The 51,587-nt window shown below is 34.3% G+C and overlaps 2 protein-coding genes across 3 annotated transcripts in view; one reads left to right on the top strand and one right to left on the bottom strand.

Annotated features, from left to right (window-relative positions):
* Window positions 1-10,819, top strand: part of LOC106467119 (transcription initiation factor IIB-like) — a 68,583-nt gene extending 57,764 nt beyond the window's left edge. The window contains exon 11 of the mRNA XM_022395248.1: window positions 10,489-10,819. The gene's annotated coding sequence lies outside the window, so the exon portion shown is untranslated. The remainder of the gene's footprint in view (window positions 1-10,488) is intronic.
* Window positions 10,820-13,991: 3,172 nt separating this feature from the next.
* Window positions 13,992-46,809, bottom strand: LOC106467121 (synaptotagmin-5-like). Of its 2 annotated transcripts, none has more exons than XM_013927439.2 (7): window positions 46,604-46,809; window positions 24,127-24,555; window positions 21,795-22,015; window positions 18,794-18,952; window positions 16,418-16,684; window positions 15,818-15,935; window positions 13,992-14,678 (listed from the first exon to the last, which is right to left on the bottom strand). In XM_013927439.2, exons 2-7 carry the CDS (start codon window positions 24,512-24,514, stop codon window positions 14,365-14,367), a joined length of 1,467 nt encoding a protein of 488 aa, XP_013782893.1. In that variant the 5' UTR covers window positions 24,515-24,555; window positions 46,604-46,809; the 3' UTR covers window positions 13,992-14,364. The 2 variants fall into 2 exon arrangements, with proteins under 2 accessions (XP_013782893.1, XP_022250957.1); XM_022395249.1 differs by having other exon boundaries at window positions 16,415-16,684.
* Between the last annotated feature and the right edge of the window lie 4,778 nt (window positions 46,810-51,587).

A 51,587-nucleotide genomic window follows, 5' to 3' on the forward strand; every position in this document is an offset into this window, starting at 1 on the left:
TGTTCATGATCAACAATAAAAGCAAATATAAGATCAAATATGAGTAGCTTCTAAAAAACTAATTAATTATTTTCATATATTCTTTTTAATACCATTTTTCTATACGTTTTAAAATGGTTTGAGAACTATAAAAAAATCCGTATATAAGATAGACAATCTGTAGTAATCGATCACCCTCATATTCCGAATTTAAAACAATCGTTGTTTTCCAGTAAAACAAGAACTCTTAATATGTTTTCGGAATATTAAGAGTTTGTTTCTTGAATTTCGCGCAACGCTACACGAGGGCTATCTGCACTATCCGTCCCTAATTTAGCAGTGTAAGACTAGAGGGAAGGCAGCTAGTCATCACCACCCACCGCCAACTCTTTGGCTACTCTTTTACCAACGAATAGTGGGATTGACCGTCACATTATAATGACCCCACGGCTGAAAGGGCGAGCATGTTTGGTGTGACAGGGATTTTAACCCGCGACCCTCATATTGCGAGTCGAACGCCCTAACCACCTGGCCGTACCGGGCCTTATTAAGAGTTACTACTATGCTTAGAAGTTCCAGGTTAGTATTTTGATGGCCTGAATGAAATATTTCATAAACAATGCTAAACCTGGACATGATAATCCTGGTAGTAATGTACACAAATACGGTAACAAGACTGGCTCAAATCTATAAGGAAAAGAAAAAATCCCGATACAATTTTTTTTTTTTATAAATTTAGAGTAAATATACAAAGAAAATATGGTGCATATGTATAAGATAAAACTGGAGCAAGTATGTAACAAATACGTTTTGAAATAAATATAATTGAAACTTTTGATGGAAACATACTGGACAATTTGGTGCAAATACACGGAGAAAGCAGAAAACAAATACACATAAAAAAACTTTGGTACCAAGATATGAAAAAAACCCTGGAACAAATATACAAAGACACTTTATTCAAATATACAGGAAAATGCTGGAACACACATAATGCGAGGCAAATGTAACTGTACAGTTGTTTCATTTAAGATATATATATAGTATAAATTCTAATGTCGAAACAGAAATAATTATATTGGTTTCAATTGTCTTCATAATATTTTCTTTAGCACTAATCATATAATACCAGCTACACTACAAACTGTACCAATCATACATTGCTAAATGTGTATAGAACATCCCTCAAATACAATAAAAAATAGCTTGTTGCCAGTATATTAGGTATACAAGTGTGACTGACAAGACACAGTCCTGGAGTAACTATAAAGATAATCCTCGCCCAGAATATACAAAAACATTCTTGTTCATTTATTTAAAAATGCTAAAGAATTGAAGAAAATCTGCTATTACAAGCGTGGTTATAGTGTTGTTTTTAATTAATAGTTCGCTTGCAATATCCTCTTATCTCTGTTGAACTTGGCTCACGAGCTTAGTAACTAGGACTTGACCACACAATCACGAGCTTTGTGTAAATATTTAAGCAGTGTTATGGCAGACATTGTATGATGCGTTTAGCCATATTCTAGCAAAGCGTCATAAATGTCTAATTCCGGCTTATCGTAAACATGTGAAGATTAGTAAAGCTAACGTTACACTTATGCAATAAAAAATGTTGCTAATTAACTCAACATTTGGGTAGTTTTCTAAAAACTAAGGTTAATGAAATTAACTTGACGAATGTCGTGATGAAGTTTAAAGAAAGGGTGTGTAAACAGGAAAATGATTATTATTTTATCGTATAGATAAACAGCGTTATGTCTGCGGACTTACAACGCCATGGTACCCATGGTGGGAAGAGCACAGATAGCCCATTGTGTAGCTTTGTGCTTAACTTCAAACAAACCATTTAATATTTCTTGCAATTCTTATGTTAAGTGCAAAGTAATCAGATGCATTATATAGGATTGAAGTCTGTTATAATAGAATAAACTGTGGTATTTGGTTTATTCAACATGGCAATCACTTGATGCGACATGGACCAAACGGCCAAGTTCGAGATCCGAAGGTTTGGGCATAGCTATTCCTTATTTAGAACTTAGGACTAGATGCATAGACCAATCAGCAGCACCCGCCGATTATTATCCGGCTACTATTAATCAAATAGTGGGACTGACTGCAATAGTTAAAAAACAATCTCACAGCAAATCGCGGTTCGAGATTTGAATCTGACGATAAGCCTATTACGTTGACCATTAGGCCACTCCTGTCCCAACAAAAGAAACATACACACGCACATATATAAACATATAGTATGTAGTTCAAAAAATAAGTAACCAATTTTATGTTTGAAATTTTAATTGGGAGTGATAATATTTATCCCGGTACTTGAAACGCGCGCGCTGATTATTTGCCTCAGGCAATAGGGGTAGACTAGCGCTGATGTCATAGTGCCACCAAAGAGGTGATGACGTCATAGTTCAACGATGGCGTATGTTGTTACAAAGGTTCTATAGGTGGAAGGTGTTACTATAGGCGGACAGTATTATCAGAAACAGTGTTACTATAGGTGGAGAGTTTAATAAGATGATGACTTAATCGTAGAGTGTCTCAACACGTGATTACTTTATAACTTCTACATTTAATATTTATCAAACTTACAATTTCGCTTCTATAAGTTAAACTGCGAGACAATTATATTTTCAAGTATAAATTCTAGTTTTTACAAACGTTATCAACATTATAGTCTATATTTAATCACATGTCCTAAAAAGTTACAATTGAAACTATTATTTGAACGAGACAGTTAATATAGCTGGTTATGTTTTCAGTTATTAATCAACTTCCATGTGTCATAAAAGTTTGAATACTTTACAAGTAAACCCATCATTTTAATGAGACAATTATTATAACAAGCTGATAACTTGTATTACATATGTCATGTAAAAAGTTTTTACCACACATACTATCTTAATTTATCCATTATTTGAATGAGGCAGATATTAGATCATAGCCAATAATTTACTTTACATACTTTTACAATTATCGGTCACTTTATGTATAAAACAGTTCACCAATCCATTAGTTCTATAGTTTTCACTTTTCTAATTGACATATCATACAATTATCTGTCCTGAAAATTCTTTACCACATCTAATATTTCCTTTTTATAAATAAAACCATTACTTGAACGACACAATTACATTATTATTCCATAACCGATTGTGGTTTTTATTATTTATGTATGGATTTAGTACATGTTTAATTACCGTAGTATATGATTGTAGCTTTTGCTTCTACATTTTACATTGCGTGACATATTTTTGCATTTTCTAAAGTTCTATATGTAATATTCATTTCTTCTATACTTTTCATTTCCATAAGTAATATATTGTATAAAACACTTTTACACCTAGTCATCCTGAAAAGGATAATTATTGACATCTCTAAATAATATAAAATATTTTAAATTTCGTGTTTAGTTTTATAGGTTAATCTAAAGTTTAGTTTTTAAGGATCTATGTAAATAGTTATGTTTAACTATTACTATTTTAGAAATTAAAACTATTATTCTTACATTTCTGTAGAAAATTTCACAAGTTTTTGTCCGGAGCTTGTTTCTTGTTGGTTTGTAACTTTACATATAATGCTGACTGATTTATACTAAAACTGTTTGCATATAGGCGTTCTTCACAAAAACAGACTTAAAGCTTAATAAATTCTTATTTAGGAATAGGGGTAAATTGTCAAAAAAATCACGTACCACTCTATGTAAATAAACAACATTCTTATAATCTTTTCTCTTGAACTTTTATATCGAAAAACGAACAGATTACTAGACATTAAATGACAGATAGGTCATCATGTAAACTCCAAGCAGTGTAAACTGTTTGAATCCTATTGGTAATTTTGGTCTGACTCCTCAAATATGATGACATGTGGTTTCTCACTTAAGGCTGTTGAGGCATCATGGCTAACTAATTGTTTGAAGTAAAATATAGCTAAACATTTGTTAACATAAGTAATATATCATAATTTTAATTTACTAGTAGTACATTTTATAATGATTCAAACAGATATTAGTTTAAATATCTGTTGTCAAATCAGAAAGTCTATTTTCTTATCTTTTTAAATTTTCAAAACTAAAACAAAAATGTTTAAATTAACTGTAATGTTATAACTTTACAGGCATTGATTTTCTACATAAATTCAAAAATAGTAGGTTAGCCATTTTTGGTAAATTAGATCCCATGATCGGATTATCCACGTTTCTAACAAATGTGTTTAAACATCTAATGCAGTGCTTTTTATAGAGTTTCTATTATATATATATATAAACTCTGTTTCGTTACAAATCAATATATTTTATGCATATATCATTAATATATGTAAGTAAAATCACAGACATAATAAGACAAGTTTTACACATACTGAAACATTTTGCTGAAACAGCAATACTTCATACATTAGATACACTACTAACTATATTATTTACCAAAACTACAAAAAGGTACCACTACGTTATTTAGTTTACATAACGTTTTCATATTAGAATTTCATAAACAAAATTCAATCACTCATTTTCATGTCTTATAAACAATTGAAATTTCCATACCACTTTTCTGTAGAACACAAGTTTTGAAGTAACATTTTAACATTCAGCAAATAAAACTGTGGTCTGCTTTAAGTGTTCTGCTGTTCACAGTGAACAAACTAACACTATTATGTAGAATTATACACGGACTTTTCTCTTCGTTAAAATACTTTTTTTTGTGAGCTTTTGGCCCTCTTATCAGATCCTTCATCGTTCAACGAATTTTTATCGCTTAGTTCATTGTTGCCCAATGAAGGCTCCAGTAAGAGGGCCGAAAGTTCGAAAATATAAGTATTTTAATGTAGAGAAAAGTCCGCGTATATTGATTTACCTAAATTTTGAGTCTTAAACAACAAACTGACAGTATTAATAGGGACAAAACCAATTTTGCTACAGGCGTTAGTTCCAAGTGTCTATCACCATCTATGGTCTGAATGTGTCTCTACCAGTAAATACTGTATCAATTTTCTTTTCTTTTGTGCAACAACATGTGAAACAAATACTGAAGACATGTCACTACATAAATAAATTAATGAAGGATACAAACATGTGCATTATAGTCAAACATAATTCTTTCGTGATGCCAGCAGTATTATTTGTTCACACTGTGTGTTCAATGCAAACTAAACATGTAAGATTTCAGTTTAAAGGCTCAGAAAAAATAGTTTATCAACTATTTTTACTTGTAAAAGCAGATATTTTCCTCACGCAGTTATTGAGATTTTGGAACAATGTTACAAAGATCATGTAATATATGTTAACTATTTGTGTCGGTTATTGCATGACACAAGAATGAACTTCTAACCCGTTCGTTAAAATAACAGTTTTACTTCTAACATTTTACGACCTATAATTAAATATATGTGATAAAGTAAACACAAGTTGAAATCTGTACACAGTTTGATGACCTTCTACAGAACTAAAGAAATACTGTCCTTGGTCTGCCTATAGAACTTTAGTAACACTATCTGCTCTAGCAGCAATGTACTTTAGTAAGACCATCCACTTATAGGACTTTAGCAACATTATCTGCCTATAAAAACACCTTCTGCCCAAAAACACCATCTGCCTTGTTAACAACACATACGTTTAAGCTACTAATTATACTAAACTTATACAATGCTAAAAATACATATGACACTTTTACTTTTTAGGACATGTAATTAAATACAGACTACAATATTGATGATGTAATTATATCTTAGCAAACCATCGACAACACGACGCTAGCAACTCGCCCTCTGGTGCCACTTTGTGGAACTATGACGCCAATCACCGTGTGCGTCTGAAGTACCTTGATAACTATTAGTGATACTTTTGAATATTGTTTGAAAAAAAAAGTATTATACATCTCAAAATATGCCATTCCTTTTAATATTTCTCCTGAAAAACAAAACAACAAGCGGGTACGATCGTGTTAAAAACATGGAACAACATTTAAATAACATAAAAACAACAATGTTACATTATAACATTGTTGTTTTTTATGTCATTTAAAACGTATTGTCTGTTACGTGATCACAATTTTATGTATAACAAAATAATTTTCTGGAATATTAAAACTTACTTGATTTCTGATGTTTTGACAGATTTCTGTTTTACATTTAAAACATTCTCGGTCTGTTGCTGAACAAAGCTAGAACAAGCATTTAATTCATCTTACTATATTCTAATAACTGATTCCTCATAAAGACTAAATCATACACATATTAATGTTTACTTCCAAAAGTGCATCGAGTAAATTACGGTTCATGGATGCTTGTATTGTTTTTATTGCTTAAAAAACTGAGCGATAATAAGAAATTACGCTTAAACCTATTTATTCTGTAAAGACAGCTAATATTTCCTACTTTAGATAAGTTATTTTTGCCTTGACCTAAAATTAGAGATATAAGAATTTCATATAGAGGTATTGAATACATCATGCTTTGAAACTGAGTATATCTTTGTCAATATACAACTTGCCTGTAAATAAAAACTAAAACAGTTCCTGGCCAGTAATTAATTAGTTAATGCATTACAACTCTATCTAGAACAAGGCAGTTGCCGGCGGGGATGGCTTTATGGGTCTGTGCTAACGTATCTCAGATACTTACCCCACTTGCATTAATTTAGCTCCTGCCGCACACTCTCCGGTGGCTCAGCGGTAAGCTAAGAGATTGTGACGCTAAAATTCTGGGTTCGATCTTCCCGGTGGGCACAGCATAGGTATCCCATTGTGAAGCTTTGTGTTTAAGAAACACATATATCCTGCCTGTACTTTAGAAGATATATGCAGGCTAAGAAGCTGACTCGTTGGCAGTAGGTGAGCTTTCCGAGGAAAAGTAATCAAATAATTTAATCTACCATTCCTGTTAAATCGACCAAGTTTCAGTACTATGTGGTATTTCTGACCAACACGACATGCTGCCTCAATAAGTATTAATGGAATTTCCCCTACTCTCTAAGAAGGAACGCTAAGAAAAGAGTTCCCTTAATACTGTATACCAGTCAAGAACTTTGAGGACGTGCACTAAACAAAATTACATCTTGTTTTCATTTTGTTGTATATTTTATTTCTATCGTTCATTGCACCAGAGTCAAACTTATATTAAAATGCCAATAATCAAACAGAAACTTAATGTTACTAGCGGAGTTCCAAAAATTGAATCCATCATATAATTTCAGTAATCAGCATATATATTTACTGCCTCGCAAAGAGCATCCTTTTTATTTCTAATCAGTTTTTTAGAAACCGTACGAAATTTTCAAGTACATCCCAACATATTGAATTATTAACCAAAAACCGGTGAAAGTAGACCGTTAGCGAATGCAATACGTTTGTAACTTGTATCCTTTCGATCGTATTTGTATGGGTGGTTTGTCGATAGAATTAATCTTTCTATTCTGTTAACTTTACATTTAATTAATGAATATCTTTAGAACAGAATGGATTGTAATTAAAAGTATGTAATGTTCATCTATAATTTTGAATTTACAGTAATTTAAGTTATAATATTATCCTGTCTCCCCGTAGTACAACGGTAATTTTGATGGACTTACAACGCTAGAATCCGGGGTTCGATTCTCCACGATGAACGCAGCATATACCCCAATGTAACTTTGCTCTATAAAACAACCAAACAAACAAATCAGTGTTATCCCTATTGAGTGATCAAGAAACTTTTCACTGATAATTGATTGTAACAGAATTCTCATTATTTCTGTACATATTCAATCTGGTTCCCAACTTCAATATAATATTTGTGATTAAGACACCTCTTCAGTCACGATGACGATATCTTGAGGAGATGAAAACTTCTTCAGTCACGATCAAGGTATTTACAGAACCTGTGAACACCTCTTCAATCATGATGAAAGTATCTCCAGAACCTATGAATGTTTTCAGTTACTAAGAAGATACCTTTAAGACCTGAAAACCTCTTCAGTCACGATGAAGGTATCTTCAGAATCTAAGAATCTCTTCAGTAATGATGAAGGTATCTTCAGAAACAAAAAATGTCTTCAGTAACGATTAAAGTATTTTTAGTCTTAAGACATGAGAGATCCTTCAGTCGTGATGAAGGTATCTCTAGTACTTAAGTATCTCTTCATTCAAATTATTTTTATGAAATGATAAGCTCTTCGGTCATGATCAACGTGTATTTAAAACACAATACTTTCACAAATTGATCAAGATCTTTAAAAGCTAATCTTCTGTATTAGATCATCATATTAAAAATATTTTATATTTTTTATGTATTTGTATGTGCATCTGTGCTTCTGCGTGCGTATTTCCAAATAATTTTATGGAATGAATTAAAATCACTGTAAATGTACAAGCTTTGTGGTAAGATATAAGTCGATGGGACCACAAAGCAATTTATGTTTTGGTTTGATACAAAATGTTGGAACCACTAATTGGTTCAATTTGTGGTGAAGTATAGGGTACTAAGACTTCAAAATGGTTTATTCTTTGGTGAGGTACAGGTTGATAGAATCCCGAAAAGGTTTAATATTTGGTAAGATACGGGGTGGTAGGGTTCCGAAATGGTTTATTCTTTGGTTTTTGTAAGCATATAGCGTTTCAATACGTTGATCGAGCATAACAGAAATATTATTTACTGCAATGCGTATAAGGAAGTGGATGTACATAACTAAACAATAAGAGAATAATATTTCCAGAATATTTAACTAAGATACACTGACTTTTCTAAATAATCCGCGGTCCCGTACATTCACTGAATGAATTTCAAAGATCGCTGCAGTAACATTTTTAAATGATCTGTAATAATAATAATAATAATTCGATTCTAACAGAAGGCCTTAGGGCATCTACATTTATTAGTTTCTTGTTTTATTTATTCACTGGTCCGTAAAGTTTATGTTCTAAAGCACATCGCTTTGACTGGAAGAAATGCTTCAGATAAAGGATTCCGAAGTGCAAAAATATTTGGTGATTATTTATGTTCTTCTCTAATTAATGTTTAACTGTTTGGAAAGTCAAAAGACTTACTACTGTCTCAATAATTACAGACGCACATATTTGTAAATCCGTTTATTAATTAGTATTATACAGTTTTGAGAACTTCTGACAAACATTACGTTCTTTTTGGGAGGTATTAGTAAATATCGATTGCGAAGGGACGAAAGCTTTGTGGTTCAATGTCAGTCTTTGAAAGATGTAAATCTTCTGTAAACAAAGAGTTAAATATTGATTAGGACGTATAATCTAGAGTAGTAGTTTTAAATGATGTTATGTTTCCATATATCTAGTTTCAACGTCGTTACTCGTAATTTATAGATTAAAGTTCTGTATTATTTTTCACAAGCTAAGGTCGTCTACGCCATTTCATAGCCCGGGGTTCTTCATTGTTTTAAATGTCACAGTTGATTTCATGTTTGCACTAACCAAAATTCAATATTACTGTTTCATATGATCTAGTTCGTTATTAGATTAAATATAATAACTTATTTAATAAATAGCTGGAACGGATAAATTATTATTATTTATATAAAATGAACATAAAGGAAAATAATTTTAGTAAAGGACTAAAAGTAAACTTGATTATGATCACAGTGCGATGCTTATTTAAAACGGTTACACAAACTAGGATATATTGTATCCGTTACCAAATACATGTGAAGAGAATCCTATGTTAGAAGATTGCTAGCTAATCTTTAAAATATTGTTTTAATCTTTTCAACTTTTTCAACTAGTTTTCTAGACCAAGCGGCCATGTTTAATCGTGAGAATTGCAGAATTTACATAAAGTATTATAATCATATAAACTACAAGTTTCTAAGAGTAGTAGTCATTATCTGATGAACGTGTTTTAGTCCTAGCTATTGATCAACACTATATAACGATTATTATTAATGGTCCCACCGATACCAGTTGATTAATAATGTACCCACTCATAGATGATGAAGAGAAATCTTTGACATTAAAACTGGGTTACTCATTGTTTCGGAACATGTTAGCCAGACGATGAATATTAAGTTATACAGTAGCCAGTACAAAGATTAGTTTGTTTTAGATATATGGTGTGGTAATTCATGTTTCTGTTAGACAGAAACACATGTTGAATATCAGTATACATTAATACCACAACGGCAGTTCCTCTTAGGGGTAATTAAAGTGGGGTAGAAATCTGGAATAGCAGGAACACCGCATGGTGATAATCGTCAATAACTAATATCAAGAGAGACTTTTGAAAGTAGTTCGTGGAGTCGGACTAAACGATACAAGACAAACATATCTTGTTTAACTCAGTTACAGCGACACAGGATGGCGAGATTACATTTTATTAAACATAGAACACAGGAGGGCGAGGTTGGATGTTGTTAGAAATCACATAAGAGAGAAGTTAGATTTTGTTAAACAGAAATACATGATGGCGAGATTGAATTTTGTTAGACAGAGATACAGGAGGGAAAGGTTAGATTTTGTTAGCTAGATACACATGATGACGAGATTTTACTTGTTTTTGCAGACAGAGTAATGGTATTTGAAGAGGAAGACAAGAAAGCAAGTGAACTGACCAACGTGTTATCTGGACTTCATTCCAACTGAACGTGTTATATCTTTCAGTGTAGTTTAGTGATCGAATTATAAATATTTAACAAGAGGAATTCTATAAATATATTGACATTAATGTGCACATATGTATAAATATGCCGTAAAGTTAATTACCTTACCGATCAGTCGTTAATTATATCAAAGTTAATATTTAACAATAACTTTACGTAAAACCAAAATTAAAAGCAAAAACAACTCTATGAATGTGAAGATTATGTTTGGCAAAGAAAGAATCAGTACACAGGTGTTTCTATTCAGTTTAAGCCAGTCAATAAAGACTCTGTCTCTAAACGTTCCCCTATGTGTATGATTTTGTTAGCAAAAGGGACGAAATTGAAATTTATTTGTGCAATGAGAACGGCGTTCCTCTCTTCCTCCTCAAGTTGAACATTGTTGTGGCAACAGTGAAAGGAGTAAAGTCCTCAGTATTTTGAAGAGGTAGATTATATCATAATGTGCAGGTGACTTCAGGCATTATGTCAGGTACGTCGAAGTGTTACACGCAACTCGAAAGTAGGGACACTACGCATGGCCCAGTGATTAGCATGTCGAGCCATGGACAGAAAGTCCAAGGCTCAAGCTTGCGATATGCCTCCGAATAGGTTAAGTACTTTCAGCTGAGGGTGAGTTATAAAATTGACAGTTAGTCCCACTATTTGATTAAAAGTAGCCATGTAGGCAGTGATGTTGCTGACCAGGTTCTCTCCTTCTGGTCAGCAGCTTTAAATTGGGAATAGCTACGTCTAGGCCTCGGAGTATTTGACCTAGTCGTGAGGCCCGTTTACCACATAAGGTGTCGCTCAAGTTGAGTGTACCAAATGCCAGCACGATACAATTCTATAACATTATATACCACGACCGTTGATGAAGATTTCCGTATCCTTCAGACAGTTCGGTTTGGAGGAAAAAACGCTTTAGAAGACTGTGACACGTTGCTATTTTTGCTTTATTTCCTATTATTTTTTAATGTGACTTGTAAGGAACATAAATCAAACTACGTAAAGTAACTAACATGATAACGTATAATGCTTATTAATACGTGATCCTTGGTAAGTGTTGAGTAGTACATATAAACACATTCAAGAACACCAGAAAAGAAAGAAGTGTTGAATACCAACATTATATTTAAAGTTTATGTAGTGCTGTCAGTAATGCTAACCGAGGTCATTTGTACGATTGAATAAAATTCTATATATCAGTCACTTCATACCATACTTAAAAGGTCACGATATTATACGAACAAAATCACACTTAGTTTTTGGTCCACGAGCCTCGAATTTCCTATGGAAACTCAACTTATGAGCTTTGAAGGCAAATCTTCGGCGAATTTTACTGGTAGCAAAAAAAAATACTACAGTGGCTTCTTTAACAATTTGGGATTCATCGAGACTAGAGAAGAAGAAGAAAATAATTCTTATCTCGCGATATTTAAAGATCTTATAATCCTGTATTGTCAATTCCTTGTGGCATTTTCACGTGTGTGCACACGAGCCGGTTCATTCCTCACACAACTTGAACAGATAAGAGAAAAAGACAGAAACTTTGATCACTAAGGATGTTAGATAAAACATACCACATTCTGTTGATTACTTGTATTGATATGTTTTTAGGGCAATTATTGACCATAGCCAAAAGCATCTCATTATACGACTTTCCTATTGAGGCTAAAACTTTTTACAACTAAGAGAGTCAATGCATCTGCACATATTTATATAGATAATCATATTCGTTGAATAAACCCATCGGAGTTGTTAGTGATTCATGCATAAATGGTTTAAGTATCTAAGTCTGTAGTGTAATAGTTTTTGTGAAATAACACTTTTGATATTATTATCAATAAAACCCCATTAAAACAGAATAAACTAAAGAAGCTTATGTATTATGTATACTACATTTATTTCACCAATAAACACATACACTACCAGTTACTTTTCTTAACTGGATTTGTTAATCTCCCTAGATTGGAGGAATGTTTTATGATGTACAACATATAAAACAATATAACTGACTACTTCTCATAATAACTCTCCCTGGATTGGAGGGATGTTTTATGATATAAAACAATATAACTGGCTACCTTTCATAATAGCTCTTCCTGGATTGGAGGAATGTTTTATGATATACAACATATACAACAGTATAACTGGCCGCCTTTCAGAATAACTCTCCCTGGATTGGAGGGATGTTTTATGACGTACAACATATACAACAATAAAGCTGGCTACCTCTCATAATAACTCAACATATGACCTAGTTTTATAGCATTTACAACAATATACAATAGACAGCATACAGACTAATGGCAAGACAGTTAAGGATACATTTAACAGCACTTATTAGGCATGGTAAATAGTAGGCATTTTTATATAACTGCAAACGCCAAACTTAATACAGATAACACAGAATAAAACACACAGTATTTTCAGAATATTATATCAACGTATTTATTCATAGCTCAAACTCTGAATGATTTTGAGGGCGGTTTTCTGACTAACCAAAATTAATTGTACAGCTCTTCTACTCCAATTATAATTATAAGAAATTATAACACCTTAAAATATTTTCAAATGTTAACTTTTCCCGTATAACTTTCTGCGCAGATATTAAAGTAAGAACTTTAGCGGATTATACATTGAGTTGTGTATAGGGACTCCCTCTAATTGCCACTTTCTGGAGTTACTGTCAATTTCGTGATGTTTTACTGTCGAATTAACAGAAAATCACAGCGTTTTTTCTCCTACAAACGTATTTCAAAGGAAAAAATATATATTGCAGTCTGAGATTCGTGAAGTTTCGGTCATCTGAAAAATTAACGATATTTAGAACATGTAGCTAATGACATTAAAGCTGGGGTATACAAATAACGTGAATGTTTTTATTTAGTATTAGTTTGAGTCTTCTCGTGATTTGTACTTGTCCATAACAGAAAATTTTATTCGTTCATTATCTATTTAAAATTAAAATATAAGTTTTCCTGAGAAAAGAGCTTCCATATTTCTGGAACTCTCAATATAATTATAACGCGTGTTTACAAAGAAATACGTGGTTTAACATACAGCTTCGCTTTCACTAGAATGGTATTTTTAAGAGTTGTTCGGCCACACTCATAAATTGATGGAGATTTCTAAACAATGCTTAAACAGTTTAATCATCATATTCTGGTGTGGAACTTTACGTGGACTCCTTTAACTTTAATTAGAGTTAACATGTTGTGTAATTTGATTAAGTTTAAGATGCAAATCATAATGTTGTGTAGACTTGTTTTTCTGCATAGTAGAGTTGTCTTTGTTAAAATTCTATTGAGCTTAACCTGAGTTCAAATGTTTAAAATATTATTTAGAAGGGCGTTAAATAATGTGAAAACTATTGTTTGTTTGTAATTAAGCACAAAGCTACACAATGGGCTATCTGGGTTCTACCTACCACGGGTATCGAAACCCGGATTCTAGCATTGTAAATCAGCAGACATACCGCTGTGCCACTAGGGGTATGTGAAAATTATATTTCACTATACTGACTTTAACTTGAATATTCAATAGGTTTATTTAATTATGTGAATAGTACAGAACGGGTATTTCACATAATTATATATGACTTAGATTTATTACGAAGTTATTAAGACCATTTAGGTAATGTGGACATGATATAATAATTTATGTAGTTTTAAAAAGTTCAAATGTATATTGATGTAGATATGTTAAATTATAGATATATTTTAACTTATGTATCGATTAAGATTTTAGCTAAAATAACTTAATTTGTAAGGTGACATCTCTAAGATTAGCTAACCCTAAATTAAACGCGGAGGCATTAAAGAATGCCACATTGCCACTGCAGACCTAGAAACTATCATGTCTCTGAAGTGAGCCGCCTCGTCCCCTTTGGAATGCGGACCAATCACAACGCTACCCAAATTTTCTTTCTGGCTCAGGATATTATCATTCATTACGGAAAACTCGAGAGTAGCACTCCGCAGCATTTCTCTTGTTACATTGAATGTCAAAGCTTCATTGAATATAGGGTTAAGGGTTCCCCTCTGTGTTGTGGTCTTCTTCTTTTTGTACCGCTTCCCGCCATGATGCAATGACACTTTTACGTACGGATCTGTATACAAATACAACGAAAATATTTCAATACACATCAGTTCAATAGAAAACATTAGTTCGTTTGTTACCCTGTCGTGATGAAAAATAGTTTAAAATATATATTGAAAAAATCCATTGAAAAATTCCATCACGCCAGTGCAACGCAACTCATAAGATCTAATCATTCAGTTATAACTAGTACTTTTCATGTTGAATAATGTAAATAGTTTCTCATTAAAACTATAAAATAGACCCTTACAAAACTAAAGTACGATAACTTCGTTTTTAACCCATAACTATATATATTTACAGGGTGGACCAAAGCAATAGTAAATGTAATATTTGTCTCTAAGTCGGTACGGAAACGATGGCAGTAACATTTGTAACTATGAAATAAATGTCTTTGAATTGATCTATTACAATCACGATATTTCAGAAATAATAACTTAAGAAATACTGTGAATGGAATTTGTTAATTCAAAGATATTTATTTCATCGTGGGAACTGCTACTGCCACCGATCATGTACTAAATGAAAACTATACATTAAATTTATTATACAACACAGTCCTGTATAAATAAACACAGATTCGATACTAACTCTTATTGTCAACATATTAGGTCATTGTTGCAATAAGCATGAATTTTTGAATATTCCGTATGAACGCGATTTGGGTCGTTATTAACAACTTTATTTAGGTAAAAATATATCATAAAGAACAACGTAGGCAATTTGATACGAATTAGTTCATATTTTGTGATGAAATATTGTCTTCTATCAAGACAAAGACTGTATATACATATATGTATTTTTAATTCAGCCTTCTAAATGTAGAAAATATTGCATCAAAATTAAAGAAATGACGTTGATATAACAAACAACAACCAAAAAAGGGCCAGTTAATTGCAAGTGGTATATTTCAAAACATACAGATATTTGTGAAAGAGAAACTTCACAACTAACATTTGGCCTAATGAGTTCGTTAGTGTAAGCAAAGAAACAACAACTTGTTCTCAAGCGAACGAGTTCGTTAGTGTAGGCAAAAAACAACAACTTGTTCTCTAGCGGAAAAAAAATTAACAACAGCGTTCCTTTTCAAATACGCAGCTGCGATGAATGCCTAGTCTTCTAAAATGAATTGTTTTAATCGTATCATACCTGATATTTTCTTTCTCTCGTCAGCAGACACAAGATTCCTGGCTTTTAGTATAACAACTGTCAACCTCTCAGCACTCGGCAAGTAACCCAAGGAAAACATTAAATCCCCCAAGTCAGGCTAAAGTTGAATGAAATAAACGAATAGATGAAATTTTTGAGAGTAAAGTTATACCTAGTAAATGCTCCAAAAAATAAAACTTTTTAAACCTATACAAGAAAAACATTTTTTTCTTCTTTTCACAACACAGAAAGAAATAATTTCTTTCGCTATTGAAATCATAGTTTCTCTAGCTTTGGAAGGGTATTTAGAACACATTAATATACATGTATATATAGACTACAGTCCAAGGTTTCACTTCAAGGCGGTTATGTATAACAAAACTCTAATTCTTTCTTTTCTGTAAACTGTTTTTCATTTTACCGGTTTCGTTGCGTCGCAGGATACTCTTCAGTGTATAGAATGTATAGAAAAAGCTAAGCATAGAATATAATCGAACAATATATTAAACTTAACTAGTGATACTCAACGCATAAAATGCTTCTGTTAAACCAATAAACAATATGACTAGTCACGCAAATTTTGAAAACAACAACAACAACCTGGTCATCCGCTGCTTCGCAAATGGTTATTCCTTTCCACAATGTTGTCTTCTCGGTGAATTCTATGCGATCCAATGGGAGCTGTACTTTTCCCATACAAACATGCCTGGAATATTGGTCATAATCGTAAATCAAAATTTCCAGCGTCCGTTCTCGAAGCTCTGCTGGAGGAACATCAAAGACAAAATCTTCTTCGAAATGAGGATTGAGAGTTTTGCGGCGGACACTGCTTTTTCGAACATCTCTGATATCTGGAAGTAACCAGACCTGTAAGTAGGAAAAAATAAAGACATTTCAAATTCCATCCTAAGAATACCGTATCAAATACGTGCAAAAGTTTACTTAGAAAACAATCGCCAGGATGAAATCCACAATAGTTCAGGGAAAGTAAATTATTTGTCACAAATAAAATTATAATGAGTAAGATGGGTCGTTGTATGAAACAATACGTTTGTACAATAAAACAATACAACTGGATGAGAGAAATAACAATGAAATAGCCTAACACTGACGTATTTGTGTCAGGTAAACTTGAAAGGAATTAGATTAGGAAATCAGAATACATTTATTGATTTTTTTTCGATAAGAAAATAGAATAATTAAGTTATACAAATCCTGAACATTTACTAAAGTAACTAAGATGATTAAATTGACTCTTCCTTATAAAGTTCGTAGCATCACTACATGATAGGATAACTAACTTACTAAGAAATTCACAGAAAACAACTTTTTCACGAAAATAAAGTAAAAACCTTCAATTTTTCAAACACTTTAGAGTAATATTTAACTTTTAAAATTGAAACTCGTGGTAAGTTTGTTTGATCATATGTACATAAGATATTTATTTTGGGTAGGATATATATATATATATATATATATAAGATGGGTTTAAGTTGTATAACTAACGAGGGACTCCATTTTCAGATTATTGAATCTGATATGGGAAACTAAAAGTTTGAAATGTTTTGTAAAAGAAATTCGTATTTTTATAAGTAAGTGTGAAATGTACATCGGTTTTTACGAGAATGGATAAGTACTTAAATTACCTATTAGTAGTAGTTAAGAAATATTTATGTTAATAATAAATACAATTTTTACATTAGAAAGATTAAAAGAGAGAATCTTAACTGACTTAGATTATAAAAAATATCGTAAGATGAGTCTATGTGTTGTATGTTTTCACTGTTTGACTAGAGTGTTGCGACAATAAATCAACATGAAAGGCGTAATTGACTTAACTGACTTAGATTATAAAAATATCGTAAGATGAGTCTATGTGTTGTATGTTTTCACTTGCAACACTCTAGTCAAACAGTGAAAACATACAACACATAGACTCATCTTACGATATTTTTATAATCTAAGTCAGTTAAGTCAATAATGCCTTTCATGTTGACTTATTGTCGCAACACTCTAGTCAAACAGCCTTTCATGTTGATTTATTGGTAATTTTCTGCATTTTTTTCAGTGTATTTTTAAAGCTCCTGACGTTATACTTACCATTAGTGTTCCGTGGTCAATAGTTCAAAGTGGTGCGTGGTTTAAGGCCCTAATTTATATATAGTTGACTTTATTATATTATTCGTTTTTCTAGCTCATAAACTTAACAGAAAGAATTCTTGGTAAACTGAATCCTAAAAAAAAAACGTTATCATAACCTGAATACCAGAATAATCGGTCATGGTAAACCGAATTCATGATGAAGCAGTTTATAGTAAAATTGGATCCTTAAGAAGTAGCTTATGGTAAAATGGGATCCTTAAAGAAGTAGTTTGTGGTAAAATTGGATCTTTAAGAAGTAGTTCGTGGTAAAATTGGATCCATGAAGAAGCAGTTCATAGTAAAATTATATCTTTAAGAAGTAGTTCGTGCTCAAATTGGATCCTTGAAGAAGTTCATGATAAAATTGGGTTTTAAAGAAGTATATCATGGTAAACTGGATCTTTAAAGAAGCAGAACATCGTAAACTAAATTCTTAAATAAGTAGTTAACAGTAAAGTGGATCCCCGAAGAAGCTGATCACGGTAAACTGATCTCTGACGAAGTTCTTCAGATAAACTGCATCCTGAAGAATCTGTCTGTAGATTTATAATCATGATTTATCTATAATTATAATGTAGACTTTAGTAGACGTAGAAGCAATGCAAATTTTACAACTAGTAGCAAAGATATTATCCGACTGTCAATAGCTGCCTATTTTATCCTTCAATTTAGAGGATCACAGCAAATTCGGAAAATGTCAGTAATGAAACTATTGAACGTGCACATGCTTCACGAGAGAGATTAGCCTCAATATGAAATATTAGAATTGAACATAAACCGTAAGCCAATCTTACAAGCATACATTCTTAAAATTTAAGTTGTTTCCTTCCTTACCTTTGCGTAAGGGTCAGCTGTTCCACTGAAATCTCTAGGTATAAGGTCACGTATCTGAATCAGTCGAACACATAGTAAAGAAAACTGGGTATTATAGCTTACAGAAAACTGAAGCGAGCCTTGTGAGTTGTTGTCTGAGCCACTAGAGGACGCCGCTTCCTGTAAAACAATAATGTCTCATTCTGTTGAGTTTTGACTTCACGTAAAATACATATATATTGTATGGAAATGAAATTTCCCGTGTTATTCGTAAAGTACTTTAATATTATTTTCTAATATAAACGGCACACTCTGATGCTTATGTACCATTATTTTTAGTTAAAATTACGGTCTTCTCAGTGATACAAAATAAATACATTCATTAACGACATTTCGACCTTCAGAAAATGATTACACCTTATTCATTGAAGGCCGTAATTTTGAAATATTTGAACATTTTTTGCGAACTGAATCTTTGAAAGACTATTATTTCAAATAACGAGGTGTCAGTAATAATGTACATTATTATAATATCATCTACAAATTATTATCAGTTACTTCCCACAGGTGCGTTAGCGATAAGTTTAAGGCTTACAAATCAGTGATTCGATTCCCCCTGTGATAGGAAGAAGGATGATAGCCACTTGTGTAGCTTTGTGATAAAAATATAAACAGTTGATTCAAGCTTTTTTTTTATTTAAAAAATATATTCTTGACAACATTTTCTAACATAATTTGGGAAAATTGTTACCAAGCATGATTCTTACTTTTGATCCAAATAACCAATGATCCAAGAATTCGAGGAAGAAATTCGCACAATGCGTAAGAATTTACTTTGACACGAACTTGATAGAACCTACTATCCTACTTGACCCTACTATGTTCCAAATCTGTCTCGGTTCTTCCTACGTCTGAAGACAACGGGTAAAAAATAACCTAATCTATCATTTTGACTAATCTACCGAAAGGAAGTTATGTATATATTACATGCGTCATTAGAGTTATTGTAAGTTTATGTTATTCTTTCAGAACATTGAACGTCTAAGTTTGTTACGTCACACGCAAGCACTTTGATATCAAAGGGATAGGATTTGGTCTGAAAGGTATATGGTGGCATAAGAACACTTAACAATATACTTTTACTCATATACATTAAAACCAGTACTTATAATTTAATGGTTTTCAATATCGTATTTAGTCCAATCGGGAAAATTAACCCTATAGAGATATCAGTTTAGTGATATTCAACATATCTGCTCTGTTATGAAAAACTAGGCTAGTATAAATACTAATTTAGTGATTATCAACATAATATCTAGTATAAATAGTCAAATTAGTCCGGTAGATATATCGATTTAGTGATTTTCAACATAATATTTTCTCTAACCTGACAAATTAGTCAACTAATGATATCAGTTTAGTGATTTTCAACATATCTACTCTAATCAAACAAATTAGTCCGGTAGATATATCGATTTAGTGATTTTCAACATAATATTTTCTCTAACCTGACAAATTAGTCAACTAATGATATCAGTTTAGTGATTTTCAACATATCTACTCTAACCAAACAAACTAGTCCAGTAGAAGTATCGATTTGGTAGTTTTCAGTGTTTGTTTGTTTGGAATTTAGCACAAAGCTACACAATGGGCTATCTGTGCTCTGCCCACCACGGGTATCGAAACCCGGTTTCTAGCGTTGTAAGTCCGCAAACATACTGCTGTGCCACTGGGGGCGGTTTTCAATGAAAGATATAGTCAAAATTAACTAGGTATTAATATAAATTTAGCGATTTGCAAAATATTAACTAGTCTAATCTGATAAATTAGTCCAGTAGAAATATCAGCTTTGTGATGTTAAATAAATGTCCCCCGGTGGGTCAGCGGTATGTTTCGGGCTTATAACGTCAAAATTTCGGTTTCAATACCCTCGGTGAGAAAAGCACGGATAGCCCATTGTGTAGTTTTGTGTTAAAAAGAAACGAAGTTCAACAGATATACTCTGTTTGTACACATCAATACTCAGTATTGAATTCTCTACAGCAAACAATATCACTATTCGGTGTATTACATCTTAAGTATCAACTTTTGAGCAGAATCCGTATTTTAATAGGAATCATTAATGTTCAGTACTGGTACTTAGTTTCTTAATATCAGAATAAATTATAATGGAGTTATTAATTCAGTTTTTTACGTTACATCTTTTTGTTGCCGTTTTTTTTTTTGGGGGGGGGGTCACATTGAAAGAAACCCAGCGCTTGTGCCAGCTCAATATATGTTAAAAAATGTAATCGAGTTTGGCAAAGCTGTATTTACTTTTAGAGTGGCGCTTTGAATTATTTTATTGAGGGTGATACGTCTCCTGAATTGCTCCCATATATATGTAAATTATACTTAAAAGATGTAAAATGAGATACCATCAAAATGCACTATTTTCAGTGAAAATCACAGTTTTTTGTTTTGTCTTTTCCGGGACGGTATGCACCAGACCCTCCAGTATAGTTTCGTCATAAATTTTGTTTTCTACTCCACAAATTGTATTCCCTTTATAGATTTCTGCCTTCGTGTTATATGGCTACATAAGAATTCAGCATTTACATCAGCTTCGCAGGGAGCTCTATCGTTTTCTTAGTCAGTCAATTATAGCACAGATTTTTTTTCTAATGTGACAATTCCGAACATTTTTCTTTGTTGAGTAGCGCCTATTAAAACCTAAGTTTTATCTCAGTTTGAGCTGTTTACTCGCTTTGTTTTAATGAAACACGATAAAACGTAGGACTTAACTAATTCTATTACATCTGAATATATTTATTTATCTGAAAACGTTATAGAACAGTTTGTACCGTATATACCTCAATTTAGGGTATTTATTTTTTGAGCGCATTCCCTACATTAATGCCACCGATATATAAGTTTCAGTTTGACACTTTTGAAACATACACTAAAAAGTATACAACTTTAGGTATGTTTTTTTGAACGTTTCAACCTTTTATATCACATTGGAACATATTCAAGTAATTACCTTACTCTGATACATCGTGGCATCAAATTGTGTGTGATTCAACTTGGTGTACATGGAAGTCAGTCGTGATCTGATTGGACTTGAGGGGAGTGGTGTTGGTTGAACGTATTTGATCAGGGGTGAGGCTCCCCGCTCTGCTGTTGAAAATCCTGTTTGATAGATGGCAAATGGTGACACTTTTGTTCCCAATGGCGTCAGTGGAGTATCCGGGACGCGTTCATCTTCAAATAATAATTCAAAGAATATATTGAAATAAAAACCAATTCTTCTTATAATATATTTAGTATAGAGTGCATAAAACATCCAAGTTGTGATTGGTCTCAAGCTTTGCTGTTATGCTATCGATATGATGCCACGAAGTTAACAGGCCCGTACGCAGAATCTTTGAAGGGGGGGGCTCTAATTTATGAGATCAAAAGCCAACCCTTATTGTGCGCAGTACAATCAGCATGCAAAGCATGCTAATACTATGGGGTCTGGGGGCATGATCCCCCCAGAAATGTTTTTAAACATAGGTGCTATGGCATTAAATATAGAAGTACTTTTGCATGAAATATAGCTTAGACAATTGCATGGCTGTTTACATATAATCCACAAACATACAATGAAAAGTAAACAAATCACCATTCTGTTGTAACACTGCATGGGAAGCTAGACTTAAATTATCATAAATAGGTATGTTTTATTATAGTAAAGTACTATACTATATACATACAGAGTATTTATAAATTGTTATACCCAATGGGCGATCTGTGCTCTGCCCACCACGGGTATCGAAACCCGGTTTCTAGCGTTGTAAGCCCGCAGACATACCGCTGTGCTACTGTGGGGCCTTTATAAAGGTCAAACTATCACACAATAAATACCATACATTTATAATAAGGATAAAAAAAAAGCTTGTATACATTATTCAACACGTCAACAAGGAATTTATAATTTAAAAACTAATAACATTTCATTGTTATCATTCAAATAGGTTTGTGATACCAGAAATAGCCATGCTATGTGTGTTGAAAGTTTCGAGTGTTTTGAATCAGTCCAGTAACTATTACTACTGCAATCATGTAAATCATTCTCAGTTGGTTTCTAAACATAACGGTTTATATTAACCGCCAATGTAAGTTTGATTTTGTATAAAACTTTCAGTCAAAGACCATTCCTCAGACAATTTCGTTCTAAGAAAACCAAATGCGCTAGTTTTATGCAAAATTAATCTAACAGTGTCGTGTTATCGATAATGTTTTTCTGGGACTAATGAATTGAAGAATTGTATGTCGAGTATTTATACACAAAAACAAACAAACAAGAAATAACTTAAAAATATGACGGAATAACTTAGTTAATTTAAAACTAGAAAACAAGTTTTGACTACTTTTCGAAAACTTCCACACATCCAAGTTGACCCAACCTTTAGTTTTCAATACACGGTGTCTGAGACACTGGTTGTCATGGAAAATAATTTTTTGTATCTGTTTTAAACTTTAGAGAAAGATAATCACAAAGCACCAAATACGCCTATAAACACTCTAATTAAATTATTGATAAAACTATTCTCATCGAGAAGCCCCCCCACCCCTGTGGCACAGCGGTATGTCTGCGGACTTACAACGCTAGAATCCGAGTTTCGATACCTGTGGTGGGCAGAGCCCAGATAGCCCATTGTGTAGCTTTGTGCTTAATTACAAACAGACTCGTCGAGAAAGTACCCTCTTGCATAATGCCTCACATTGCTTAATGTTTCCTCAAAGAGCAAACGATGTTCGCGACGCTGTTGAAGAAATCATTAGGTACAGCAGGAAAGTACTGTGTGCAAGTTTATAAAAACAACAACAACAACACTAATAACACATCAGCATAATAATAATTAATTTTTTAATTAACAAAAAATGCAAAAAACCCGATTAGTTTCGAAGAGCCAAACTTGTCATTCTCAGTGGACGAAGAAAACTTGGGAATAACAAACTTCTTGTCGAACATTTTTGTACGTTTTGTTAAGACCAATAATTACTGTTTTCTATATACTGGGAGGATTTAATGGCGTAAGGGTTGCAATACTTACTACAGTGAGTGAAAACTAAATTAATTCAAAAGATCACGCACAACGTAGTGATCTATATAAGATAAAAGAATCATTATAGTACATTTATATGCGGTAATTCGGGATGAGATGACAGGGATTACGTGTTTTAAAGAATAATAAATTATTATGATGGAGCTAAGATTTTGTACTGTATAGTAGCCAAAAAGCGGTGTAATATGTAGGTGTCTCTCAAGTCAGGGAACTTTAAAGATAATATGTCAGAAACAACAACTAAACTTGATTGCATCTTACCACCAAAATCAACTGCCGCCTCTCTTACAGCGCCCTCTTTATGTATGTCATACGGAACCCAAACGTCTTCCGAGGCAAGACCTTGTGATCCATCTGAGCCTTGAGGCCGAAAAATCCTGGAAACACTAGAAGAAGTTACGTTCGACCGGATCACCTCTTTAGCACTTTCTATACTTCCGGCTTCAGACGTTGAAGGTTCAACTTTTCTCTTTTCTTCTGCAGCAGCAAGGTTTGTTTTTTCAAACCAGTTTAATTTATAGCGTTTTGAACAAAGAACGTAAAATAGGATCCCAATTAAGACAAGAAGAAACAGAGAAACGCAGGTGTATACAGCTGCCGAGTATTCCTTAGAGAGGCTACTCTTGTTTGATGATGTCATAATCGTCATCAAAAGGTACAGACCACTTCAAAATAGTTATTTTCTTCTATCTGAAAAACAAGAAGGGAAATGACGTTAAGCAGAGAATGTATAAATAAATACTTATTCGTCAAGATTGAAAAAAAGAAGTATAATAAAAGCTCATATTCCTTGTCTTGAACTACTAACTAGACGGAAGACAGCCAGCCAATAACAGCAGCCGTCAGAAGGGCTTTGAACCGTAGATCCTTATATTGTGCGTGACCTTCTGAATTAGGTTAGTTTTCAACTACTGTAATATGTACTGCACACATTACATCACTAAATATTGCCGCTATATAGTAAACAGTGCATTTTGTATATAATTAAGGACTCCAATTTTAAGAAGCAACGCATTCTTTACACCATTAAGTACTCCAAATTTAGGAAGCAGCGCATTTTTTACGTTATTAAGTACTTCAACTTTAGTGAGCAGTGTATTCTTTACATAACATAACATAATGTTTGGGGACAACAAAGTACCTATCGGTCCATCTAGGCTATCCCATCCTCTAAACGAAAATAAAACTATTAAATAAAATAAAAATCCTCAAAGTCAGCCTTTATCATTCATGTAGTTATCAAGTATTCACTTAAACTCACTTAAATTTACTGCCTCCACAACATCCAAAGGTCAATCACTATGTTAAAAAAACAAAACTTTCTTAGCTGAAGATGACTCCTACCCTGACAAAATTTATTTTTGTATTCCCTAGCCCTATTATCCTCACCCTCAAGTATGAAAAAAGATGATGCATCAACACCATAAATTCCCTTAACAATGTTAAACATCTCAATCAGATCTCCTCTTACTCTTCTTTTATTCAAGAGAAACCAATTTCAGATATAAACCCTCCTGGTATGACAACTCTTCCATTCCAGGCACCATTCTAGCAACTCTCCTCTGAACCTTTTCCAACAATGCAATGTCCTTCCTAAGGTAAGGAGCCGAAGACTGAACACAATACTCCAAATATGGCCTAACCAGTGACCTATACAATTATATTATAGCCTCTTTAGACTTGTATTCAATATTGCTGTAAATACAACCTAAAATCCTATTTGTCCTACCACTAGCAACAGCACATTGCTTGGATGGCTTAAGAGACTGATCAACCATTACACCAATATCCCTTTCTTTCATTACACTGTGAAGATTATTCCCACCCAAATTATACTTATAATTCAAATTATGATAACCCACTTGCATTATTTTACATTTATTATAATTAAAACCCATCTGCTATTTATTCGCCCAATTCACTAAATGATCTGATTCCTTTTGTAAAGCAGTAACATCCTCCTCACAGCCAGCAATACTTAAGACCTTAATGTCATCAGAAAATTTAAATAACTTATTGACTATTTCTTCAGCTATGCCATTGATGTAATTCAAAAATAACAAAGGTCCTAAGATTGAGCCCTGAGGTACCCCATTTATAACATTAATCCAGTTTGACTGAAATTTATTTATAAAAACCCTCTGTTTTCTTCCATCCAGCTACTCTTCTATCTAATTAGCTAACTCACCCCCCACACTTAAAGATAATTTTTTAAAACCCTTTTATGTGGCACCTGGTCAAATGCTTTTTGAAAATCTAGATACACCAATCTACACCCTTACCCTCATCTACATAAGTAGTAACATTTTCAAAGAATATCAAAAGATTTGTAAGGCAGGATTTTCCCTTAGTGAAATCATATTGACTATCCAATAAAATTATTTGTTAAAACGTTGTTAAATGACTTTGCAAATCATCATTTATCCGATTTTCCAAACCTTTTCTCACAAATGATGTAAGACTAATAGGCCTATAATTACTGGGACAATTTTTATCACCTCTCTTGAAAAGAGGAGTCGCATTAGCCATCTTCCAATCCTCTGGTACCTCCTGCCCACTGTTCAAGTACTTACATAAATAGTAGCAAGTGGCTCAAATATCCAATCTTTAAGTTCTTTCATAACCCTTAGAGAAATATTATCTAGCCCAGGAGACTTATCGTTCTTTAAACTTCCCAATGTTTTCTTAGCAAGCACAGAATTAATATGATAATATTGTTTTCATCTGTCAACTGTTCAAGATGAGAAATATTGCTTAAATCTTCATTAATAAAAACTGAAGAAAATGCAGAATTTAATAACCCAGCCATCTCATAATCATCAAATACAGCCTTCCTTTATTATCCCTCAAAGGTCCTACCCTATTCTAACATTTTGTTTAACCTTAATGTATTTAAAGAAATCCTTACTGTTAACTTTTACATTTTCAGTCAACTTTTTTTTCATACATATTTTTTGATATCCTAACTTTCTTGATCTTCTAAATCTCCCGTCATACCAGTCAATTGAAAGTTCTTAAATTTGTGATCATTTTTTCTGATTTTATCCTTTATACCAACATGAGTAATCCAACAACAGGGACAATCACATACTCTACATCAAGGATTTCACAATTACAGAATACACAAAAATCTATTACTGTAGAATTCATCTTCTACTTAAAGTCACATACTGTTTTATTTGAGTAAGGAGTATATATATATATATATATACATATATACTTCACTTGAGAAGTCTCAACTATATTTGAAACAGAACACTTTCGGGGACACTGCAAAAGTACATTAGTATTATTTCAAGTTTATATATAAAGTGTTATATATAAGGCTGTTCAGTGAAGATATATGTGACATAGGAAGAAAAGACGCCATAATAGTTATCATAGCCAAAACACCGTGCAAAAACCCCCAAATATGAATAGAGTTTTAACTTTTATTTAAATATAACGAAAAATAAATATTGAAAAATTATTGAAAGTCATTGTACAAAACACTAGAAAAACTCAGTGTAATCGGTTTATTAACGTTCCGTCCTTGGCTGTTATGGCTGCTCTAATTCTTAATAGTATGGTACTTGCAAGTTTCTGAAAGGTATGCTGAGGAATTATTTATCATTCCTCAAATACATCAGAAATGGCTGTCTCATTTACTCACGATTATCTTTCAATCAGTGTTTATTTACCTAATAAAACTTATGTGATAATCGCCATGTTTTAAAAACCTTTAATTTTGTTTCTCTTGCAAAACTAAGTTGTGCAATTTGCACCAAAGTACCTATTCATCCGGCTCCTACAATCTGCTCTTTTCGAAAGTCAGTTAAGTTGCACGTCTTTCCAACGCTTCTTGACAACTAACGCAGAACAGAGCTTACATGTGTTTAGATAACAAATCACCAGTCAAAGAGGAATGGCAGCTGGTCAACACCACCCATCGCCAACTTTTGGGATATTCTTATCAAACGAAAGGTAGGATTGACTGACACATTATAACGCTCTCACAGCTGAAAAGACAAGTATATTCGGCTACGGGTTTTGATCTCTCGACCTTCAGATTGCAAGTAGAGTACCCCAACCACCAGGTGATAAAAGGTCTAAGAGTTTTTAGAAAAATATTTTCCAATGATGTTAAGCTTATATCACTCTCTTCACATGTAATATTTGTTATAACGCACCTCTAGTTATATTCTGTAATAAACAAAAAGATGAAACAAAATAAAATGATTCGAAAAAATATTGACGGAGTGTAATTAATGTGTTTTTTTTCTTTTGTTTTATTAACCTGTATCAGATCACCGTACTGCTCTAGTTCTATTGAGAAAAGTTATCTGGATATCTAAAAACATCCAATGCCGAAGAACTGCACAATCTGTAAATCGAATCACAGCCTGTTAAATTATATTTTTATTTGAGCCTAAAGTAGTAATGATCATAAGAAAAAATCCTGAAACACACATTACGCTTTGTTTTATTAGCTATATATTTCTATGAAAACTATATGAACGCAGAAGTTTTCTTTCGCAGTAACGATTACATAACAGATTTATATTGCATTTATTGTCAATTCAGTAACCACTTGCCAAAAAATACAGTATTTGAAGAAATTCAACTAAGTTAGAAAAATAGTATATTATAGGATTTAAACCTTTGAGTGTGCCAAAAATATGATAAAAATATTTTTGGCTAATGTGTTTGTTTTTGAATTCTAAATATTTTTTTCTTTTTTTTTTGTTATAAACTTGATAATTGTGATGTAATTTTTAAAGATCTTAAATACAAAAAAAGCATAAAAATATGCATATAAATCCTCTGTATCTTTACTTAACCTGCTACTGCAAAATAAACAGGATCTTTATTTTTTTTTATCTCTGATCAAAATCAGTCTTTCACAAAATATATCTTAATTCATCATTTTAGCGAACTGCTATCCACTCTTTTTTCAAACTTGGCTCTTTGTCATTCGTCAGGATCTACGAATGGAAATGCTAAGACGTTTAGGAGAAAATTCCTGTTTAAACACTTCATACATTAGTTTGAAATATATATCTATATATAATTGGTTAAACATTTTATAAAAGCTAAAACTTAAATGACTCACCCAATGTTATCATTCATTAAACAAATGCATAACATTATTAGCAGTGGTGGGCCCTGAGTGTAGTACAAACTACTGCCCCCCCCCCGCACATTACGGCCCTTTTCTTTAAATGCCTTTATCGACCTTTTGTACTTATCAATAACCTCCTCTTACCTACCTTTCCCTACATCATTAGCCCTACGTGTACAGCAAAGATTATATCACTGTTAGCCCCCTTAATTGTATCTCTTGCTCTGTCAATTATATATTCCACCGGTGCCCTGATAAACTAAATATATTAGTGATAAAAAATAAGGAAATAAAAAGAAAAATATATATGTTTCAAAAACGTGGTTCATTATTATTGTTTTATTATACACTTCATATTTTATTATTTATTATTATACTTGCAACGCGCGGTGGACCTCTGACGGCGATGGACCCTGGGCAGCTAACCCTTTTGCCCATTGGATAAAACGGTCCTGATTCTTAGTCAGAAAATAGTTGAGCTCTGAGGGTAGTTACAGACTAAGAAAATTAAAAGGATACAATTATTTCCTTTTATAGTATACATCATTGATAGTATATTTGCTCATATTATGAGGCTATTCATTAAAATATGAAATGAGTTTATGGTAATTTTATATTAAACATTGAAAAGAGTGGTTTACTTTGTTGTTGATGATGCAGTTCAAAAGAAAATTAATTTACGCTTAAAACTGTTAAATCACGGAATAAATCGCAATTGGTCAGTTGTATGTGACAAAATAACGTGTTTTACTTAATTTCGACGTCTAAAGAAATTCACTAGAGTGCCTTCTAAAATTAACATCCTGTAAAACATTTTCGTTACCTAAGATTCTGATTATTAAATAAAAGGCTGTGCTCTAATTACTTTGGAAGCTATGTAACAACGTACCTAAAGGTTAGCAAGATTAATGTGCAAGGTAGCTTACGAAGGCATGGCTTAGTGTCAGTTACAGAGTCTACTAGACGTCAGCGTTGCCAAGCATTGAAAACAAAGATAAGCCTTTTAAATCTGATTAAGAAGACATTTTTCAAATTAATTATCTGATTTTTGTCAATAAAGTCTTCAGAACCAAGTTTGCCTTATCGATGACGATAACTCTCGTTTTGCTCTATACAACTATATCATTTTTACTATACTGTGTTGGAGAGGTATGTTGAAACAACAACATGCATGTGATAAACTCTTTGTTATTTAAAGTCACGATTTTGAACGAATTATAGTATCTCTATATACTTAAGGTATGTTAAACCGATAAAAGTACTCCGAACTCTATAATACTGTAAACGTATCTGTGTTAGTTCGACAAAAATACTTCTTTGAATCCTACGATACTGTAGAACTAGATAGGGTAGATCGATAACAAGATCCCCCGAATCTACAGTATTGTAGAGCTAGATGTGTTAGTCCTATAACAATACTTTTCTGACATTCTTACCATACTGTAGAACTATGTGTGTTAATGATATGACAATACTTCTATGAGTTCTACAATACTGTAGAAGTGCATGTGTTAGTCCTATAGCAATACTTCTCAGAACCCTACAATACTGTAGGACTAGGATACGTTATACCAATAACAAAATTCTCAGAACCCTGTGTATATTTCCTAATCCTATAACTCTAGTATTGTAGGACTAAATGTGTCAGACCAAATACAATATTTCTTCAAACTCTGTAAAATAACAACGTTTATTCTAAATTATATAAGGTACTGTTAAGCTAGATGTAGATCTAGATGTTCTCTCGACCAGTAAGAATATCTCTCCACAACCGGTAATATTATATAGTGCTGTAAAACTAGATGTGTTAGTCCGATAAGAATATCTCTCCACAACCGTTAATGTTATATAGTACTGTAAAACTAGATGTGTTAGTCCGATAAGAATATCTCTCCAAACCGGTAATATTATATAGTGCTGTAAAACTAGATTTGTTAGTCCGATAAGAATATCTCTCCAAACCGGTAATATTATGTAGTGCAGTAAAACTAGATGTGTTAGTCCGATAAGAATATCTCTCCAAACCGGTAATATTATATAGTGCAGTAAAACTAGATGTATTAGTCAGATAAGAATATCTTTCCACAACCGGTAATAGTATATAGTGCTGTAAAACTAGATGTGTTAGTCCGATAAGAATATCTCTCCAAACCGGTAATACTATATAGTGCAGTAAAACTAGATGTGTTAGTCCGATAAGAATATCTCTCCACAACCGGTAATATTATATAGCACTGTAAAACTATATGTGTTAGACCTATAATAATATCTCTCCACAAATTGTATAATTATTCAGTTCTTTAGAACTAGATGTGTTAGTCCGATAAGAATATCTCTCCAAACCGGTAATATTATATAGTGCTGTAAAACTAGATGTGTTAGTCCGGTAAGAATATCTCTCCACAACCGGTAATATTATATAGTGCAGTAAAACTAGATGTGTTAGTCCGATAAGAATATATTTCCACAACCGGTAATATTATATAGTGCTGTAAAACTATATGTGTTAGACCTATAACAATATCTCTCCACAAACGATATTATTATTCAGTTCTTTCCACAACCGGTAATATCATATAGTGCTGTAAAACTATATGTGTTAGACCTATAATAATATCTCTCCACAAACGATATTATTATTCAGTTCTTTAAAACTAGATGTGTTAGATCGATAACAATAATTATCCACAACTGGTAATATTATAGTGCTGTAAAACTAGATGTGTTAGGCCGATCACAAAATATTCTGTGCCTTGTTGTATTATGAATCTAGATGTGTTAGATCGATAAAAATATTTCTCTAAACCTTATAAATATTGTACAGAACTAGCTATGACAGACCGAGAACATTATCTCTCCAAACTCTATCACATAATCTTCTGGTTCCTATTGTATTGTAAAGTTAGGTATGCTATACCTATAAATACTACTGTATTGTAAAGTTAGGTATGCTATACCTATAAATACTACTGTATTGTAAAGTTAGGTATGCTATACATATAAATACTACTGTATCGTAAAGTTAGGTATGTTATACATATAAATACTACTTAGCATACCTAAGTTTACAATACTACATATAAATACTACTGTATTGTAAAGTTAGGTATGTTATATATATAAATATCTCTCCAAATCATATAGTAAGAAAGTTCTACTTACGTTACACTGTTGAAATCAACCCATTTTACTGCTCTATCCTGAAGCAGTGTTGTATTTTATAGGCATTATTTTCTGTATACATAAATTAAACGCCAAAATCTACATCACATTCTTTTATTCCACATAACTGCTTCCGGCAATAAAGCACCAGAATAAACCAATATGTTGATAACAGGGCAACAACCAGGAAACCCGAGACTCGTGCTGTGATGCCATTAACTTCATATATATCTGAGGTTATCAACTTACGAATAACACTACTCTTGCCGAGAAGTAAGGACTTGTTTCTTTTAGCATAAATTTCAATCTATGTCCACACCCCTGGATATTCTGCATAAGAAACTTTGAACGTTTTCCTGTAATTCAAGTTTTTATATGACAATAGCTGCCAACAAAATTAAAAGCTGCTAGAGTTTGAATCGTGCCATAATTCTTTATATCTGTTGTGTTGTTAAAAATCCAGTATCCGACAGGAAACATGCATTTGCGGCCTTTGTGATTTTTTCTTCAGTCTCAAACGTGTATATTAGTTTTTGACCAAACTTCATAACTCACGAACATATTATAGATAAGCATTTCTGGTTAGCTTTCAGTAGTAATCTAGTCTAAACATGCATTTTTATTTAATGTGTTTTCAAATAGTATATAATTTCCAATCCTTAAATACCATCATTTTCATATGTTTGTTTGTTTAAAGTAAGGCATAAAGCTACACAATGGGCTATCTGTGCTCTTCCCACCACGTATATTCGAAACCAGGTTTCTAGCGTTGTAAGTCCGCAGACATACCGCTGTGCCACTGGAGGATCCATTTTCATATAATATGACTAAGTAAATAACGTAATTTTCTAGAAATTGATTTTGAACTATCTAAAAATACATTGTAAACTGAACGAAAACACACTTTAGGAGTAAGAATAAGTAAGCATTATACAGAAACCCAAAGGAACATCCCAGCTAAATACACTGCTTAAAACAGTTAAAAGAATAATTTGAATTTCTTAAATTAATGTGTCGTTAAATGTTATTGTCACACTTTCTAAATTGCCTCAATAATGTTTGAACTTTACTGAACCACCATTTTTTTAACACAAGCTGTAGTAGAAAAAAAAAATGTTTCGATTTGCTTTCTCAAGATTTAATCTACTTTTCTGAACGTATACTTCCGTATGTTACCTGTTTGTTCTTACGTCACGGTAGAACGTACAAGAATTATTTCGAACTAATCACACTAAGTGACAACATACCGAGAACATAACAACGAGCCAAAGTAAGTAACTATATGGCAAAACAGAACTCAGATGTCAATAACTTCGCCATTGTTTTTCTCGTTATCATTCTGGAATGTCTACAACAAGATTATACAGGAAAATATAACATTCGGGATCACATAATTTAACGGTCACTCCTAACAGTTTTTAATCATTTAACTGATTGATTATTCACAGAAAAATAAAATTATTACCACAAAGAAACAAACACAAAAGAGGAAAATGAAGTAGCACGCTATTTTTTACTATCCATTTATACAGTATATTTACAGTGATCGTAACTAAAGTTCACGGACTTACAACGCAAAAATCCGGCCCTCGATTCTTGCGCTAAGAAAACAACAACACTTGACTTACAAAATGTGTAGCTAGCTTGGCTTAGTAAAGATGTACCTCCACTTCTGTGCTTGAAGAAAATAGATTGGTTTCTTTTCTGGAGGTCGGGTGTGGTCAACGTGCATTTTTAATCTCATAACAATATCTTGAGTTTGAGGGTTCATGGTTTACGCTCCAACTACACGCTCCACAAAGTAATGGTCAAATCCCACTATTTGTCCAGACAAGAGTAGTTTAAAGGTTGGCGGTGGGTGCTGTTAACTAGCTGCTTTCCCTATAATCCATCAACTTAAAAAATAAGGACGGCTATGCGTAAGTTGCTCCTGTGTAACTTCGTGCGACACAAACAAACCTTTTCTAGATGTCAAGATAAATTTAAAAAAATTCACTGGCGATTGAATAAACACTTTGAAAATGCTCGACTCATGTAAATATATTGTTTTTCGTTTAACCACCGTCTCAGTGTTCATTAGTATACTGTATATTTAAGATACTCAGAAAATGCATAACCTACATTGACAGTCTTACAGAACAATGAAGAGGATTGAAAGTTTCTCTTACTAAAAACAAAACACAAAAACGAGCTGAATCAACAAGCTCGTAGTTTTCAACATATTTTTCAGTGTCTCTTCTTGTAGACTAGTAAGTTGTTTGTTACGCTTACATATATATATATATGCCCATACACATATATATATATTATTATTTAACAAAAGGGCCCGGCATGGCTAGGGCACTCGACTCGCAATTTGAGGGTCGCAGGTTCAGATCCCCGTCACACCAAACATGCTCGTCCGTTCAGACGTGGGGGCGTTATAATGTGATGTTCAATCTCACTATTCGTTGATAAAATAGTAGCCCAAGAGTTTGCGGTGGGTGGTAATGACTTGCTGCCTTCTCTCTGGTCTCACACTGCTAAATTAGGGACGGCTAGCGCAGATAGCCCTCGTGTACCTTTACTCGAAATTCGAAACAAACAAACAATTAAACAAAAGAGCTCCTATATATGTATATATTACCTCTTTTGTTTGATAAAGAAAATTAGTGTATGTGCTAAACAAAAAATTTACTTTGTTTTGTGATATCAAAGGTCATCTAAAGTATCAGCAGATGGTCCAAGCAAAACCGCATTCCACTTAACAGAGAGAGAGAATGAGCTTGTAAGTCATTAGTTCTTTGTTCAGAAAGTCTTGGAAAATTGAACCAGGAAAAGATTAATTAATCAATAAGTATTTAGGTGTATGTCATCAATTCATTGCTAAACATTTCAGTAAATATCACCTTCTACCTAATATGTAAGTAAGTAGACAGTTATAGGATGTTAGTTCGTACCCTAAAATGCCATTAAACAGTCAGTAGGACATCAGTCCATACATACAATATAAATAAAGAATTTAGATATAGCAAACTTAATAGCAAATAATCAGTTATGAGATATAAGTGGATAGTTAATGTTACAGCGAATAGTCAGAAATATATATATTAGTACGTAACTAAGATGCCAGAAAACGTCAGTCATAGAATATCAGTACATAACTAAAATTCGGCTCCAAGACAATAATACATAGCCAAGGTTATATATCAGAACCTAGAAGTCAATTGTAAGTAAAGGGTATCATTACATATCTAAGTCTACAGTAAATAGTAGGTCATAGGATATAGATTTCTAGGGTGTAGGTTCATCGCTAATGCAACAATTCAGCTACAGAATATTAATAGAGACTGATGTATTAGTGAATAACTAATAACAGAAAAGCAATAACTAGTATAGCAGTACACAGTTACATTCTTTCTAAAATATCATTTATAGGCCATTATATAACTGAAATGTTAGTCACAAGCACGTTAATTATTAGTATGTTGGGATGAGCTAATAAAAAAATGGCCGCCAAATTTATTCTACTATTCTATGATTTTACAAAAAACTGCTAAAGTTGAGTTATAATCTTATTTGAGCACCTAATTGCCATTATCGAGGGTTTCACAGCTTGTATAACAGTAGTATTCTTCTACCACACGTATTTTTGTGGGGAAATAATAAAAGGGAAAACTACTACTTAGCAGTGAGTTCAGTTTATAAGCATGTATTATTTCCATAATTGATAAATAACAGTTTAATTTCTGGTCGCTACATAGTGGGACAAATTATTCTTATATTACGACTGTTTGTGACTTTTCAGTCCACAAAGATTATATCTGCAAAACATTTTCAGTAAAAATAAATAAATAGCAGTCTATATTAATATTCAAGGTTTCAAGTAGATCAAGTGCTTATGCAACTGACAGATCTGTGTATATGTTATTGATGTTTGAGTTTAAAAATACCAGTTTCTCAATTATCAAAACAATACATTATATAGCACTCTACTTTTCTTCAAACTTTCAGTGGGGCCAAGCCTGGAGTTATGTGACCAGTTTTATCTTCGGCGGTGATTGCTGTCCGTGTGTGCGGTTTTTGTGGGTATTCTTTTAATTTTTGTTTTCTAGTAGTAAGTCCACTAGTTACACTTTTGGACCTCTTTGCTTTGTTTTCAGGGTTGGCCGGAATGAATTCTGCCACGCACCTGAACCAACCACGGTCGGTCAGGTTCGCCATGCCAGCAGACTCTTTGCCTTCCCAGGTAATAGACTCTTTATGTGAGAGCCTGAGTGGCAATGTTGTGGATTGCCTCCAGCACTTCAATGCTGGGAAGTATATTGCTACCCTGTCCTCCTTCGCTGTAGCCCAGCAGCTGTTGGGTCAGGGTTCTTTCACGTTCAATGGTGCTCCTGCGTCTGTAAGGGCAAAATATCAAATGGATGACCTTGTGTTCGGCCCCCTTTGAGTTGCCTCATGATGTAATTGTCGTATCCCTGCAACAATATGGTCGAGTCCTCAAGACAGAACATGAGTGCTATCAAACCTGTCTAGGTGTCTGCACAGGAAACAGGAAAGTACACAATGATATGACCACTCCCGTACCCAATTTAGTGAAAATTGGCAGCTATGATGTCATGGTCAACGACCGAGGCATGTGGCATTTGTGTCGCCATTGTGGTTTGGAGGGACATCTCTCAAATCAAAGTGACACCGTTAAGTGTTTGAAGTGCCTTGACTGCAGTCACATGGAGGATGAGTGTACTGTTTCATGTGAGATGAGTAAGGGTGATCACCACTTTTTGGTGTGCCCCAGACGTTTCTCCATGTATGCTGGTAGAGTCTCTGGTGCCAAACCCCAACCAACCATCACCGAACCCCAGCCACCCATCCCCGAATCACCATGTGACGTTTCTCAAGCCTCTATGGAGTCATATGAGGACACACTGTCATCTTGTTCCACAAGTGAGGATTTTTATTCATGTGCCAAGATCGATGTTTCTCCACCCACACCTGTAGATCCGAAGGGTGGGACTTCTCCCATGAACAGTCCCAATGATGAACCCTCGAGTGTCTCGAACTCTTTTTTGGAATGCTTCACTGTGTCGCCCGACCCTGAAGACTCAGGGACCTTTGTAACCTCTCCAGTTCCGGTGGCATCTCAGGGTGTCGAATATTTTTCGTTTCTACCTGTATCCAAGTCTTCTCATATCCCCATTGCCGTACCTACTCTCCATTCCAAACAATTTCAAATGGTGTCCTGGCTGTCTCTCATGGACGACCAGCCACCTCTTAGGTAGATAATGTTCCACTCATCAATTTTCTTACACTAAACCTCTCATTGTTAGATGCAGTGGTGAAACAGCAGTGCTTAAAGTTCTTTGATCCTACTGGGCAGAATGGGTTTCTCCTGCTTGACCTTGAACATCCAGGGACTGTGTACCTTTGCTAAGCAGTGGTACATGGTTTCCCTTTTTGATCTATTTAAGGTCGATGCCATCTTCTTGCAGGAGACTCACTTTGCTTCCAGGAAGGATAATTTTTCTTTTGTCCACTATTTCCCTGTCCCTGCTTTCTGGTCCTTTGGTTCCACACACACTCATGGGGTGGAGATATTGCTCAGTCTCTCTTTCCTAGGCAATGTCCTTGCTTCCCACAGCGATGCTGCAGGTAGGGTTGTATATGTTGATGTCCTTACTCATGGACAGAAAATTCGATTTGTTAATATCTATGCACCTGTTCAAGGACAGAAGCATTGGATGTTGTTCTCCTCCTTGGCATGTTCTTGATTACACAGGTCGATCTCATCCTTGGTGGAGATTTGAACTGTGTGCTGGATCCTCACCTTGATAAACTTGCTGGTAACCCTGCTTCAGGGGATCAGGGTACTCCACTCATATGCTCTTTATTGTCCAATTTTGGTTTCCAGGATGTCTGGCATTACTTGTATGACTCTGCTCTTGTTGTCAGATGGCATGGTCAGGGTGTGTCTGGTCACCTTGACTACTTCTGTGTCACACAGGTTCCTTGGTGCAATACCTGGCCAAGGTAGCAGCTTACCAAGTTGGTAATGCTATATGATATGTCTCTGACCATTGAGCCTTTCTGTTTGCATTTCAGGATCTCTCTTTGGGGTCCTGGAGTGTGGAGACTCAATATCTCCCTTCTCGCTGATGTAGATATAGGGGAGCAGCTACTCTCCCTGGCCCAGGATGTCTGCTGCACAGTCACAGTCAGTGAGTCTTGGTGGGTGAGCCTGAAGGAGGTCTGTGCCTCCTTACTGCTGCAAATGGGCATGGACCAGGCACAAAAATAGGCTTCTCCTGCACTCCAAGCAGGAAGCCTTGCTTCAGGGCAACCCCATCAATCAATGGACTTGGTTAGATATTGAGAGGCTTCAGGGGACATAGATTTAGAATATAGTAAGCTCTTCTGGGCAGCAAGTATTACCAGTGAATCGGAGTCACTACATGCTAGAAACTCAGGTTGCATTCCTCTGTGCAAAGCCCAGGAGATGACTAAAAGTAGACACATCTCCCATTTGTTGAGGATGGATGTTCAACTGTCTTCTGACACGTCCAACATCCTCAACACGTGCTTTGCACATTACAGCACTTTGTTTTCGGCCACGCCTGTCGACCATAGTGTTTGGGATGATATCAGTCAGTAATTGCCAGCTCTGGATCAGTCACTGCATGGAGATTTGTCTCATCCAATATCCGTGAGTGAATGATGGGCAGCTATCCAGTCCTTACTTATGCTTAAGTGTACGTGGCCAGATGGCTTACCAGTTGAGTTTTACTGCCATGTGTGGCACATTATTGGACTTATCCTTTGTGTGGGTCTTTAATAATTGCTTGGCACATGGCTGTTTGCATACTGGTGTGCTAGATGGGTTGATTACTTTAATTTATAAGGATCCTGACTGTTCGACAGACATCTCTTCTTGGACACCATATCTCTCCTGGACATAGATTCAAAAATTGTGACAAAGGTTTTGTGTGCCCATTTGAGTGCAGCAATGCCTGGCCTTGTCCTCATCACTCAAATGTGTGCAGTTCAAGAACAGAGTATTCAACAAAACCTCATCTGTATACAGGACATTTTCATTATCTTATAGGTCGTGATGTCCCGGCAATTTTTGTTTCAATCAGTCAAAGCAAGGCTTTTGATCGAGTCCACCATGAATTTCTGTGGTATGTTTTGGAGAGATACAGCTTTCACTCTACCTTTGTGTGTTATTTGAAGGCTTTCTACACCTTTGCCTCCAGCAGGCTACTGGTGAATGGCTTCCTAACGGCTCCTTTTTTATATCTCAAGGTGTCTATCAGGGTGGCCCTTTGTCGCCTTCATTGTACACACTTGTGATTGAGTGCCTTCTTTCATGCTTCTTCCAAACGTCTTCTATCCGAGGTATTTCCCTACCAGGCGGGGTGTCAGTGAAATATGTCAGTTATAACAGACGATGTTAATCTTTTCCTGTCTGACCAAACTTCCCTTGATTCTGTGCTGGCTGTTGTTTCTCTGTATTCAAAAGAATATTTCAACAAAACTAGGGCTCATTGGTTAGGCAGGTGGGCTTCATCTGCGAATACCCCATTTGGTCTCACTTGGACTTCCTCCCCGATTAAGTGTTTTAGGATTCTTTTCTTCTAGGGTCCCAAGATCATCTGGGAGGATGTTGTTAGTCGTGTGAGGACCTTGGTGCATGATTACCATTATTGCCCTGCAAATGTCTATTACAGGGCAGATGTGATCCACACACATATCCTGCCCCTTCTGTGGTTCATTGGAGCTGTTGATATGATCAATCGCCAGGTTCTATTCCTTCTTGTGGAGTGGTAAGATTAAACTGGTATCCAGGCTATCTTTAACACTACCACTCTGCACGGGAGTACTTGGGATACCATTTGTGCAATCACAGTGTTTGTCCTTGCTGCTTGCTTTAACTGTGCGTGGCTTGTCCTGGATGGGACATCCTGTTGCCTGCTACTGCATTTCTTTCTTGGTACAGGCCTCAGGGAGTTTGACTCAACCATTAATCTTACTACGCCAAAGTGTTTTGAACCTCCTAAGTGGTACTCTAAGGTTATTGCGGCACTACGGCGTTATCGGGGTGCTTCTTCTTCCCTCAGTTTATCAACCGATTCACGCTCCTTCTACACATTGTTAGTTCCAAATCACTACGTAAGATTGAGCAACATCACCCTGCTCTACCATGGCATGTTATTTGGGGCCGAGTGACAATGCGCCATGTTGATCAGTATCTTTAAGCTTTCAACTGGCGTATCGTCCACAATGTTCTACCAGTGAGGGAAGGTCTGTTTAACATCAGTACCATTGAGTCATGTCCTATCTGCCACGCACGGATAGAATCTATCCTACACGTTCTAGTCCTGTGTCCCATATCGGCGCATGTTTGGGGATTTGTCGCACGACTCTTCCGTACCCCGCAGATCTCGGCCAGAACTATCCTTTACCATGTCCCTTTCTCGGTTCCCAGCCACTTGACCTTTCAATTTCATTATGTTCTCTTTAAACATGTAATCTGGCTCATGAAGAACCGCTATGTATACGAGTGGGTTCCTACGATTTTCGAGTGCATTTTATATAGGGTCAAGTTCAAGCTATTTCTCCGCCTCGAAGTGATTCCAAGCTTTGCGAACCGGCGACTTTTTCCATCGCTGGCGTCCTGATGTTTCCCTTGTTTTCACAGTTGGAAATGAGCAGGTTCGCTTCATCATTTGATTCTTCCACCTTTATTAAGTAATTTCATATTACAACCGAATTGTGAATATTTATTTCGTACATTGTAAATACCGTGGTCTTTGCGCATTTTGTTATTTTTGTAATTCTTATGTCATATTCATTTTTGCCATTTTTTTTTTACTTTTGAATAATCAGTTATTAAATATCAGTACATAACTAATGTGTCTGTGAATAGTTAGTTATACATGTAGCTGAAATTTTATCATATAATCGGTTATAGAATTTCAATACACAACTATTGTGTCTATGGATAATTAGTTAGGGCATATCAATACACTGGATGTCAATAACTAGCCCCCCCGCCCCCCAGTGGCCTAGCGGTATGTCTACGGACTTACAACGCTAAAAACCAGGTTTCGATACTCGTGGTGGACAGAGCACAGATAACCCATTGTGGAGCTTTGTGCTTAGCTTCAAAACAAACAAGTCAATAAGTAGTGAGCAACTTGAAAATTAATAAAGTGTAAAACAATGAGTAATTTCTTAGAATATAAGTAACTAGTATGCATTATATAGTCACTTACAAAATCAATAAACAAAAAGTTCCTCTAATATTTTTTCGATAGTGTTTCGGTAAGTAGAGATGTGAAGAGTCAGTAAATATCATGCCAGTCAATAGCCATAGATAAGATAACGAATAGTAATGCAGTAGTGAGCCATTATGAAAATGAGCAAAAAGTATGTGGGTAACCACAAACCTGTAAAATCACTATATACTGTTACAGTAGTAAATATTTAGGAATAAAATCACGAATAGTACTACAATAGTTAGCCATCGTTAAAATCAGCGGAAAGCATGTAAGAAAATTGAATGCTAAACAAATCTAAAACTGCATGACTAAATGACCCTCTGCAACATAACTATTGAAGTTGTCTGAATATACTCATAAAAATATCGATTTAAAGTAACCTGAAGTTAATTACTTAATGAGCGTTGATGTATTTGTATAAAGCTACTCAATAAAATATTTGCTTTCTATTGACCCCGAATTTTAGCGTTGAAAGTCTGTGAACTTATCGTTGACCCACAGGAGGGCATATATAAGGATCCTCTATAACGTGCGTTAATGATTATTTAGATTATCGTTAATAACTAAAGGTGAGTAGTAAGAATTGGGTCAAACATCGATCACCTAAGATATCAGAAATCGAGACTGTCGTAAAAATCTTTAGATGGGGATTCAACAACTTGTTACTTGAGCTGCAAGTAACTATTTTCTTGATATATTTAAAAATAGTCTTCCAGAACTTCTATGTGAATGATAGTTTACTACGTTGAGGAAAATGTTAGCTAAATACGAATATTAGAAATCAATTCAAGAAACTATATAGAGTAAACTAGGAAATCAACAATTACACATCTAATACTTAACAGAAAATTATGTATAGTAACAAGTTGATACAATTAAAACTAATAAAAAGTTTTTGCTTTTTTATAGAAGTGTAAAACTGATATCAGACAGGTATCAAACCTATGACTGCGTATCGAGCATTTTGCCCTTAAAGAATTTCTACGTTTGAACCACTTAAAATCGGTATCTCGAGCTAAAAGAAAAAAAAAAAGGTCCTGACCTGTACGAGCCAATTGGTATTAAAATAAAGTGATAAACGGAAGTGTTAAAGTTCGAGACTTGGCAGCTTAGTTCATTAAAGCATATAGCCGGTAAGAGAATTGCGGGTTTCAACCTAACCCAAACAAATTCTAATCTCATAGATTGGTAAGACGCATTTAAAAATTATATATATTATGAAAAAGCTGGGAATGGTTAAATTGCTCGTGAAGTTTTCTACAGTTTATTTATGCACTGTATATCAATACTGGTCATTCTTGTTTGTTTTGCTCGACTTGCAATCTGCGGGTCGCGGGTTCGAATCCCCGTCACACCAAACATGCTCGCCCTTTCAGCCGTGGGGGCGTTATAATGTGACGGTCAATCCCACTATTCGTTGTTAAAAGAGTAGCCCAAGAGTTGACGGTTGGTGGTAATGACTAGCTGCCTTCCCTCTAGTCTTACACTGCTAAATTAGGGACGGCTAGCGCAGATAGCTCTCGTGTAGCTTTGCGCGAAATTCAAAACAAACAAACGCCCTGGTCATTCTTAATCGCACGTATGCTTATTTTTAGTTTAGAGAGATGACTGACTGTCTGGATCATGTGACCTATGTCAAGTCATGTGTCACAGGCGTTTAGTGGTATCACTTTTTATACAGTTATCTATTCTAAAACCCGGCTTATAGTTGAAAAATACCGTAACTATCCAGATATGTTTTGATTTATATTCAACTAAGAAGTGCCCTCTACAAATTGGCAATTCTTTATATTCTACGGACCCGAGTCGTTAGCGTGTCTAACTGTGGATCTGAAGTTCCGTGGTTCGTACCCCGTTATCGCAAAAAATATAAAATAAAGAATCTCGCTCCTCCCTTTGGAGCAGTGAGTGTTTTATAAGAGTATTGATCAGATCTCACTAATCGGTCTGACAAGAACATACCAACAGCTGGTAGTGGGTGGTGTTTTACTAGTTACCTTCCATCTAGTCTATCACTTCAAAATTAGGAATAGCTAGCGCAGATAGCCCACGTGTAGTTTTACGCAAAACTCAAAAAGTACATTTTCGAAGGAAAGGTACCATAGTTTCCTAATTTGGAAAATATTGTTTTCCTTCATCACTAGGGCATTATCAGGAGTTAGTTGTTATTTTATTGTTTACTTTCCTATCCCCTCGTGTCTTCTTTGTTTCCTTGGTGTGTACTTCTAATCTTGTTGAACGCTGACTCCATTACCTAAGAAACTTCTATTTGGCTCACATAACAAACTTAGCTATACCGGTATTTTCATAATGTCGCATTTGGGCATATCGCACATTTTGCTCAACGACTTCAGCAAAGTTAACCTTTTCATTCTCTTTCTATTTAGTATTATATTATTAACTAGTTTTATTATATTATATTATCTACTAACTATGAAATCATCTACTTAATGAGCTTCATGCATAGAAATCTCAAACTATAAAAGTCATGTCTATATTGTAAAAAATGACTTTTATACCAGTATTTGCAAATTTTCCAAATACTAATGCGTATGCCCCCCCCCCAGTAGCACAGCGGTATGTCTGCGGACTTACAACGCTAGAATCCGGGTTTCGATACCAGGGGTGGGCAGAGCACATATAGCCAATTGTGTAGCTTTGTGCTTAATTACAAACAAACAAACTAATGCTTATCTAGAAATGTGAACATTTTGGTGTCGATATCCTTATTTATAAATAGCTATTTAACTGAAATTTGGGATATCTAGAGTTTCAACTGACACAAGTAGTGAGATTTGCATGTGCATTCGAAATAGAATATTCGGCTTCCTCTTATAACAGTTATTGTTGATACTCATACTGGTTGTTCATGCCGAGTTGATACTTGGCTTGTTATGGTAATAGTTTTAACTTAGTGTTTTATTGTGACAAATATAGTTTAAATGTTATTTGTATAAACAGTAAAAACTGTTTTGTTTGTTTTTGTAAGAGCTGCATCTCCATTTGAAACCCGGGGCTTTTTTTTCTTTTGAAATTCGAAAATGTAGTTTAAATGAAAGTGGTAGTATTATTACATATAGAGAAAAAAAACATATAAGAAATAAGAGATAATATAATAAAGCTAGAGACGACTAACGCAGATAGCTCTCGTATAGCTTTGCGCGAAATTCACCAAACAAAACAATATCAAAATATTTAAAATTATTAACTATTTCGCATGTTTATGAAACGATATGTGAACTACAATTTTGTCTTAGCTTATAATTTACATTTCAAAATTGCTCAAGCTTTTAGATCTGTACTGGTTATATCGTAAGTTATGTCATTTTTCTTCTGAAACTGTCAAGTTTGTCTTCTTGAAAGGAAGTGCTTTATCATAGTAACAAAACGTTACTTCCTGGTGTTGAACACAGCTTCTGTACGCAGGTGGGTGTGTCTTCAGTTCTTAGCATAGATAACATGTCTTCCACGTTAACACTAACTGCTTACGAAACTGGAACAAACATTAATTTAGTAATGCATGTATTTTCACAATTTTATTAATTTTCAAAGCTGAAGAATTATTAGATTCGTATTGAATAGTTTAAAACACTTGTGAATGTATTTAATATATATATATATATAGGAAAGAGAACAAAAAGAATTGTGAAGGTTGTCGAAGCTTCTGATTCGGATTTAGATACTCATGGTAGGCAGAGCGTAGTTAGCCCATTTTGTAGCTTTGTGGCACAGCGGTATGTCTACGGACTTACAACGCTAGAAACAGGGTTTCGATACCAATGGTGGGCAGAGCACATATAGCCCATTGTGTAGCTTTGTGCTCAACTACAAACAAACAAACAAGTTCATCAAAATTAAACATTGGGAACCCTCTATTCTTGCGGTACTGTTCAGAATAAATCTGCCAAAATATTAAGTTAAATGCACGATGGGGGGTCGTTGTAACTGTGACATTTAATCCTACTTTTCAGTAAATAATAGTCGCATAATAGACGGCTGGTGGTGCTGAGTAGTTGCCCTCTCTTTGGCTAGCAGTTCTAGTTATGCCTGAATTTGAGGTGTCTGTGACACGGCCATTTAGTTCATGTATCGTATAACGTACCGATCAGGTTGACAATACTAAATACCTTTCTAACATATGTGTTTTATTTTAAATACTTAGCTGAATGTGCATTGTGTGTTAAGTAGCTCGAGCCCTGGACTTTTCGATTTGCAATTCAGCACTCTTACCAAAAGGTCACGCCCGACCTTGTTTGAAGAGAAAATTCTAGGAGGTTATGTTTTTTTAATGTTTTAAATATAAACCAAGATGATATTTAAAAATGAACTCTTGAGATTAGATTTAAACCCCTTATCGGAATATTTTGAAGGGATACATATATTTTATAAATCATACTTTTTTTAACATTATTGTCTTAGTTAACTGAAATTAATTATTTCTTTTTCATTGGCAGAATGCCTTTAAATATAAAGCTTCCTCCCTTCAAGTTAGCCATAAAATGAGTTTCTATAACTAAACTAACTATCCAGTGGCACAGCGGTATGTCTGTGGAATTGTACTACTTGAAACCAGGTTTCGATACTCCTGGTGGGTAGGGTACAGATAGACCTTCTTGTAACTTTGAGTTTAACTACAAACAAACCAGGCCCGGCATGGCCAGGTGGTTAAGGCACTCGACTCGCAATCTGAGGGTCGCGGGTTCGAATCCTTGTCACACCAAACATGCTCGCCCTTTCAGCCGTGGGGGCGTTATAATGTGACGATCAATCCCACTATTCGTTGGAAAAAGAGTATCCCAAGAGATGGCGGTGGTTGGTGATGACTAGCTAGTCTACACTCTACAACTCTGGTCTTACACTGCTAAATTAAGGACAGCTAGCGCAGATAGCCCTCGTGTAGCTTTGCGCGAAATTAAAAAATAAACAAACTAATTAAACGAAAGATGTTCTCGAAAATACAATTCATTTTTCCCGATTTGTTTTAAATTAAGAATTTATTTTCCTAAATATTTCTATTTGTAAATAAATCACTTGGTGTTTTCATTGTACGATTATTTTGTTTAAGAAAAGTAATCATTTGGACTTATAATTAAATAACTTCAAGGTTTGCCTATTGCTTGGAATGGCGTATTTATTTATTTAAACATATTTTTTTCCAAGATTGATAAAGATGAATGTCACAACTAGTTAAAATTATATAAACTTAACATACCTGAAATGGTTTGTCGTAATAATTACACTAGTAACATAACTGTATTAACAGTCAACAACAGGTAGAAAAGCACTTTTCATCCGTGCTGTAATTTGATATATATACTAACAATAATATAGTATGGTAACTAAGCAACCACACTCAGATAAGACCGTCATTATCAGAACACGCGTTGCACGCGCGAAATATTCACCAGAACACCTCTCAGCGTTAGTAGCTTCCCAGGCTTTTTACTTGTTGGAAATGTCACGAGGCTACAGTCACAGCCAATCACATGTGATGTTAAATATTAAAATTGAACTGCAAACCTGAAAATGTTGTAACTAGAAAAACAAAACAGGAATATATATGGTTAAAATTGATTGTAGCTTCAACTATATGTAGTTACCAAATATTAAAGCGTAGGCGGAGGATATGCTTACAACCGTTGATCTTTAAGAAGAAATACCGAGAACGCGCAGTCTTTTAAATAAACATTGAACTGATTCACAAACCAGCGGCATTCTTTTACATGATGCATTCGTGAAAATTGTTTTGCATTTTACACGTTGAAGAGTTTGGAATTGATTTCTTTTCAGAAATATGTATGAGTAAATGTTAGAAATAAAAAATAGACCAGTAGATTAAACGTGATCTAAAATAAAATGAAATATCTCTTTAAATTTCAAACGATGATACGCGGAAACTGGTCTTCACCTGGCAAGATTGAATTTGCTGGTAACTATATACAATTAGATGTGTCTCGGAGCGATGGACTCCTTTCACCTTGTCACTAAAGTCGTCCAAGATCGTGCAATTCTGGTTGTTGTCAAAACTAATGACTTTTCTTCTGTGATATATCGTATATACTTAATAAAATGTTGAACTGAACAGTAAATTTTTTAAAAGTTTTCTAAGAGAAATGACCTAGTGGATTAGACACTGATATCATCCCACAATTCCAGATTTCCATTTAATCATTATGTCTGCTTCATATCTGTTCAGAATTATCCAGAATATTGTTTCTCGTGAGAAGTTTTGAAATGCTGTTTGACTTTGTACTGTCCCCCGATGGGACAGCGGTAAGTCTTCGGATTTACAGAGCTAAAATCAGGGGTTCGATTCCCCTCGGTGGCCACAGCAGATAGCCCGATGTGGTTTTTGCTATAAGAAAACACACACACACATACTTTGTACTACAAATATGGATTACAAGTTTTGCCGATGTGTGACATTTTCGAAGTATTTTCGATTTGATTTGCAATAAGAACTTGAAAATGATAAAAATGTTACAGACAATGCAAAAATAATTAGTTTAAATTGTATTAGTGTGCTTGTTAGTGTTATGAGATAACTCGAAAGTTGTAAGAGTCTTAGTGAATCAAGAGTTGGCATCCACATTAAAACTGAAAGTTAAAAATATGTAAGTTATGTTACTGTTGCAAGTTAGAATTATCGTTATTTTTGAGATGGCTGATAAGCTTTAATTACTGGAAAAGAATAATTTAGCAAGTTGTCATGTTTTATCATGGAAATTTTGTATGCTTGTTGGATTTTGCGCAAAGCTATATACTGGAGCTATCTGTGTTAGCCGTCCCCAATTTTGAAAAAATAAACTGTAGGGAAGGCTGCTTATCAGCACCACCCACCGCCGTCATTTGAGCCATTCTTGTCAGACGGAATAGTATGATTTGGCCGTCACTATTATAACGCACTTATGGCTCCAAAGTGCGGAACAGATTGGTGGTAATGGGACACGAACAACGGAACCTTAACTCCATAGTCCGGCACGCTAACCATTGGGCTGAGCTCGGCCCAAATATAGAAACTACTGTAAGTGAGATCTTACAACTTACTTATTTTTTTCCAATAATAAACTGTCAAATCTGTATTACTCAAACTTTTGCGAGCTATTTGATTGTGCAAAAATAATCCAGTGGTAATACAGTACTTTCTAATTTGGTGTGATAACTGACGGTCAGAAAAGGCAGTAGATATGAGAATCTAAAATAAAATGGAAAACATAAGGTAAAAAGACAGAAAAAAGTACTGACATGGCCAAGTGGTTAGGGTACTCGACTCGCAGTCTGCGGGTTGCGGATTGGAATCCCGGACCCACTAAACATGTTCGTCCCTTTCAGTAGTGGGGTCGTTTATAATATGAGGGTCAATCCTACTATTTGATGGTAAAAGACTAGCTCAAGAGTTAATGGTGGGTGTTGATGACTGGCTGTCTTATCTCTAGTCTTTCTAAATTAGGAACGGTTAGCGCAAATAGCCCTCGTGTAGCTTTGTGGGAAATTCAAACCAAACCATAGAAATAAAAAAAAATCGAAAAAGAGTAAAATAATGGACAACAAAAATCAACAATGTGACAATAGATTTAGAAAGCGTTATATCAATCGGATCAAAAAATAAAACACGAAATATATTATTAAAAGTGCAAAACTAGAAACATAGAAAGGAGTTAGAATAAAATGAAATAAAAGCCCCCCCCCCCCCAAAGCGACCAAAATCTATAGAGGAATTATCACAGTGAGAACAAAAGTTTAAATAAGAAACTAACAAAAAATAAGGCGATAGGTGCTATGATCAACCTTAATAACGTATAGAATGGTGTTGAATACAACTCACCTTTAAGGATATGTAGAGCTCTATAGTGTGAAACTCAGTAAAAAAAAAAATCAAACTTAAAGGATGGCTTCGGCTATTTACAAGAACTGATGGATATCTATTAGATTATATCCAGGAAATTTAGCTTATGACTGCTTCAGTACCCACAAAGTCCTAAAAGACGAGTTCAGAAGATTGTCTTAGAAACCTATTATAATGTGAGAAGGAATAAGAATTACCGAGATGATGCCACTAAAGGTTAATCCAGAGATATAAATGTGAAGGAAAACGCTGAACTAGGGTGTAAACTGCCAAATTTTTATCACAAGTTCCTTGTTCAGATATACCTTCACAATAGTTAATGAAACTGGAGAATGAATAGCATGCAATATGTTTATCAACAATGAAGCTACATTCGTATTTTATGACCAGACTTGAATTAAAAAGATAGAAAACTGCCTTTGCGTATGAAGCAAGAGGGTAGACTGATGTGGATTGTGAGTTGTAAAAAGTGAAGTACAACATTACCATCAGAATGTTTTTTTTTTTGTGCAACTTGGTATAGAATTTATTGGGTAGAATTTATGAGAAAAAAAAATGACTGTATGCCAAGATGGTCCTCAAAGAGGTCCAGAAATGACAGTTGTAAAATGTGTTACTGTAGTTACTCAATAGACAGTTTTATCCAAAACACAAAGATAATGGTTAGGTTTTGTATTTCATAAAACATGACTATTTAAAATGTTGCTTGAAAATGTCATTAATAAGAAAGACTGTAGTAATCATGAAAATAATAATGTTATTGTAACAGAAACAAACTAAATAGAGATAACGTCAAGATCAGGAATATATGTACATGATGCCTATAATGAAAATAAAAAAAGTTTTGTTTTTTAATTTCGTGCAAAGCTACACGAGGGCTATCTGCGCTAGCCGTCCCTAATTTAGCAGTGTAAGACTAGAGGGAAGGCAGCTTGTCATCACCACCCACCGCCAACTCTTGGGGCTACTCTTTTACCAACGAATAGTGGGATTGACCGTCACATTATAACGCCCCCACGGCTGAAAGGACGAGCATGTTTGGTAGGACGGGGATTCGAACCTGCAACCCTCAGAAAATAAGAAAGAAGCATTGTTTTGTTTCTGTCAGAGAACTTAAAATAAGTTTGTAAACATAATTCATGTCCCTTTCACCTAGATGAGTTTTAAAGAACTCACAAGAACCTTTGAACGTTTTTTTATGATCTGCTTATATAACATCAAGATACCTTCTTAGTGAGCCCGACGATTTATTACGAACAGATAAGATATTTCGTACAACTGAAACTAAACCTTTAATATCAATCAATCAATATTCAAGGGGTTTACTTACTAATAAATAGGAAAAAAATAATGCAATTAGATAGAAGCTAAGAGAAAAGAAAGATTTGTGTATACAAATACTATGTGTATCGCCGCTGGCGATATGTTTAGCGCTTATATATAATACATGTATATATATATATATATATATATTGCTTTCATGGCGATATTTCGATCATTCCCCAGTGTAGTGCCATCACGAATAGATTAGAGAAATTTGATTCAGTCTTTTCAGAAGAAACATATTCGTATAGTGAAGTTGTTGAACGATACAGATCGAAAGGACACCAGATTTCAAAGAAAAGATCCTTCATATACACTAGGTAAGAGGGAAAATCGGTTCTATAGTTCTCAGATGATTATTGAATTTTTAGAACATTATAAGCCAGATGAATACAGTACTCTGAGAGCTTAGAACCATGAAAATCCTGGCATATTCTGAAAAAAAAAACAACAACAAGACCCTGCAATAAATATAACTGTAGTCTTTAGGTTCTTATAACTTAATAGAAAACAAGATCGCTCTATAATGAAGCAATCCAAAGTTTTCATTTATTTTGCAGGATAATTAAGAATGAAGCATTGTCTCAGAGAACAACTTCAGAATACTTAGACTAAGTCACAAGGACAACAATTTTAAAATGAACTAGACATGAACCAGTAATACTATCTTAGCAGAAAGAAATAACCAGAGGCGTTGCTAGTCACTGGCAAACAGGGCACGTACCCCGATTCCATTTGACAGTGTCCCAAACTCCCAGTTTGTGTCTTAAAAATCAGCATAGAAAACATTTATCGATATCGTACTGAAACGCCGAAAATTCCCTCGCATGTAGGCCCGAGCCCTGAATATTTTAAATACCTATCGTCGCCTCTGGAAATAACCAATCTACAGATGATGCTTCTCCGACATAATAGTAAGTAACAATTAAGCCTACCTTGTATTTATTAATTTGCTCCTCTGTCCTTTTCCTACATCATCAGCCCCTACATGCACCATAAAAACTTCAATGAGCTATCTGTGTAGCTT

This window comes from Limulus polyphemus, unplaced genomic scaffold (genome assembly GCF_000517525.1).
Source record: "Limulus polyphemus unplaced genomic scaffold, Limulus_polyphemus-2.1.2 Scaffold2495, whole genome shotgun sequence".
Taxonomy (NCBI): Eukaryota; Metazoa; Arthropoda; class Merostomata; order Xiphosura; family Limulidae; genus Limulus; species Limulus polyphemus.

Coding starts and splice junctions, on each gene's coding strand:
- LOC106467121 (XM_022395249.1), bottom strand. CDS start 24,514: ATGACGATTATGACATCATCAAACAAGAGTAGCCTCTCTAAGGAATAC. Junction 18,953..21,794: donor CCACGATGTATCAGAGTAAG/GTAATTACTTGA, acceptor ATTGTTTTACAG/GAAGCGGCGTCCTCTAGTGG. Junction 16,685..18,793: donor CAGCTGACCCTTACGCAAAG/GTAAGGAAGGAA, acceptor TCCTACTTACAG/GTCTGGTTACTTCCAGATAT.